General features: G+C 49.0%; 1 protein-coding gene across 4 annotated transcripts; it reads right to left on the reverse strand.

The window, feature by feature from the left end:
* Positions 1-6,721: 6,721 nt before the first annotated feature.
* RHBDL3 (rhomboid like 3) lies at positions 6,722-51,160 on the reverse strand (the record flags this gene model as incomplete). Of its 4 annotated transcripts, none has more annotated exons than XM_084238298.1 (9): positions 6,722-6,993; positions 9,687-9,747; positions 18,363-18,463; positions 25,621-25,733; positions 27,428-27,576; positions 31,325-31,549; positions 34,534-34,692; positions 49,534-49,557; positions 51,050-51,160. In XM_084238298.1, 9 exons carry the CDS (start codon positions 51,158-51,160, stop codon positions 6,722-6,724), a joined length of 1,215 nt encoding a protein of 404 aa, XP_084094424.1. The 4 variants fall into 4 exon arrangements, with proteins under 4 accessions (XP_084094424.1, XP_084094423.1, XP_084094425.1 ...); XM_084238297.1 differs by having other exon boundaries at positions 31,325-31,603; XM_084238299.1 differs by lacking the exon at positions 49,534-49,557.
* Between the last annotated feature and the right edge of the window lie 20,520 nt (positions 51,161-71,680).

Below are 71,680 nucleotides of genomic sequence, written 5' to 3' on the forward strand. Positions count from 1 at the left end.
AAATGGTTTCATTTTATCTGTAATTACATTTGTAATAATAATAATAGTAATAATAATAATAATAGCAACTTAGTTTTTCACCAACGCAGTCATTTTTATTTAATGAGCTTGCTTCTCAAGCCTAACATTTTTACTAATTTGCAACAAGTTTATGGGGAAATTATACTTATTATGCTAAGGAATTTGTTGAAGAAAACCAAGTTGCCTGCTGGGATACACCCTTCTGCATCAGGCAGGGTATAAGAGCAATTTCCATCACAATGTTTTATTCATTGTCTAGCAAAGTTGCACGTAGAACTCAATAACCCAAGTCATCCTCTTTCTCTTATTTATTATTGACCATGACAGAATGCCTGTCTTTTTTTTTTTTAAGATTTATTTATTTATGCATACAAGAGCTGGGGTACAGGCCAGAGGTGTGTGTGTGGAGCGGAGGGTGAGAGGATTCACCAGAGACAGAGTGGGGAGCAGAACAGGCGGGTCTACTGAAATACACTGCTGAGGGGCACAGTGGGCAAGTCAGGAGAGGTCTGCTGCGCCATGTGGGTCACCTCCTTGGCCAGGGATCGAACTGGTGCTCATGCTGCAGTGGCTGCCAATAGCTTCATAGTGCTGAGACTTAACCCCTTGCACCACCAGGGAAGCCCAGAATGCCTGTCCTTTACTAGAGGCTCACTTATGCCAGATGCTAGGAAAAACTACAGGCTTTTTGGAAGTAAGATTCAGTTACTGGGACCACGCTTTCCTAACCATGTGTCCTCTCAGTAATGGAAATCCTCCTGGCTTGCATGAATTCTTTCCACTTGGAGTTCTAAGAAGGCAGTTCCAGTTCTACAATTGCTAAATTTCCTAACAACCTGTGCTTTCACAGACTTTAAAACATATGGATACATCTGAGTTAGCAGTTCTAGATTCTGGAATCAGGGTTGATAGGAAGTAGTAATATATAATAGCTGTAGATTTTCTTAAAAATACTTCTAGGAGGGCTGACCAAGTGGAGATCCTTTTGAGTGAACACCAAGTGAATATTCCAAGTTAATTACTATGACTGGATGCACCCCCCTGCCCCCCCCCCCGACACAGTTCAGTGAGGCTGAACTTTAAACAGCACCCTGACACAGTGTCCTTGAAGTCCTATACAAATAACCTGAGACTGAAAGCATGAGCTTTGGAACCAGGCAGCAGTCTAGGGAGTGAATTCAGAGCCATGTCCTTCCAGCAAATTATTAAAGAATTTTCTAAGCTTTTTTTTTTTTTAAATAATAAATTTTATTTTTATATTCCCCCATACAACTGCACATGCCCCATTCTGACCCCATAAGCTTTTCTTTTTTTTTTTTTTTAAGAAATTAATTTTATTTATTATTATTATTATTTTAAATATTTATTTATTTATTTATACAAGTACTGGGCACAGTCAGAAGCGCGGGAGGGTGAGAGAATTCACCAGAGCCAGAGCGGGGAGCAGAGCTGGCAGAAGGACCGAAGTACACTGCTGAGGGGAGCAGCGGGCGGCAGGAGAGGTCTGCGCGCCATGTGGGACCCTCCTCCGGTGGCCGGGGAGCAGCCAGGGATCGAACCAGCACTGCAGAGGCCGCGGGCAGCTTCGCAACCCGGCGCTCAACCGCTGTGCCACTGGGGAGGCCCCCCCATAAGCTTTTCTTTAATCTGTACCTACTTCACACCAAATAGCGGTGTGACTAAATGAGAGTAATATATTGAAATGCCTCACCCAGTGTCTGGCACATAGTAGGAGCTCAGTAAATTAACTCTATTTCCTAATTACTTTATCAACATACATCAAGTTTTTTGGTTTTTTTTTTTTAAACTTATTAAATCAATGACAATTTGGTGGGAGGGAGGAACCAGAAAAGAGGGAATGCTAGGTCAAGGGCAAAGCTAACTACACAGTCTCTGGCCGGTCAGAGTGCTCACCTTTAATGCTCAGGGGTTAGAGTCTAAAACTGCCCAGTGAGAATGTCGGTGCTCAGAGAGGGTCCCCAATTTTCCTGTAGGGTGGTCAGTTCTCCACATTCCAAACAAGTGGGGTCTTTGTCCTTCATTCTGAACTGTTCTCTAAAGTTGTTCTGGGATGACTCCTGCAGTGTTTAGAAAATGATACACAGGAAACTGATGTGAAAGAACATTATGGCAAACAACTCCCACACTGAAGTTAATGGGATAATTTAATTCTCAAAGGAAATTTAACAGTTATGAGTGACAAAACTATATACACTGCCAGTGGCTCAGAAAAACTGGTAATAACAATTCACTTTCTCAGCCTCTATCCATTCAAAGCCCATTTGATTGTTAAACTCACCAAGTACCAGGCTTACCTTTGATGCTTCTTCTCTTCTTTATTTTTATTTTTTATTTTTATTTTTTAACATTTATTTATTTATACAAGAACTGGGGTACAGGCCAGAGGCGTGGGAGGGTGAGAGAATTCACCAGAGACAGAGTGGGGGGCAGAACAGGCAGATGGACTGAAAACACTGCTGAGGGGAGCAACGGGCGAGACAGGAGAGGTCTGCAGCACCATGTGGATATCTCCCCAGCCAGCCGGGAATCAGGAATCGAACCTGCGCTGCAGAAGCTACAGATGGCTTCACAGTGCTGCGCTCAACCTGCTGCACCACCTGGGAGGCCCTCTTCTTAAAGATTTATTTATGCATACAAGAACTGGGACTTAGGCCAGAGGTGTGGGGCGGGAGGGGGAGTAGGGGGTAGAGGATTCACCAGGGACAGAATCGGGAGAAGAACAGGCGGATCCACTGAAATATACTGCTGAGGGGAGCAGCGGACGAGTCAGGAGAGGTCTGATGCTCCATGTGGGTAGCTCCCTGGCCGGTGATTGAACTTGTGCTGCAGTGGCTGTGGATAGCTTCATAGTGCTGCGTCTTAACCCCTGGCACTACCAGAGAGGCCCTGATGCTTCTCTTACTACATTTATGCCCCCCTGACCTTCCTTTTCTGTGTATGAACTGACCATGTCTTTTCCCCCTGAGAACCTTCCTATACCGCCTCAAGATCAAGGTGTTGACAGCCCTTAGGAATACCTAAAGACTAGGATTGGGACAAAGAAGGAAGTACCTAGGTATTTCGAAGATTCTTCTAATAATAAGTCAAAATATTAGTCTCTCACAGGGAAAGATATGTAAGAGTGAAAAGACAGTGTCACTGAGGTTCTTGACCTGAAGCCATGAATGAGTTCCTTATTCATGTTTCCCCAGACCCCAAAATGTACACGTTGTCTGTATGTGCTCTTATATGGGAACTCATATCTTTCGTGCCTACTCAAAAGAGTTCAGTGTTTCAAGAACTCTCAATTTGAGTTCTTAGCCACCAATCTAGAACCCCCTGGGCCACCCGATGCCCGGGCTGTACTGTATAAATTGTAGACCGAGCACCCCTGCTGTCCATCCTCCCACTACCCTGTCCCAGCCCAAGAGGAAACAGGTTCTAAAGCCCACCTTCAGGTCACTTCCTGAATAACAGATGGCTTAAAAAAAAATCTTTAATGGAATCTGTGCTCAAATAATATGTTACAACAAAAATATACAGAATGTACACAATACAAAAATATTTAGAAACAAACATTGCAGCTTGTGTTTTGTTTTTCCACTTACTCAAGTCTTTGGGGGCGAGTTCAGAGCTGGGTATGTTTTTAAGGCAGAGGAGTGTGGGTGTTCTCCAGCCAGCGCTGGGAGCGGCACCCACCATGCCAGGAGAGGCTTCCGCTGCACCGGGAATCTGCATTATTTGCAAATGAAATTGGATGCTGGGGAAAGATCCAGGCTTGGTGAACAGTGACTCCTCTAAGTCTCAGGGCAAGAATGGTTCTCATGGAAATTGAGAGTCCTATTATTAGCTGGCAAAGAGCCTCATTAGGGAGCTTTTCCTAATTAAAAAATGAATGATTAATGGTGTCATTAAAGCAAAATTTCTCCTTTGAAGGCTTGCTTTCCTTTCCCCAGGTTCTGTGATTCCTCTTCCGTTTAACCAGCGGGCGAGTCTTATGGCTGCTGTTTGGGGAATCCCCAGCTTTCAATTTCTGTATCCCTTGAATGCAGGGCCGCCCTCTTTCCACAGCCTGAAGAGTCATACCACCCTCAGCTTCCTGGCATGCTGGGCGGGGCCACACTGGAGAGGGGGGGAGGGGTAATAGGGAGGTGCTGTGCGCTGGGGTGCAGGGAGCTAGGGAGGAAAGGCACCTGCTGTGGAGAAAGTCGGACACCAAAAAGCAAAGCCTACCAGAGAGCTGTCTTGGGCCCTGGGTTGTTAGCACTGGCTGTTGTCAGCACTGGGTGGCCTTGCTTGGAAGTAAAGGGTTGGGGTGGGGGGTGTGTATATGTCAAGCAGCCAAAAGAACTTTTGGACACACTGCTGAGGGAAGCGCAGTTGGTTCTGGTGGCAAGAGGTGTGCACCTAGGACTCCCTTAGTATGTCCCAATACTCCAGGATGGCAGGTGGGATCCCCTCTCACGCAGTCCTTCTGGGTAACAAGCTTCCATTCAAGCCCTGAGGGAACTGGGTGCTTCTCTGAGGGCTTTCTAGAGTCTTCTAGTTCACAGTCATCTCACCCCTCAGAGAGAAAGGCTCTTCTCCAGGTTGCACCAGACAAAGGCACTCTGCTCCCACTGCCCATAAGCCTGGGCCTCCTGGTGCCAGGACAAGATCTGGAGGGGAGGCCCTGCCTTTCAGTAGGGCACTGGCAGTCTCTGCCCCCCAGAAAGGCCAGCACCCCTCAGGTTAAACTGCAGCTGCAACCCGTGACCAGGACCCCTCTGCTAAGAAGCTGATTCTTCCTTCTACATCTTTCTCTCAGGGGGGACAGACATTGGCAGCACAGAGAAGATGCCCCACACTGATGCAGCCCACACCACCTGGGCCCATCCTACCTCAGTGGCTCAGCAGTGTTGGCACAGGACAGCAGCATTTTAGAAGCCAGATATGGGCGCCAGAACAATTGATTTAGCATTGGGCAAAGGGCTTGGCATTGCTTGGGGTTCACTGGGGGAGTCCTTGGGTAGGAAGACCCTGCTCATTTACATGTGATCACTGGGTTCAGGAAGCCATAGCAATCTAAGTCCCCTGAATGCCTGGGCTGGTGACTCTGAAGCTCTGACAGGCATAAGCCCAGGACCTGTGCAGCCCGGACCTGGGGTTCTTCCTCCTTTCTCACTAGTGAAAAGGGGGTGGGGCGGACTTGGTAATCTCCAAGTTCTCCACCGCTCTGAGCATCTGAGTCTACAGCCGCTGTCACCTCCGTGGGTACAGGGCCACTCTCTCTCCACTTCCGACACTCACCCAAGCACTCAACAATTCTTCTCTAGAAGCAGTTTCCTCCATACTTGAAATTCCTCCTGTGCCTCCAACTCAAATCAACACATGGCCTCCATAGTTCTTCCCCAGTCTCCCTTGCACCCCCAAAACTCCTCGCCAAAGGGAGAGAGAACAGAATCTGCACATATGAAAGTCATCCCAGTGGGAAACAATAACAGAGCTCGGCAAAGGCGAGGAAAACCTCAGCATCCTGAGGGCCTCTGGAAAGGCCTTAGTCTCTATCTCCAACAATTCTCTTGGTCAATCCCTGATCAGTGATTCTGAGGGAGGGGCTTGGAAGGATGGGGGATGGGACAGGAGGAAGCAAGCTTTGCTTAAAAAATGCAAAGATGCTCAGGACCCCTCTCATGCTCCTCACGTACTCCCACTGCCCCTCACTGGCTTCCTCTGCAGTCTCCCCAGCCTCACATCAGCTTTCCCACCACATGGGCATCTCTGATTACTAAACCACACACACACACACACACACACATACACTCACACACACATGCGCACATGCACACACATGTGCATGAATACGCCAGAACACTGTCTCCATAACCAAAGGAGAGGCACGATGTGGGGTCAGGACAAAGGAAGGGTAAGAAAAGACCCCATAAACAAGGCAGGGCATGAGAGGCTGGGGCAGTGGTGTCAGTATTCTGGGAGAAAGGGAGAGAACAGTCTAAAGTTGGTCCCGGGCCTTCCCTGGGGAGGAACTTAGCATGCAGTTTATTCCCTCCTGCTTGGGTTCACCTTGCTGGGTTCCTCCCAGGCACGGGAGAGAGTGGAATTACAGCATCTTCCTTCTTTGCCACCAGAGCATGAGAGGTCATGCCTCAGTGCCCGGCGACAGGCACAGGGGGGCAGCCTGGGCTCCCCCAGGCCAAAGTCAACATGTCCACTACCAGGTCCTCTGCTCTAGAGCTCCAGACCCAACAGCTGCAGGGGAAACACTTCCTGGTTTGTAACTTGCTCTGGGCTGGACAGGGCCTGCCTGGCTACTGCACCCTCAGGTCTTTCTTATGTCTCTTAGGGTCTCTCAAGGTGGATGATGAGGGAGACAGCTGCTGTTTCATCTGTGACAAGGGAAAGGACCCCAGGACATGTAGAATAAGCCTAGCCCAGGGGGAAGGCCACTCTCACCCCACCCCAGGCCTTCACCCTGGACTGATATACTCAAACAGTTTAGAAAAACAATGGCCACCATCCATCTCCTCCAGCAGGTGCCTTTCAGAAAAGTCTCCAGTGTCTCCAAGTCTGAAGACAAACATCACAGGCGCCCAGCACCTCCTGTCCTCTCCTTCCGGCCTCACTGAGCTGGTGATGTGATAAAGAACACAGATGCACCTTTCTGATGCTGCTCCTCCCTCCCCTCCTTGGATCCTCCAGCTTCTTAGGGGGGTGGTGGCAGCTTTAAGTCCAGCAGGGTGTAGGCGAAGATGTTCCAGAAGATGGCGAATAGCACAAAGATGGTGTACATGGCCACAAAAATCCACCACAGCGATTGGTCCTGCAGCCTCTGCTCGTAGTTCCTCAGGACTACCACGCCCAGGGTGATGCCCACAGCCACTCCACCCAAGTGCGCCACAAAGCTTGGGTGAGGGCACGGGGGATAGGCCGACGGGTGGAACCGGAGCCACACAGCCCGCCCAAACTCCATGCTCACTGCAAGGGGGAGGAAGCACAGAGAGTCACAGGAGGGCCCCTGGGCAGGGACTGAGGCAGAGAGGCCTTGGAGCCATCCACCCATCCTCCCTCCCATTCATTCATTCATTCACTGTCTAGTAAGCCAAGCACTGTTCTATGCCCTGCAGATGTAGTGTAGAAGGCAGATCTCTGTTCCCCCAGTTTCGAAGGTTGGGACCTAAGCCAGCATGCAAGCACCTACACAAGGTAATCTCAGGAAGAGAAAAGGCATAGGGAAAAACAGGTGATTTAAAAACAAAGCCAGGCATAAGGCAGGAGATTCTTTGCTTTGGGGAGTCTGGCAAGATCTCCCAAAAGAGCTGAGATGTGATCATTGAGAGAAGCCCCTAAGAAGAGCACCCTAGGCAGAGGGGAAAGGCTCTCACTGATGCCCAAAGGCTCTACAGTCATGAGTTCTGGAAACTCAGTGTCCCCTTCAGGGTAAATTCTCAGCCCCAGCGGGCCAGGTTGCACTAATGGGACATTAATAACAACTTCAGTACATGCTAGAACTTTTAATAGTTTTCACAACGTTTTCATGCATTATCTCAAAACCCTTAGAAAACCCTCAGAATCAATGTTTTTGTGGTGGGAAGGAAAGAGTGGAGGGGAAGAAGGCCAAAGAAGGAATGGAAGTAAAGAATCCCACAAGTGTTGGAAATCATAACAGATTCTAAAACGCTCCCAGCCTGCTCTTCAGTTCCCCTTCCTTGTGTAAACTTATTGGGTCCGCCAACCCGGTGGGGGCGTATCCTCAGAAAGGACAGGTGGGGGACACCGCCGCTGCACGGCCCACCACCAAACGAATACCAAGGGTGGGTTTCTGACCCTCATTTTACAGATGGGGAAACGAAGGAAAATTTGATATATTTTTGAAAGTCCTTTGGAGGGAATTTCACACTTGCTCAATTACTATTTAATTAACCAGTGCCCACTCCCCGGGTGCCAGCACCTCCTGGAACACTCATTCCCCTTGGGACTGCCTGACCTTCTGGACTTGCAACCTGCAACTCCACGGATGGCCGATAGATGGCGGGAAAGCAACAGCCAGGGACGGACTCAGAGCCTCCCGCCACCCCACCACCCCCACCTCCTCCCTAGGCCCTGAGGCATCTTTCTAACAGCTTAATAGGCCCTCCCTGGGTTTCACTTGGGAGGTCTGAAAGACATTGGCATGCCATCCTAAACTGCCTAGTTTTTAGGCTGCTTAGAGTTGGGTTTCATTAAACAACAAGATTCATGCTTTTTTTTTTTTCCCCTCTTTGAAAACAAACTCAGACAGAGCAGACAGGGAAAGCTATGCCCATCCACTGCAGCCCTCTCTTCTGGTTCATGGGATCCAGGGCTGGAAGGTCCTCTCTGGCATTAAATGGGATTGGTCCTCCAACCCCATGCAGACATAGAATGTGCCAATGGAATGAATGAAACATGCAATGAAACCAGAGAGCCCTGCAAGTCATGGGCTAGGGAAGTGGGGGTGGGGGTCAAAGTGGAGCCTGTGCTGGTGCTTCCTCCCTTCCAGGTTGGCTCAGGATCCTTCTTCCTCTTCCACACGCAGGAGGTGGCACACCCAGGCAGAGACAGTCAAAGTGCCGCTGCTCAGCTTGGCTAAAGTGTGGGCACTAGAAATGGGACAGGCTGGCAGCGAATTCTGGCTTTACCACCTCTAGCTGAGTGGCCTTGGACAAGGAACTTCACTCTGAGCCTCGAGTATCTACTGTAAAGCAAGACTGCTAATAAAAAGCCCTCATGGCGCGGTCTTCTGAGGACTGGATGACAGAATCTGTGCTCCCTCTTGTCTCTTCCTCCCTCTGTTGCTTCTGTTCCAACTCAGCTTTTTCTATCACAGAGAGAGCCTCTTGGCCTCTGGTCTCATCCCCCACAGTCAACTCATTCTCCACACTGCAGCCCCACCAATGTCCTGCAACTCCAATCTGTCAGTAACTCTCTTGTGGGAAGCCCTCAGTGACCTCTCCGTGCGTTCAGGATGAAGTCACACGTTTCTCCTTGCATCTAAAGCCTTTCATGACCTCACTCCTATTATCTCTCATCACAATCATGCACAGACCCAAATCACATGTCAGTTTTGCTAACATCGCTTGCTGGTGATGGCCCTTCATCCGCCCGTGTCTTTGTTCATGCGGCACCTTTGCTGGAAATGCCTTTGGACTTAGTCTACACGGTGACCCTGTCTGTCTGTCTTTAACACTCAAAATAGTCTCTGCAGGTGGCCCTGACTTCTTCCCAACTAGGGCCCTCCCCCAATTTTCACAGGGGCCTTGGTTATACTTTGTGAACTTGCTAAAACTGCAAGACTGTGTGCGCGTAGGCACGCAGGTGCACATATGTGCATTTTTCTGGGGAGAAGGATCCTAGTTTCTATCAGGGGATCTCAAAACATCGGTGTCATGACCCAAAGGGTTATTAAGAAGTTCTTTTTCCTGATCTGGGTACTTGAGTTTGTCCTGTGTGTACTTTTCCGTTGGCACAGAAAGTTGCTGAGAGCCGAAGTGGTAGTAGAGCAGGACTCCTCTCGCTGTATTACTGACTTGTCTGCTCTTGTTTCCTTGCCCGGGAGCCCCTTGAGGGCAGGGACATGCCATCTTTACGTCCCAGGCCTGCTGCAGGGCTCCCTTTCCCCAATCTGCCCCACGCACCCCTGAGGTACTTACTACAGATCAAGGCCACAGCCATCCGCAGCAGCTTGAACTGGCACTTCATGCCTGACCAGTTCTAGGGGAAAAGGAGAGAGTTCTGTCAGTTCCAGATCAGGCCAGCGTAGAAGACTTTTTTCCTTCCAGCACACAGCAAGTTTATTTATTTTTAGAAGATTTATTTTTATTCATGTATACAAGAACTGGGGTCTAGGCCAGTGGTGCAGGGGATGAGAGGATTCACCAGAGACAGAGCGGGGAGCAGAACAGGCAGATCTACTGAAATACACTGCTGAGGGGAGCAGCGGGCAAGACAGGAGAGGTCTGCTGCGCCATGTGGGTAGTTCCCTGGCTGGGGATAGAACTCATGCTGCAGTGGCTGCCAATAGCTTGATAGCACTGAGACTTAACCCCTGCACCAGCAGGGAGGGCCACATGGCAAGTTTATTAAGGAAAAGTATAAAAAGGAAAGAGAGGGAGGCAGGCGAGCAAGAAAACTTGATGTTTAAATAAATAATCTCCATTAAGTATTGCCTTAGGGGGTTATGGCTTAGCTGCGGATCACACTAGCTTGGCTTTGAGACTTGAGGCAATGGTCAATTTATTGTTGCCATAAAAGCTCTTGGGCTGCACTAACAGAAGAGTCTGGATCCAGAGAGGAAGCCCCCCTCCCCTGCACGGACAGAAGGCGCTGAGAGTTGCAACAGTTGCTGGGGCTCATGCTCACAAAGGGGTGCAGGACAGCAAAGCAAAGTCCAAGCAGACACAACAGGATGATGAAAGAACTCAAAACCCTGTGTGTGAGGGTCGAATGAAGAGGGGGGTCAAGTTCAGGCGGCCAAGTTATCAAGTGAGCCAACACGGGAAATGGCATACGCTGTGTGACCAGCAAGTAGGAGACGCAAAGGATGAAACCTTCAGAGGTTTTTGTTCGTTTGTTTGTTTGTTTTTAGCTCAGGATAAGTACTTCAAACAAGGAGAGCTGTCCAAAGACGGAATCCTCCATCTTGGGGGATTGTGAGTTTTCCATGATTGAGGGGTCCACATGGCTTGGAGGGGATGCTCTAGAGAATTGGGCACTGGAAAGGGGGGGACCAGATGGCCTTCAGACAAATCCCTCTTTCCCCTGAGAATCTCTGAACACTCTGAACCCCCAAAGCAGATAAACAGAGTACAATTATTCATCTTATAAAAGGATTTTTCACTCTACAAAAGACTTCACCACAGGACTCCTTTGCAGGGCACTCCTGCAGTGCATTCAAAGCACCACTCCCTTTAAGCAGACGCGGGCGCGCGCACAGAAGCCAGCCTGGACCAGAAGCCAGCCTGGAATCTTCCTGGAACACATCAGCTCAAGGGAAGGAGGCAACTGTGTACAGCCAGGGGCTTCTGTTCCCTCCCACACACCCTTTCTGCCTTTGCCTCCTTGCCCAGGCCCATCTGGGGGGCATGTCTCACACTCCTTTGACATTGAGGGGACACACGTGAGACTTCGTGAGGGCCCTGAACACTGGCACGTACAATAATGCTACAGAAGCTTGAGTTGAGCAAGCATTATGCAGGGAAACTGCCAAAAGAGGGAGAAATCCTGTAGCATTGGGCGTCTTGTTCCCTCCCTCCCTTTCTCTGATTATTCCTCTGACTGGCAACTTCTTCACAAAGGCAAGGTGGGTGACACATGGCCCCTCTAGGTGGGAAACGTCTTATCTCGGCTTGCTCACAGGAGTCTGTGCTAAGGAGCAGATGGCAGGATGTCGTTGTCACCTGTTGACATCTGCCCACAGGGGAACCCTGCCAGGAGATGAAAAAAATGAGAGTTGGAGTCCCCTAATCTCTCTAGCACCCCAACCCACCCAGCTTGGTTCATTCACTGATGGTGGGTGTGGGTTGAACCGCTAAGATGGGTGGGTCCTTGGAGTCACCTGATGGACCATCTCCTCCCACAGGGACATACAAAGGGCCCTCCCGCCCCTGCAACAGGGAGCTCACTATGTCCCACAGCAAACCTGTGAAGGGGCTCCAATCCCTGGAAGTTCTTTCTGCCAGGATTTGCCTCTTTCTCAGGTCCACCCACTGGTCTGAATTCTCCCTTAAAAGTGACACCTATGTTGGGGCCTCCCTGGTGGCACAAGAGTTAAAGACACAGCACTATCAATCTATTGCCAGCCCCTGTGGGTCGGAGAGCTACCCACACGGTGCAGGCCTTTCTTGTCTTGCCTACTGCTCCCCTCAGCAGTGTGTTCCAGTCAATCCACCTGTTCTGCTCCCCACTCTGTCTCTGGTGAGTCTTCTCACCCCCCACCTCTATCTTACATCCCAGTTCTTGTGTGCATAAATAAATAAATCTTAAAGTGACACATATGTTGATAGAATACCATTTACAACAGGCAAGAAGCAGAAGCTACCTAGTGTCCATCCATAGATATACAAGTCAAGTATATACTCCATTACAGATGAGGGAATATTATTCAGTCTTAAAAAAGAAGGGTGTTTGACACATACTTCAGTGAACTTTGAAGACATTATGCTAAGTGAAATAAGAGTGTCACAAAGGGACACATATTACACTGTAGAATTCTATTTACATGAGGTACTTAAAGAGTAGTCAAATTCTTAGCAACAGATGGTTGCAGGGGGTAGGGTGGGGAGCCGTTGTTAGTGAGTAGAATTTAAATTCTGCAAGGTAAAAAGCCTTCTGTGGGCAGATGGTGGTGATGACTGGACAACCATAAGAACGCACTTAACACTAGTGAACAGTACACTGAAAAGTGGTCCAGATGGTAAATTTTAGGCCATGCATATATTTTTTTAAAAATATTTATTTATTTTGATTACAAGAGCTGGGGTGCAGGCCAGAGATGGGGGGTGGTGAGAGGATTCATCAGAGACAGAGTGGGGAGCAGAACAGGCAGACTGACTGAAGTACACTGCTGAGGGGAGCAGTGGCTGAGTCAGGAGAGGTCTGCTGCGCCATGTGGGTAGCTCCCTGGCCGGGGATCGATCTCACATTGTAGTGGCTGTGGATAGCTTCATAGTGCTACGTCTTAACCCCTTGCGCCACCAGGGAAGCCCCAAGCCATGCATATTTGATAATGAAAAAGACACCAAGAGTGATACAGAACACTCCCACTACCCATTTTCTTCAGAAAAACACCTTACCTGAAGACATCGTCTCTCACTGTTCTGAGTGATGATTTGGCCAAGCAGGTCCAGAATGTACTTTAGCCGAGGTTCCACCCATCCCGGGCCTTACCTGGGTTTCATTTTAGAAAGTACCATCCGTCTTTTTGGTCTGGCAAGAGCATCAGTGGGATGGCTCGGAATTTCTTTCTCTCTAGTATCTTCATTTGTTAATTTGAGATCATGATAGTGCCTATCTCAATTACCTACCTCACTGGGTTGTTGTGAAGGTAAAATGAATTAATACGCAGAGAGCACCAAGAATGCTGCCTGGCATGCGGTAAGCGTCATCTTAAGTGTCTGATATTAGCATCTAGACATGAAGCAAAGATGGTGGGCTTGCCATGCAGAGAGGCTTTGTGACGTCTGCATGTCAGTGGCTGTGGATAGAGTCCGGGAGCTCCAGTTTTGCCACAGCACTCCCCAGATCAGCTGTATTCACAATACCTGCCTGGGCCCTGAAGACAATGGACTTTGTCAAGAAAATCCAGCCTCACGTGCTTTCTGCACTTTAAGGAAGAAGAAACTGAGGATCCAGAAATACCACTTTCAGGTTACCATGAGTTGATGACTTTGATAGGGTTCCCAGTCTAGGGCTCTGTCCACCCACACTTCTGTTTGTCTGTCCCTGGCGGCTGCCCCAGCTGCCCCCAAAGCCGAGCAAAAATCAGCACCTGAGGAGTTAAACTGAAGTCACCCTTTCCCACCTGCTGCCTCATTTCTCCAGTCCATTATTCCTTCCAATAAAATGAGCACAGTGAAACAACAGGAGAAAAGGAAAAAAGCTCACCCACAGCAGCACCGCTGAACTATCAATGTTGAAAGCCTGTGGGCCCCTGGGGAATATAAACCTTTTGGGGCCTCCCCGGTGGCGCAGCGGTTGAGCGCTGGGTTGCGAAGCTGCCCGCGGCCTCGGCGGCGCCGGTTCGATCCCCGGCTGCTCCCCGGCCACCGGAGGAGGGTCCCACATGGCGCGCAGACCTCTCCTGCCGCCCGCTGCTCCCCTCAGCAGTGTACTTCGGTCCTTCTGCCTGTTCTGCTCCCCGCTCTGGCTCTGGTGAGTTCTCTCACTCTCCCGCGCTTCTGACTGTACCCAGTGCATGTATAAACAAAACAAGCAAGCAAATGGATAAATAAATAAAAACATGCCTCTATAAAAAAAAAAAAAAAAAAGAATGGTGCAATTTATAAAAAAAAAAAAAAAATATAAACCTTTTGCAGGCCTTTTAATTTCATTCTCTTCCAGAGCCTCGCAGGGTGAGACAGTAACTCACCCACAGCAAACCAGGCAGTAGCGCGTCCCCTCCGCTTCTTGCTCACCCAAGGAGTTAAGAGCTCAGAGGCTGAAACCCAGGCCTGGAGCTTCCATTCCAATACAGCTTTACATATACCCAGTAGAAACAATTTCTTACCAAGTGACTTCAAGAAAACCCAACACAGGAAAAGGGAAAGTATAACATAAATTAGGGATCCATTATTTGTTCTACGGAAGGATTTTTACTTAAAATGAACCTTGTAACAGATCTTTCGTATCTTTTAGATGATTTTTCCTTGTGCTTTGACAACATGATTAGTTTGCAAAATTCAGATCTCAAAACATTTTAGGAAAACATCTCTGACATGGAGCAAAATATAAGTAAATAATTATATATTTAAAAGTGGAACCCTGGAGGGCCTCTCCGGTGGTGCAGCGGTTGACAGCTGGGTTGCAAAGCTGCCCGCAGCCTCGGCAGCGCCAGTTTGATCCCTGGCCACCGGCGAGGGTCCCACATGGCGCGCAGACCTCTCCTGCTGCCCGCTGGTCCCCTCAGCAGTGTACTTGTCAGTCTGTCTGCTCTGCTCTCCCTTCTGGCTCTGGTGAATTCTCTCACCCTCCCACGCTTCTGACTGTACCCAGTGCTTGTACAAATAAATAAATCTTAAAAAAAAAAAAGTGAAAAAAAAAAAGTGGAACACTGGCAAGCTGGTTCCAGCAAAAGACAATTAATAAATTATGTATATCTTTATACCTCTAGTATTTACAATAAGAAGTTTTGACTATAGGTGTTTTTTTTTCCAATTTTATTTATTTTTGCATAGAAGAACTGGGGTGTAGGTTGGAGGTGCAGGGGGTGGTGAGAGGATTCACCAGAGACAGAGTGGGGAGCAGAACAGGCAGATTGACTGAAATACACTGCTGAGGGGAGCAGCAGGTGAGACAGGAGAGGTCTGCTGTGCCATGTGGGTAGCTCCCTGGCCGGGGATGGAACTCAGGCAGTAGCAGTGATAGCACTGAGACCTAACCCCTATGCCACCAGGGAGGCCAATGACTGCAGGTATTTTATGTCAACCAGATCTTTTGCTGCAATACTTTCAGAATTTAATCCCTTGATGTAAATTGCAAACATTTTGGAACACAGTATGTTTTCATGAAAAATAAGACACAATTTCATTCAAGACAGTAATCTCTCATTTAGATAGATAAGCCTGAGACAACACCTCAGAGATCAAACACTACAAAAATGAACAATGATGTAAAAATATATAAATAAAAAGGAAAAAAAAAGGATAAGCCTGAGAACACAGTGTTAAGCATTTTTCTATTATGTAACTGAGGAAAAAAACGACATGTTTCTTGATTGTTCTCTGTACAGAGATCAGGTAAAATGTATAAAGATTAGAACAATTACATGTCTATAAGTATAGACACACATACATGCACACACTCAGGGTCTCGGTACTGTGAGGGTATCTGTCACATGGAAAGCATTTCCATGTCCAGTTATTCCATGACTTTCTTATAACTACCTTGTGAAGAAGAGAGTACAGACGAGAACAGCCCTGAGGCGTGAAGGCACTCACAGCTATTCCGACAGTGACACCACACTGAAATTTGACTGCCCAGGCCATGCTTTCCCTCCTTTTCATTCCAGCGAAGTGCTTTATTATGTATATACACAGAGAAAATCTTCATCTTCATTTTGGAGTTAAAAATAGTATATCCATTAGGTTGAACCGTGTGTGAAATCGCCATAGTCTAAGTGCTTCTGATCTACGGAGATGCAATTTCATAGGTTCTGTCCAACATCTCTCTGAATTGCTGGGCACTGAGCTAATTTGAGTAAAGGCAGCTTCTTAATGAAAGGAAGCCAACCTTCCTTTTTTAAAAAAAAAATATTTATATATATTTTTCATCATTGTTCATTTTTAAACAGTTTGCTTTTTTTTTTTTTTTTTTTAATCCTCAGGCATTTGTTGCTGTCAAATAAGCACCACACAACTTCTTGAGAAGGCCTACGTTATCATGCTCTGGGGCCTATGAAGTGCTCAGTGCCAGGTCTAAAGCCATGTGCTTCTGGAAGGGCTCTCAGATGGACCGGTCATCACCACAGCCACAGGATACTTGCCAGCAAGCAGTGTAAGCTGGAACAAAACTGCTTTCACACCTCCCTCCTCAACTCCCACACCCACTCCCTGGTCTTGGGGAGATCAGCCCTCACCACAGGAACTTCTGGGGCATCAGGGCTGTTTCCCATGTACTGGGGAAGGAGGTAGAAACGGGGGCATCTTTATGAACAACTGTTTGCTTCTTCTTTCCCACATTCACTTGGCTGTGCTTGCTCATCCCCTTACACATATACACGTCTTGGGGGAACAGGGAGGGAAGGTTAGCATTTCCTTCTACTACAGAGAGGAATTGGGGCAGGGGGAGGAGGCAGTGGAGGAGGCAGAAATCCGAGGAAAAGCTGTGTCTGGGGAAAGCTGTGGCACTGATACAGAATGACCCATTTAAAAGGGCCATGTGAGGCAGCTGCGCGCCCAGGTTCTCAGCAGACTGAGCGGCGTGCATGTGCGAGGTACGTGTGTGCGTGCACGTGTGTGAGTAAACACACACGCATGAGCACACACCCAGACTCCCACATTCACGCAGGCTTTCCCACACCTGCTGTATCTTTCCAAGTGCTCATCTCAAGTTGCCAAAATTCAGGCAAGTAGCAAGTACAGTGAGTATCTCCTGGCTTTCCCCCTTTCTCAACTCTCTCTCCCTGCAAAGAAAAAGGATTTCTCTGGTGAAAAGAAGAGGCATGGTATTGAGGAGTGGGGCAGGTGAGAATGGCAATAATAATGGAGAACCGAGGAACTCCAAAAACAGTTGCAACTGAGCTTCACACAGCGACTGAGTGAGCGAAGACAGTGATGGAGGACGGAGGTGAGAGCAGGGGGACCCTGAAAAGAAGTCCGAAAAGCCTTTTCTGGACATTGTTCATTCCTCCTTCGCCAACATTTAGTAGGCTCCATCAACCAGGTACTCTGCCCCACGCCAGGCACTGGGGAACCAGGTGAGTGAGACCTGGGCCCTACCTGAAAGCTCCCCAGGACAGCAGGGGTGTGAGGCAGAGGTGGCCAAGCACAGCCAGAGATCCCATCTCTAACCTGAGGTCACCTGGCCTCTTCTGGGGGCACTAGGGAATTAAGTTAACATTTATACTGAGTGTGGGGCCCCTCTGGTGATGCAAGGGGTTAAGATGCAGCACTATGAAGCTATCCGCAGTCACTGCAGCATGAGTTCTATCCCTGGCCAGCCAGGGAGCAACCTACATGGTGAAGCAGACCTCTCCTGTCTCGCCTGCTGCTCCCCTCAGCAGTGTATTTCAGTCAATCCTCCTGTTCTGTTCCCCGCTCTGTCTCTGGTGAATCCACTCACCCCCCACACCTCTGGCCTGTACCCCAGTTCTCGTATGCATAAATAAATAAATCTTTAAAAAACAAAAAAAAAAATATACTGAGTGGTTATCGCGTATCATCTCTTTTCACAGACGAAGAAACAAAGACACAATGCAGTTAAGTAATCTTTTGATGGCCACACCTTAGGAAGCGGGTAGCTGGGACTCAGACCTAGACTGACTGATTTCATGGCCTACACGCTGAACAATTTCCCTAGACTGCCTTCCAAGAAAAGGCAGAGAAGAGGGAGCGTGAGAAATGGATTGGTCACGTCCTGCCACTGTGAGGGACGGGTGTAGGGGGACAACACTTGAACTGTTGTCAGGAGCTGTAGGTTCAAGTCCCCATTTGGCCACAAACTTTACAGTGACTTTGGACAAATCATTAAACCTCCCAGAGTCTCCTTTCCAGTTTGAGAAATGTGATGAGATCATATCTAAGATCATCTCATAGCTCATACCATCTATGACAAACAACAAATTACAATTATTCATTTCAGTGGTGAAGAATTTTAGCACTTTTTAAAGTCACCGAGTGGGAAAAAGGAAGTGGGAGGTAGGGAGATGGGCAGAGTCACAGGCAAGGTCATGGCTGGAGAAAACAGGAATTGATCGGAAGGGGCCCCCGTGGAACGGGCCTGCAGCGGGGAGAAGCATCTAAATTCTGTTACTGGGCGGGTCTGGCTACTGCTTGATGGGCCAGGCTGCAGCGTGGGTGAGGACCCAAAGCCCAGCTCTAGCAGATGAACGCCTGGGCTGAGTGAGGCAGAGGGCAGACCAAGAAAGGCGAGTTGAGACAGGAGGTGCTCACCATCACAATGTTGGCCAGATGGGCAGAGACGAGTGCATAGACCCCTCCAGAGGAGCCCACGACCGGCGCAGTCATGTCAGCCACGGACACTGCCAGGGACCCTGGTACAGAGAGAAAGTGCGGATTTAAGAACTCTGCAGTAGGGTCCTCACCCCAACCCCAGGCTCTTGGAGGCTGCAACCTGAGGGTAAGACCCCAAAGCTGAGGGGCGGGACCGTCGAGTTGGTAAGAAGGTTTTGCTGATCTGTTGCTTGGGGGCGAGCTTGCGTCATGCATTTGGACCCTGCCCCCATTTCTTATAGCCTAGCAACGCAAACCAGGGCCATAACTGACCCAGTGGTAGAGGAGGCGGTGCTGCAACTTTGGCGATCAGAGGAAGCCTGTGGAACCCGACCCAGAGCTCACTGAGATGTGTCAAGAGTCATAGCAGTGACTTGCCCTTCAGGACAAGAAGGGTAAGAATGAGAGAGAAGGGACATAAGTCACTTAAATAGTATTGCTTGGGCCTCCCTGGTGGCGCAAGGGGTTAAGCACCGCACTATAAAAGCAGTCCGCAGCCTCTGCAGCAGGAGTTCAATCCCCCGGCCGGCCAGGGAGCTACCCACATGGCACAGCAGACCTCTCCTGACTCGCCCGCTGCTCCCCTCAGCAGTGTATTTCAGTCAGTCTGCCTGTTCTGTTCCCCACTCTGTCTCTGGTGAATCCTCTCACCTCCTGCATCTCTGGCCTGTACCCCAGTTCTTTTTTTTTAAAGAAGATTTATTTATTTATTTATTTATACAAGCACTGGATACAGTCAGAAGCGCAGGAGGGTGAGAGAATTCACCAGAGCCAGAGCGGGGAGCAGAGCAGGCAGACTGACAAAAAATACACTGCTGAGGGGAGTAGCAGGCGTGGAAGGAGAGGTCTGCGCGCCATGTGGGACCCTTGCCGGTGGCCGGGGATCAAACCAGCGCTTCAGAGGCTGCAGGCAGCTTCGCAGCCCAGCGCTCAACTGCTGCGCCACCAGGGGAGGCCCTGTACCCTAGTTCTTGTATGCATAAATGGATAAATCTTTAAAAAATAAAAATAAATAAATAGTAAAAAAAAAAAAAAAAAGACCCCAAAGCTAAAGGCTCTCTTCCTCCTATGGTCCTATGTCATCTGGGAACCTCCTAGGGCATTAACTTACAGTGAAAAGAACCATTTCACTCAAACCTCTCTTTTTTCCCCTGGGGCCTCCCTGGTGGCGCAAGGGGTTAAGCACTGCACTATGAAGCAATCAGCAGCCTCTGCAGCATGAGTTCCATCCCTGGTCGGCCAGGGAGCAACCTACATGGTGCTGCAGACCTCTCCTATCTCGCTTACTCCTCCCCTCAGCAGTGTATTTCAGTCAGTCTGCCCGTTCTGCTCCCCACTCTGTCTCTGGTGACTCCTCTCACCACCCCGCATCTCTGGCCTGTACCCCGGCTCTCGTATGTATAAATAAAATCTTTTAAAAAAACACCTTTTTTCCCCAAAGATTTATTTATTTATGCATATAAGAGCTGGGGTGCAGGCCAGAGGTATGGGGGGGGGGGGTTTGAGAGGATTCACCAGAGAGAGTGGGGAGCAGAACAGGAGGATCTACTGAAATACACTGCTGAGGGGAGCAATGGGCAAGACGGAAGAGGTCTGCTGCGCCATGTGGGTAGCTCCCTGGCCGGAAATTGAACTCATGCTGCAGTGGCTGTGAATAGTTTCATAGTGCTGAGACTTAACCCCTTGTGCCAACAGGGAGGCCCTTAAACCTCTATTTTTACACATGGGAAACAAAGATTCAGCAGACGGAAGTGATAGTCTGTCTCTCACTCCAGCCTCTGCCTCACATTGTGCTATCTCAGGGTTCTGGAGCAAGAACAGAAATAGAACAGTAGTTATTGCAGAAACAGCTACTATGGATGGGGCACCCTGCACTAGACGCTGGCCAGGCATTTTACAGAGCTCTCCTGTAGGCAGTCCTTTGAGGCAGGTGCTGACAGTCTCATTGCAGAAATGAGGAGACTGAGCCCAGAGTCACCTGGTAGGAAGGGCTGGAACCAGGATCTGAGGCCAGGTCTGCCTGACACAAAGCCTGTGCTCCTGGTCTCTCCAGCAAGAGAGTGTCTCTCTCCCCAAACAGATAGGTCAACCACCACCCTCCATGACAGCTCTCTCTGCTCCATAGCTCCAGAAACCTGCTTAGCCTTACCTCCAACCTGCCTCTTGCAGAGTGAAAGCACAACAGGCCAACAGGCTCTCCTGAGCAGGGGCTTCTTTGATGGAAAAAAATGTCCTTGAAAAATCCCCGGAAAGAGAGATGATGTCATTCCCTCTGGGAAGGGTATAGACTCTTGGTCAGGGGGATGACAAACTTTTGTCTTGGGAGGGAAGCTGGGCAGAGAGGAGATGGGAAATGTATTGTTTTGGTCTCATTTAAGTGTGATCAATGCTTTGGCTTCCAGGGAAGGACATGGGAGACTAAAAATAACTAGGAGGTAGAGCCCAAGGCTCGGAGGATGAGAGGTGACTGGCCTGGGTGAGTGTGCAGAAATCACCGCTGGAAAATACCCGCAGGCTCATGAGCCAATTAGCTGCTGCCTGGGTGGAGAGAGGGGGCACAGCCTGCCACACTCTGCAGGCTCTACAGGATGGAGTGCCTGCTACTTGGAGAGACTGGGCTCAGGCAGCAGAGAGCCCCTGTGACAGCCCCATGTCTCTCTTGCCCACCCCTGCCCTGCCTCTCTCTCAGCTCACGGGATCCTTCAAGGAAGTGATCCTCACAACAGACTCTTGGTCTCAAGGGGGATGTAATCTCTCAGGAAAAAACAAACTGTCATGAATTGAGAACTCCCAAGTCCGTCTCCCCTCCCAGAGCAACTATAAATCTTTCTTCTCGCCTTTCATGCTTTCCCTCTGGCTTTAATTAGGTATTGATCTATTGTCAGATAACTTTTTTTTTTTTAACTGCCTAGCCACAGGGTCAGCTATGTATAACAGAAAAAAAAAAAAAAAATCCCAGGGTGGCAACCAGACAGGCAGGGGGATCTACATGACAAAGGATTCCCACGCTCTCCTGGCGGGCTGGCTAGGAAGGCTGCAGTGCAGGGCTGCAGAGGGCTGGATGCCCAAGCCACTCCTCATTAATTACCGTTTGGACAGAAGAAGCCCCACAGCCTCTAGGGACTGGCCTTTTTTTCAGCTTACATCCCTACATGCCAGTCCAGATTCTGCTCCCTAGGCCTCCTCAGCGCAGCAGGGGAGAGGCGTCAGGGAAACCTCGGCAGGGGCCTGGCCTCCATACAGTGACCTTTCCTTCACCTCACCCATGGATGGGAGGCCTGACCCCAGGGCTAGGGGCCAGTCTCGGATTGTGGCAGGAATATGAAATGGGGGTGTGGCTGGCTAGTTGTGTGACCTTGAGCACAGCCCCTGGATTCTTTGGGCTTCAATTTTCACATCTGTGAAACAAGGAGGTCTAAAGCTTTCCAACATTTGAGTAGTGAAACCCTTTTTTCAAAGGAAACCTTATCCAAACCCCTACCCCATGGAGCAGGGCACAGAGAGCTACTCTGGCTGAAGGGGGAGGGGTGTGGGGAGCAACACTCTTCACTCATAGAAGGGACGGTGAAGGTTCCTTCCAGATGAGATAGATATCCAATAATCCGAATTTTGGCCTAAGATCCAGAGTCTAAGACTCTGATCCTGGTTCTAGAATTGTGAAGGTAACAATCTGGAGGTAACTCATCTATCCTCCATTTGTGGCATAAAGTCTTTCCTGACAGGACTCTAATTAGCCCTGGACCAGGGGGCCTGGAAGAGATCAAATCCAAGCAGAGGCATGTATGTATATGAACACGGTAATAAAGGTCATGCCTGAAAGGATTAATTAATAAAGGCAGAATTCCTGACAAGCTGTTCTGAACCTAACGGTAACAGTACAATAAGGTCAATATGAATTCCATGAAGGTGGTAAGGTAGAGGACGGAGAGGGAATGGCAAGCTGGGGTGACACGTCACTTCTGCACAGCAGCAGGCCAATGACCACTTCTCGTCAGGGCTATGAATTTTCCCCCAAAATTCTGGGTCCACGCCAGCATGCGGGTAAATTGGCGACTTTGCCATAATGCTCGGCTGTGATAATTTTAGCCTGTAGAATTTAAAGCAGGTGTTCTCTAACATCTCCCTTGGCCGGTTAAAAAAAAAAATTCAAATGCAAATTGGCAGAATATCTATCTTTAGGCAGCATAATTTTATTTACATATATATTCTTTCATTTGTTCTACAAATATGTGTTTAACATGTGTCAGACCCTGCACTAGACTCCTGGGGTGTACTCATGGCTTATAATCTATACTCAAGGCTTGGTGGAACTATTAGAATTCTGGATTTTTTTTTTAAGGTTTATTTATTCATGCATACAAGAACTGGGATACAGGTCAAAGGCGCGGGAGGGTGAGAGGATTCACCAGAGACAGAGTGGGGAACAGAACAGACAGACTGACTGAAATATGCTGCTGAGGGGAGCAGCGGGCGAGGCAGGAGAGGTCTGCTGAGCCGAGTGGGATTCTTGCCGGCCAGCTGGGATTGAACCCACACTGCGGACAGCATCAAAGCGCAGCGCTCAACCGCTTGCGCCATCAAGGGAGGCCCTAAAATGCTGGCTCTTAAAGGATTGAAATTGTTAGCCAGAAGTGAGATACTTATTGGCCTCAAGCATTGATTAGAAGCACAGAGAGGAGGGAGTGTGTCCACCCCAGTCTAGTACTTCTCAGCTGAGCAAATTGAGCAAGTCATTTCACTACTCTCAACTTCTTATGAAACAGTGGGGGACAACACCCCCCTCATAAGACTGTTGTAATGAACACAGGAGATAATAAATTCATGTGCCTTTATCACATGTTCTGGGGTACTGATGTGCTCAGCAGAGGTGAGTGACCATTGTTACAAAACATGTGATGGCCTTGGATTTGGAATATTTTCACTGGGCAAGAATTAGAGGGCAGGGCCAGAAGTCTATTAAGACCTCCGTAGGGGCCTCCCTGGTGGTACAAGGGGTTAAGATGCAGCACTATGAAGCTACCCGTAGCTACTTGCAGCACTAGTTCGAGTTTGATCCCCGGCCAGGGAGGTGACTCACATGGTGCAGCAGACCTCTCCTGTTGCGCCCGCTGCTCCCCTCAGCAGTGTATTTCATCAGTTTGCCTGTTCTGCTCCCCACTTTGTCTCTGGTGAATCCTTTCACCTCCCCACACCTCTGGCCTGTATCCTAGTTCTTGTATGCATAAATAAATAAATCTTAAAAAAAAAAGATCTCCCTTGGTTTCCGGCGATAAACTGCACAACAGTAAGGTCCACCTTTCAGCTCTCATAACACTAAGGGAGTGATTTAGAGTATGCCTTGTAGTGTCAGACAGTCAGGGTTGAGCCCAGCTCCACCACTGACATCTGTGTTTTCTTGAACAGGTCACTTGCTTATTTAAGCCTGGGCTTCTGTAACAGGTGGAGAGTGAGGGGACCTGCCTCATGGGGTTGTGAGGATTTGATACTCCCCAACACAGCAGGCACTTGATAGTCACTGGCTACCCAGTCAGGGTCTTGCACTCTGTTAAAGCCCCCATCCCCCATGACGAGGGGTGTATATGGAGTGGAAAGGGAGGAAGAGGTGGGCAGTGCAGGCAGAGCAATCAACTCAATCCTGGAGATCAATGATATGATATGTGTCGACCGGAGTGCCCTCCGGTCTGAATCAATGACTCAGACAGAATAGCACAGTCCTCTCATTTAGCGGGCGAACCCCCCTTCCGCCTGTGTACCACCCCCCAGGAAGTGATACCTGAGCTGTCTCCTGGCTGCGTGTCATCTGGTTTTAGGGAGGCCTGAGTCATTTTGAATCTTATTTCTGTCTTCCGGGTTATTGGCACGCCCACCTAATTGACTACAAACTGCGAGTGTTACGAGTGCCTTTCCTGTTCCTTGCCATTAACCATCTGGGTCTCTGGGTATCTGCTACAGAAAATGTGGCTATAAATTCCCAGATGTCAGGACTAGGGTGTGTGTGTGTCTGAGTGTAAGCCTGGCACACATAGATGCTCAGGAAACCTCTGTTCAAGGATGTGGGAGGTGCTGGATTCTGGGAGATGTTCAGTGGCTGCTGTCCAAGGTGGCCAAGTTTTTGACCTCAGCACACAGAGTGAAGGAGATGGTGCTGGGTTGATCTCGCTGCGTTGATGCAGAGGGTTCACTAACTAGGGGAGAATAGGGTAGGGCCTTCCCTCCTCTACTCCTGAAACGATTTCAGTTACTTCCAGGGCCCCTACCTGCCCATTGTTTACAAGGCTGACGCTGCTACCCTCTCTCCTGATGACAACTTTAATGCCACTCAGAAAGGATTAAGATCTTATTTAAACATACACACAAAGCTCCCTTGGGCATGGCTGTCAAGGTGAAGAGCTGAGGCAGCAAACCATGTTTAAAAAAAAAAATCCAGCCATAAAGTTGGAAACATCACGAAGGAGATCTCTCTGCTCAGAAGTCCAGTTTGTGCAGACTTTCCCTGCAGAAATCTGCTCTGCTCTCCCTGGCTCACCCCCGTCTGCCTCACCTGCCCATGGGAGGGAGGTGGGAGTCATGCTGGCCACCGAGAAGCTGTGGTTGCCGCCCCGAGTCAGCCGATGCCCAAGTGCCTCTAGCTGGCCAAGCACTCAGCACCTCCTAGCCAGACTTCCTTTTGTCAGCAGTGAGTCATTCGAGGGGACGGTGGGTGGCCTGGGCAGAGCAAGCGCTCCCTTTGGGTTCGGAAGCTGGACTGGCCAGGGGAGGTACCTGGCTCCATCCACACCTTGCAAACACTGTGCCTTTGCAGTTGACATAGCACTCTTATTCCACTCATCTCACTCACTCCTAACATCCTACAGGCAGATGCTACTGTTTTCCTCTTTAAGCTTAACAGGGCCAAGAGAGGTTAAGGAATTTTCCCAAACTCACACAGATACAAATGGTGGTATAAAGACAGAAAGTCCAGTCTCCTGGACAGTCTCCACTCCTTTGCCATCACAGGCCTCCCTCTCTGGGTGGCAGTCCCCTTTCCAGTCTCCCAGGGAAGTGGGGAGATTTGCCTGGAGGACCACAGGCAAATCAGGCGCCTTGGTGATGAGGGCTCTTTGTGTCCCCTGAAAGCCTGAGGCTTAAGTGACCTTATGGAGTCTCCCAGACACCCTCAGGAGATTTATTCCAGTGGACATGGGGTCCACCTGCCTACCTGCTACAACACCGGCCACGTACACCAGCCCAATGCGGGTTGCTCCATGCACCATCTCCAGGGGCACCCCCACCAGGAGCTGCAGCACCACGTTGAGTCCCAGGTGTTCTATCCTGTAGGGAGAGACCACACTCATTCATCATTCATTCATCATTCATTCATTCACTCATCCATTCATTCTTTCAATCAATTCTGTATGCCAAGATACTGGGCATCCAGAAGTGAATAAGATCCTCGACCTGTCTTTCAGGGGTTCCTGGTCTGGTAGGGGGAGGAATTACAATGCAGACAGATCATCTTGGAAAGAGTGTTTTTCAGGCCTCCCTGGTGGTGCAAGGGGTTAAGTCTCAGCTCTATGAAGCTATCAGGAACCGATGCCTGGCCAGGAGACCTCTCCTGTCTCACCTGCTGCTCCCCTCCGCAGTGTATTTCAGTAGATCTGTCTGTTCTGCTCCCACTCTGTCTCTGGTGATTCCTCTCACTCCCCTCACCTCTGGCCTGTACCCTAGTTCTTGTATGCATAAATAAATAGAATAAATCTTTAAAAAAAGAGTGTTTTTCCATACCTTTCCTGCCAGTTGGGATAGGAATACATGTGTAAGGCCTGAGGGGTTACAAGCAGTGTCTGTACTTGTCACAACGAGAAGGACTAACCACAGTCAAGATTTAGTAACTCCATGGATTGGCACATAAGAAGCTGAGGCTCAGAGAAGGGTACTGACCACCTTATGGTCACACTGTCATTCTAGCTCTTGACTGCAGCTGTAAGAATTCTAGGTAGTCATTGGGCCAGTTTATCATGAGATCCTTGCTAGGGTAGGAGGCACCACTGAGAACTTGCCGCGGACCAGCACAGCAGTGAACGATGAGGCCGTCTCAGGGTTGAGAGACTGCGCAGGGTGGTCAGGGAGTCGGCGAAAGAAATGACAAACAGACATACTTCAAGAGAGTGAAAATCTGAGTGTAATTTTCTTTGAGTTGGTGACCAGTATATAAAGCCATTAGCCCTAAAGGTCACTGCAGGGGGAGGTGCAGCAAGAACTGACTGCACTCTAGCTGCAAAACCCAAAAGAGGCCATAAACTCTTTAAACAGAGACTACTGCCAGCTCTTCAAGAAGATTCTAGGGAGGAAGACAGTTTCCTTCTTTCTTTTTTTTTTAACTTTTATTTTTATTTATTTATGCATACAAGAGCTGGAGTATAGGCCAGAGGTGTAGGGGGGTGGGTGGTGGTGGTGAAAGGATTCACCAGAGACAGAGCGGGGAACAGAACAGGCAGATCCACTGAAATACACTGCTGAGGGGAGCAGTGGGCGAGACAGGAGAGGTCTGCTGCACCCTGTGGGTAGCTCCCTGGCTGAGGATTGAACTCGGGCTGTCGCGGCAATAGCACTACACAACAAGGGAAACCCAGCGTGGAAGACAATATATCTATGCTTTTTTCACTTACAGGGCACACACACACACAACTTATGGACAATGAACCTAGTGACTGACTACATTTCTCTCTTCCCTTTGGCCACTAGGAAGCTCAGAATAAATTTTGTAAACTTCCTTCAGCAAATATATAGACTCACATGTTGATCTCATTGACATTTTTGACATTTTCCTCTGTTGTTTCCATTCCCATCCTCTCTCAACAATTTACTCATGGAATTTGGTATTAGATGAGTTTTAAAGAGCCACCTCAAATCTTATGTCCACGTAGAGAGAAATAAACTAAGGAATATATTTCAATCCAGACTCTCTGACACACTTTTCCCCCCCATAGGGACTCCTGGTAGTACTGAAGATGACAGGCACTCACCCTGCATGCATGAAGATGTATGTCAGGTAGCGCCATGCCTGGGCTCGGAGCTGTGGGTGGTACACCAATGAATTCTTCAGGTACCGTGGGTGGGTTACCTGCAGCACAAATTGATCCAGTGACACCCCATTGTAGAGGAAAAAGGCAACCTGGATGAGAGTGCGAAATGGAGAGGACCTGTTACCAGGTGCAAATTGCCCAGGAGCCCCCTTTGTGCTAACATAAGTCCTCCCTCTGGAACCTGTCATCTTTCCTTCTCCAATAACGTGGAAATCCAACACTCAATCTAGCTTTCAATCACTGCTCACCCCACTTCTGTCTGTATGAAGTATTCACACGATGATCACATGATCTCTTGGCCCATACTTCTGTGAAAAGCAGGAGAGTTTGGAGGATTTTGAACTTCTAGTAATATCTCACATATCCACTTGGGGGATGAAGCAATTCCACATATTTTTTTAAAAATTGTGGTAAAATACATACGACATAAATTTATCATCTTAATCAGCTGTTGGTTGTACAGGTCAGTGGTGGCAACTACACTTACACTATTGTAGCCACCACTACCATGCCCCTCCAGAACTTTCTCATCTTGCAATGCTGAAACCCTGTACCCATTAAACACAAACTGTATTCTACTTTCCCCTAGACCCTAACAATTATTATTATTATTTTTTAAAGATTTATTTATTTTTATACAAGAACTGGGGTACAGGCCAGAGGCGCGGGAGGGTGAGAGGATTCACCAGAGACAGAGTGGGGAGCAGAACAGGCAGAAGGACCGAAGTACACTGCTGAGGGGAGCAGCGGGCGCGGCAGGAGAGGTCTGCTAGCCATGTGGGTTGCTCTGAGGCCAGCAGGGATTGAACCGGCACTGCAGAGGCTGCAGACAGCTTCACAGCGCTGCGCTCAACCGCCTGTGCCACCAGGGAGGCCCACAATTATTATTTTTAAAGATTTTATTTATTTTTGCACAGAAGAACTGGAGCGTAGGCCAGAGGTGCAGGGGTTGAGAGGACTCACCAGAGACAGAGGAGAGCAGAAAGGCAGATGCAGATGTACTGTAATACACTGCTGAGGGGAGCAGTGAGTAGGCGAGACAGGAGAGGCCTGCTGTGCCATGTGGGTTAGCTCCCTGGTGGGGGATCAAACTCAGGCCATCCCATTGACAGCGCAGAGACTTGACCCCTAGACCACCAGGGAGGCCCACCCCCCTGGCGATTGTTATTCTACTTTCTTTCTCTATGAATTTGACTACTCTAGATACCTCACAGAACTGGAAGAATTATAGAGCATTTGAGTTCCTGAGACTGGTTTATTTACCTTGCTATGTCACAAAGTTTATCCACATTGTAGCATGCATAAAAATTCCCTTCCCTTTTAAGGCTGAATAATATTCCATTGTATGTATATACCACATTTCTTTTCTCTATTCATCCATTGGTAGACCCTTGAGAATAACATTGCTATAGAGATGGGTGTACAAATATTTGAGTACCTGCTTTCAATTCTTTTGGATCAATATATAGAAAGGAATTTATGGATCATATGGTCATTCTATGCTTAATTTTTTGAGGACCTGCCATATTGTTTCCTGTATCAGCTGCACCATTTTACCTTCCCACCAACAGTGCACATGGGTTCCAATTTCTCTACCTCCTCAATACCATTCCACTTAAAGTGAAACACACTTATTTAAATCTGAAAAGGGTATTTATTTTACTTCTTCTTTTTTTTTTTTTTTTTTGATTACTCAGCCCTGTGTCCTTTGCCCCTTTGTCCTTTACACATTCACATATAACATTTTATGGATGCTTTCAGGTATTGACTAGGCCATAGTAGTGATATCTTCTCCAGGAATTGATGGGGCTTATGCTCCTACACTAAATGGCCCCAAATTCCTGTGTTTATGACTCAAGTTGGTTTTTAAATTTCTTTTGTTCTCTCCCATATTGCCATATTATCAATAGGTTGTTAAGCAGGTAGTACAGCCAGACTGCTACTTCCTATTGCTGGGTGGTAGCTTCTATTGCTTTCCTTCTATTTTTTTTCTGTTAGAGAGATGGAAAACCAGGTTACTAGAACTGTATGTAAAAGAAAAGCCTTGGGTTTTTAGTACAAGGAATTTGAAAGAGCATTTTCCCATTTCTTCTAGATTGAGGGTTCAAGTTTACATAGCTGAGGTTCCTGGAACATGGAAAACACTCTGGCCACAAAACACAAAACACTCTGGAAGACCTTGGCAAATTATTTGAATTCCTGGGTCCTCAATTTCCCAGTCTGGAAATGGGTATATCAAAGCCTCTAGTTCCAGGGTGGTGATGAGGTTTTAAAGAGCCAGTCTTGGGCCTCCCCGGTGGCGCAGCGGTTGAGTGCTGGGTTGCGAAGCTGCCTGAGGCCTCTGCGGCGCCGGTACGGCGCCGGTACGATCCCCGGCTGCTCCCAGGCCACCGGAGGAGGGTCCCACATGGCGTGCAGACCTCTCTTGCCGCCCGCTGCTCCCCTCAGCAGTGTACTTCGGTCCTTCTGCCTGCTCTGCTCCCCGCTCTGGCTCTGGTGAATTCTCTCACCCTCCCGCGCTTCTGACTGTACCCAGTGCATGTATAAACAAAACAAACAAACAAGCAAATAAATAAATAAATAAAACATGCCTCTATTTAAAAAAAAAAGAGCCAGTCTCACTCAGCTCTAATCAGCGTTGGGTTAAGACCTCCTGGACTGAACCTGGAAACAGCTCAGACCCCCTGGCACCTGAGCTCCTCGGCTCTCTGGAAGCCCTTCTGTCCACCTAAGACAATGCAGGTGGCCTGGCTGAAAATACAGCTTCCAAGGCAGCTCATTATTATTGGTCCTCAAATAGAAGTTAATAAATAGACCAACACAGTAAGCGCTTCGAGAACAAGTCCAAGAATATCTCAGAAAAATCACAACTTCAAGATGTACTTGGATGAAGCCATAACAACAAATGCAGGAGCTCTGGCCTGCAGACCAGATATTCTGATTTAAAAAATAAAAAAGGAAAGATGCCATGAAGCTTAACAATCCTGCCGTTTGATTAGGCAGGAACTTCACAAGAACATATGCAGGGGGCGGTAATTAGGCCTATGGCTCTGGAAGAGAAATGGTGGAGATTATAAAACGCCAAGGGAAGCCAAGCTTCCATTCAAGAGCTGGGGTTGGGGGTCCACAGGTTCTTGAGCTGAACAGCCAAAAGAATTCAGAGTTCTTCATACATGAGCACAGATTTAGAAAGTGGTACCTTAGGATTCTGTTGCATAAGCTAGAGACTTATAGAATAACAATAGGCATGGATGATTCCCTACGGGGAGACTGTTCTTTCACAATATGTTAAGCCCACATTTACCTGTTCATAAGCATGCCCTACCCTAAGTACTGGTGATGCTTGTGTTCAGAAAGCACCAATGGCCATCCTTTCGCCCTAAATAGAGGAGTCTGAAGGGAGAAGCAGGGCAGGCCTGGTTATTCCTGCTTTATAGGCAAAAGATGGAGTCCCAGGGGAGTAAATGACTTCCACATTACTCACTTGGGGAAAAGCTAAAATAAATTGTTTTTAATGAGTTAGCATGGCTTAAAACCCCCAAACCAAGGAACTTACTACATTTTTCAGTGGCTATTTTTGGTGAGGTGGTCACATGGAGATTTTGGTGCAGCAACTATTGCTGAAATAACCACTTTGGGCTATTTTTGAGTTCTAGGGGTTATAGCCACATTTTGTATGTACTGCAACAGGGCATGACTTGCAATGACCACTGGATCTTCCACCATCACCATTTGGTGGGGAAGATGTTGCCCTTTTCCTCAAGATCTCAGATACCCTCTTGGCTGCTCTCCCTCTAAGTCTGAGCCACCACCATCCTCTCTCCCCCTTGTCCTTGCCTCTAGTAGTGTGACTGTGATCATGAACCAGGGCGGGGGGCAGCAGGTGTAACTGTCGTAGTACCACTTGCGGTCAATCTCCCGCGGCAGGGTTTCATAGGCCACGTGGCGGATCAGCCGCTGGGAGAGGTTTAGCCCCTTCTCCTCCAGCAGCGCCTTGCTGCAGAGCCTGCGGTTCCCCTGAAGGATGGCCTGGCGGAAGCTGTTGGATCGCTTGTTGCTCATCTGCATGGGAAACATAGTGAGGGAGAGTGTCAAAACCAAGGTCTCAGGGGAGCCCTGACCCCATTTCTTGGCCAGCACACTCCTTAGACCAACCAGGCCTAATCCCACTTTTTTCTTTCTTCTATGGCCTGCAGCTGCCCTGACATATCCTTAGTAGGGGCCTGACTCCCAGAGACCAACGGTGGCCTTGCTGGCTTCCAGCTTGAGGCCTCTGTGGCTGCCCACCTGCACTCCATGACCACATTGCAGATACTTTTTTTTTTTTTAAGATTTTATTTATTTATGCATACAAGAACTGGGGTACAGGCTAGAGTTGTGGGGGGTAATAGGGTTCACCAGAGACAGAGTGGGGAACAGAAAAGGCAGATCGACTGAAATACACTGCCTAGGGGAGCAGAGGGTGAGTCAGGAGAGGTCTGCCTCGCCATATGGGTTGCTCCCTGGCCAGGGATCGAACTCGTGCTGCAGTGGCTGCGGACAGCTTCACAGATTGCATCTTAACCCCTTGCGCCACCAGGAAGGCCCTGTAGATTCTTCTTATGGAAAGATGTGCTGGAGACATACCTCTCCCAACTCCAGAGTCCACAATGCTGCCTGGGTGGCTGTTCTATGGTAGCTGGAGTGGGACTATAGACCTAGGTGTGGATAGCAGGGTAAACTTGAAGGCGGGAGCTCAGAAAGGGCTGGCAAGGTGCACCAGGCCAGACCAAGGTACAGATCTAGAAGCCCTGTCAGGGGAAGGTAGCTGGGAATACTGAGGTTCAGATCAGGCCAGGTGGAATGAGCCTCTACCTGAGTGCCCCTTCCCTACATCTGAGTGTACAATTTCTAACCTTCAAATTTTGGCTTAAAGTTTGTTTTACAGGCAGGATGTATTCCTTCCAACAATTCCCTGTTCTCATGCCTATAATGCTAAAAACTGACACTTCTTAGTGGCTTGCGAGTTTAGTAAATGTGGCAGGGTTTGGGGCTGCATGCACACTGCAAGCCCAAGAGAGGAGCACATCGTCACATTATTCTGTAATCACTCTTACCATCCTTTCTCCCAATGCCCAGGTGCGCACATGCACATGGGTATGGGCTATACACTTACAAACACATTCGTGGCCACACCCTGAAGACCTACGATGGGAACAGACTCCGCATGCGTACAGGAGAAGCAGTGTGTGTGCAAACACCCTCACCTTTCACCTGCACTCATGCCTAGATCTGTGCTGGGCACAGTAGTAACCACGACCTCGGGCCTCTGAGAGCTTAAAAGGAAAGATGGACATGTAAACAGCAGCAAAAGAGGATGTCATCTTAGTTATTTGGTGCATAACATTATCCTCAGTTATAGATGAGACAAAAGCCTAGAGAGGATAGGTAATTTTCTCAAGGATCCATAGTTAGTTCTTCACAGTCAGGATTCAATCCCAATCTGCCTGACTTCAGTGTACCGGAGAAGGATCCAGCTCCATCTGATCCCAGGCCACGAGCTCTCCATCCAATGCAAGTTTCCCCTGTCCTCTAGCTCCCATCCCAGGAGCCCCTTCTTAGTCCTGGTCACATGCTCTGGCTCAGAACTTGACCGGAGAAATCCTGAGAGTAACAAGTAACCTGCTGTTGTAATGTCACCCAGTCCCCCAGCGGGAGAGAGCATTTCACTGCTTTGGCTACGTCCTTGCTCTGCCAGAGATTGAGCAGGGCTCCACGGTGCAACTAATATGCTGGTGCTGGGATTATGGATGAGCCTATACCGGCTCAAACCCATGGCCTGGGTTTTGGTGGCACTGCTGGGCTCCAAGTCACAGGGCTCACCTCCACCACTGACTCCATGGATCCCAGCTGTCCCCAACTCAGCTCTGTACCTGCCCTCTAGGAGGCAGCCCCCTGAGTCTACCCTGAACAGCAGTAGATTCCTTTGCCCTTCCAGCTCCTTTCTGCAAATGTTAACCTTTGGACAAAGGTGGGCTCTAGCTAAGAGGCAATTAAATTAAGTTCAAAGCTCAGGGGCATCCATATCAGAAAGCTCACCTGGCACAGTGACAGGCGTGGTGGGTACTGGCTCCTCCATCACTAATGTCTTGAATTCTAGAAGTCTGGGGAACTTCACCAGTCATTTCACTCTCCTCCCCTCCAAGGGTCATAAGAAGGGAAGCGGTAGTCTCCATTTCACCAAAAGGGAAACCAAGGGGTGACTACTAGCCTTGTGTTTGTCCTGCTAGTTAATACAACTTCTACTGATGCCCCATCCAGCCACGGTGGGTAAAATGCTGCCTGCTTAACCCCACTGAACCCCACTCCAGTTCTACCACAGTAGCTCCCCTAACAGCACAGCAGTAATTCCCAGTGAGGAGGAAGTCCCTACTTTCAGAACCCAGAGTGCTGGGCAGGATTCATGAACTGCCTCCAGCCCCTCCAACAACCCAGGACATCTGCCAGCAGGACTGATGAGCCTTAACCTACATGACCCATTGCTCCCCAGGAGGTCTGGGTTGAACAACGAACACCCAATCCTCAGTTCTGTCTCCTGCTAACAATAAATAACTTTCCATTCCCAGCTCTTCCTTTCAAAGGAACTGACCCCACTCCCAGTTCCAGGGGTGGGCAGTGACTGACTTGAGTCAATCAACGCATGATTCATTCTAGGCTAATAAGAAGGAAGAAATCCCAGGCTTTGTGAGAGTGCTGCTACAAGAAGTGTCCCTTTCCTTTCCTGTATGGTAAGACCCAAGGGTGTGAGGGCTGGAGCAGCTGCAGCCACTTTACTGCCACAATTGGAAGGTCTGGAATTGCCAGGGGCTTCTTGAGAGGGGTGACACTGTAGAAGGCAGAACTGAGACAAAGAGAGACTAGGTCTTTGGTGGTATCCTTTTACCTGCTGAAGTCTGGCCTTTTTCAGTGCTGTGGGTCAACAGATCTCTTTAGTCGTACCTAAAGATCCTCTAAGTGGCAACCCCCAAACAGGTCTCTCCCAGAAGCGAGGGCCCCAGAGCTCTCACCAGGTTGACAAAGTCCTGGTAGCAGATCTGCCCATCCGCATGGCTGTCGGCCAGAGCCAGAAGCACCTCCCTTTTGTGGGGATCCAACTTGGAGCTGTGGCTCTCCAGGAGGCTCCGGAACTTGCCTGTGCTGATGTAGCCCGTGTTCCCAGGGTCAAACTGAGGGAGAAGCACAGACAGAAGTAGGGTCAGTGGGGCTTGGCCCCCCTCTCAGCTCTGGGACAGGTGCCCCCTCTTCTACCACTCAACAGCTCTTGTCTCCAGTCCTCTGCCAACAGAGGCCCAGGCTGTGTCTGGGATGTGTCCAAGTCCCCCATGGGAAACATCCAAATAAGGGCATGGACAACCACTTAAATCCTAGAAGCCCTGGAGATCTTCGAGATCACCCACTCCAACTGTAGCATCATGGATAAAAAACTGGAGTCTCAGAAAGGTTTACTTCCCTCCTCTCCCTTACTCTTGACTTTAGACAAGAGGAAAGCAGCAGTGAAAAAGCAGAGAGTTCCTCCAAGAGGAGGGGCTTTTGTGGGAAGACTCAAGGCAGGGGAGCAGGGACACAGCCTTGCAAATCCTTTGTATCAGGTTGCCGCCCCCTTCCATGCCCACACTCATGCACCCCCAAACCACCCCACCCCACACGAGGGCTGCACAGGGCTTCCTGCTCTGGGCACCATGCTCTATCTTGTGTTATTTCTTAACTATGTCCTGCTGCCCCAGCACTTTGCACACAGGAGTCCCTCTAGCTAAGATTCCCTTTGCCCCTCATCTTGCTGGGAGTCTCCGACTCACCCTTGCCAACAACTCAAATGTTTCATTTCCCGGAAGGCACCTTTGCCGCTCACCCTGCACTCTGGACAGACCTGAGACTTCTATCCCACACTGTTGTCCAATGTCCACTTCCGCCTCCTCACCGGAGATGGCCGGTTCCTCTACGGTCAGCATCACAACTTATACCCGCTGCTTAGCATAGAGCCCGGCATTACCGTCACTCAGTCGGGACTTGCTGCGTGAATAACTAGTGCATGCTGGGAGGAACAGACGGGAATGAATGTTCCAGGGGAAGTCTCACCGGCTCAGTTAGAGAAGCATCTTACTTATCTCTCAGAGAAGACTGGACCCTTTCTGTGCCTTTTTTTTTTTTTTTTTAAGATTTATTTATTTACGCATACAAGAGCTGGGACAGGCCAGAGACGCGGGGGGTGAGAAGATTCCCCAGAGACAGAGTGGGGAACAGAACAGGCAGATTGGCTGAAGTACACTGCTAAGGGGAGCAGCGGGCAAGTCAGGAGAGGTCTGCTGGGCCATGTGGGTTGCTCCCTGGCTGGCTGGGGATTGAACTCGTGTTGCAGAGGCTGCAGATTGCTTCATAGTGCGGTGCTTAACCCGTTGCGCCACCAGGGAGGGCCCCTTTCTGTGCCTGTTTAACAGCCCCTCTCACCTCACAGAACCCATCCGCTGCCCCCTGAGGGAAATCCCTGCTAGAAAATCACCCTGACTGCCTCTCCTGGGAGCCAGGGGTGTTCCTGGCCACACGTGCTTCCCTGCTGACTGCGCGACACTGGACTCGGCGGTGGGTGGCTTAGGATTTACAAGGCAAACACATCGTGGATGTCTGTGTACATGAGGGAGCTGGGGAAACCAAACCCACATTTCCACCCTTTTCCACATCAGGTCAATGAAGACTATTTTAGGAAGGCTGATTCTGTGTGCAGCGTTTCTAAGACAATCCAAAGAAATCGCCAAGAGTCACAAGTCATGGGCTGCTTCAATTCTCCCTAAAACTCCACAAGGGCATCTCTAGCGAGACCTATTTTAAAATCCGCATGTGGCCCCACCCTCAAGCCCAACACCAGGTTTCCGGGATGACACCTATGTTGTTCACACCCTCGAGTATTTCAGGAAACTCACCTACACCCACTCCTTTAAGATCTTTAAGAAAAAAAACACCTAATACTTGCTGAGTTTGTTCCTGGGGCCAAGTACTGTTCTCAGCACTTTATGTGTTTTTCCTGGACCTCCTACAACCACTTTACAAAGCTGGTCCTATTATTACCCCCATAGTACAGATGAAGAAAGAGAGGATGGGGAAATGAGCACGGAGAGGTTAAGTGCCGAGCCTGGCAGCCTGGCGCCGCCGGCTCCTCATCACTTCCCGTTGCCACTGACCTTCAGCCTCCAGGGGCTGCTCAGCTGTTCAGAAGCAAAATTTATGGATCAAAGAGGTGAGTCCGGACCCAGAGAATAGGGGGCTCTAGGAGTCTCATGGATTCGCCCGAAACCGGTATTTTGAAAGCAGGAAAGAGCCCCCCAAAGCAACAGTTCAGCCCTCCCCTTTCAGAGAGGAAAGTGAAGCCTGGAGGGGAGGGGCAGGGGCAGTCAGGGAGGGTCTCCTCGAATGCTGGGCACCTGCACCAAACCTGACTCTATGGAGGCGGGGGGGGGGGGGGGGGGGGGTTGGGGGGGGTTGGGGGGGTAGGGCCGCGGGGGTGGGTAGGGGGTGGTTCACCAGCCTGCTTCTCATGCTGGGTGGGCTAATGAAGGGGTGTGGGGCTGGGGCAGAGGGGAGGAGGCTCTGAAGCAGCCTGAGTCCTGGGAAAATTCCCAGTGTGCACTGCAGGGGGGCAGTGGTCTGTTGCAGGATGAATCCCTCCTGCCTGAGCCTGTGGAGGAAGGCCAATGGCCTTGCAGTCCCTGGGAGCAGGGACACCAATTCCCTCCCAGGGGCTGCCTCGGAGGCTTGGGAGGACAGTGAGGTGGAGGGGCTGGGATCAGGCAAGGGCCTCTCTCCCTCATTCTGGCTCCAGACAAAGAACCACCTGCTCCCCTCCTGCCCCTCCCCCTCCAGGGCTCCCTGCTGTTGTCCTAGTGACAGGGGCTGCCCTGTGGCTCCTGGAGCCCCCACCCCCACCATGGCCTGCCAGTCCTGCCCCAAGCATATTACAGACTCCAGACTGCAGAGAATGAGCTGGAATCAGGCCGAGCCTTCCTCCTCTGCCAAAACTCTACCTTTCATGCCAGGGCCAGACAGGCCAGACAATGGGGGGTCACCGCTACCCTAATAATGAGGCCTCGGGGATGAAGGAGGATGACTAGGGGGAGGAGAGGCAGGAAAGGGGTTGGTTGCCTGGGCTCACAGATGTATACAAGACATGATCCAACTTCCAACCCAACATCACAGAATATGAACTTAAGAGCAAAGGGTAAGAGTGGGCATGGGGCACAGGGCAGGCAGGGCGGGAAGGGGAGACAAAGGGAGAAAGAACAGAGAACCAGAGAGACGATGCTGCAGGAGGCAGGGAGAGGTAGGTCCGTTGCCCAGAAGGAAGAGTTTCTGAAGGAGGCGGCAAGGAACCAGGTCAATCCCATTCCTGTCTGGGCCACCAACCAGTTGGTGTAATTTAGGGTAAACACCTGGAGCCATGAGGGCCGCGTCTATAAAACCTTGCGGGTTGAGCCAGTGCCGAGTAGCTGCTCTCCATGGCCACAGACCCCGTGAGCAGCTCCACTGGCCTCATTCAAAGCAACGCAGGGTGCGGAGTTTTCACGGAGGCTTGGCTGACCCTCCTGGGCACACTTCCCGCCTCTGGTCTCCTTCAAGGTCAGTTATGGGGGATGCGATCACACTAGGAGCTCACATTAGTACCACAGCTTGGAGCTTTTGGGGAAACAAACCCCACAAATGCAATTTCCTTGTAATTAATATGTTGGAGTTCCCCATGCTCCCACTCCCAGGTACTCCATGCCTTGGATTCACCCATTTTTGAAAACAGGGAGCTCTTGGAGTAACGTCCAGGAAGAGTAGGATGAAGGAAGACTGATTCTAGTTGTGGGTGGTCGTGGCAGCCAGAGGAATGTGGCATGAGTGGCCTGCAGGCAGGGGTATATAAGAGGCAGGAGTCAGGCTGGCATTCTCACAGCTGCCTCCAGCACAGGCCCTGCACTGCGCAGGAGAAGGAGGCCACCTTCAAGTCCACATTCCGTCTGAGTGGAAGAACTGGTGGGAGAGGGTAGGGAATGCACAAAGCGAGGCGCTGAACCTCCCACAGCTATCGCCCCCTCCACCCGTCTGTCCTTGAAGAGAGCTGTGGCTCTGTGGGGAAGGGACGCTGAATCCCACTGTCATCCAGCCCTCCGGCCCCTTAATCCTCTAGGTCTCTAGCTTTTCCCAGCCAAGGACCCCACACGTCTTCTGCCACATATCCCACCTCCCACCCTTGGCCCCTTCCTGGGGACTTGTGGCCTAGGCTGGGACAAGGACTCACCAGGTTTTTTTCTGTATTGTCACCTAAGGGTTCCCTTTCCCTCTCTGGGGCAAGAAGTCAGGGAAGAGTTCCAGAAGGAATCCTGTGCCAGCTGCTGGCAACTTAGGCAGATACTAACCAAACTGCCTCAGTTTCTTCACTAATGATATGGCAGGAACTGTCCCTTCTGGGGTCTATACCCACCCCTGTGCATCAATGCATATGGGGGATGGGGAAAGAGGAATCTTTCATGCATACAAGAGGGCAACTGATCTTTCTACCTCTTTGCTCCATCAAAGGGTGGATGGGAGAGCCTCCCCAGTGGCACAAGGGGTTAAGATGCAACCTTTGAAGCTATCCGCAGCCACTGCAGCACAAGTTCGATTCCCGGCCAGGGAGCTACCCACATGGCACAGCAGACCTCTCCTGTCTCGCCCGCTGCTCCCCTCAGCAATGTATTTCAGTCAATCTGCCTGTTCTGTTCCCCACTCTGTCTCTGGTAAACCCTCTCACCCCCCACATCTCTGGCCTGTACCCCAGTTCTTGTATGCATAAATAAATAAATCTTTAAAAAAAAAGGGTGGATGGGAAAATCAGTATCAGTATGAGGGAGGTCCACATTGGGGGTGGGTTAGGGTGGAGACAGCTTGGTTTGTGCTGTCAGCGGGGCCCAGTGACACTTGGGGAGAGGAGCAGCAAGGCAAGAGGTCATTAACCACAGTCCCAAACTCAGTGGTTTTCTAACAGCTCTGCAGAGTAGCAGAGCCCAGAAAGGTGGGGAGGGTTGTGAGCAGGCCCCCCACCCCTCTTCAGCCAGACTAGCTCCACTCTGAGCTGTGTAATGTACTGGCCTTTTGCACAGCCCTTGACTGGACAACAGTGGGTGTGAAGTGGGTGTGAAGTGTGTACAAAGCCTGCTAGATATCAGGCACCACTTCACTGAAACCTCAGGTCACCCTGCGTCTCCAGAGTGCCTGGAGATCAAGAAGTCTATTCCTCTGTCTGAGCACAATTATTGTATCTCTTTATTTTTTGAAAAAAGATTTATTTATGCATACAAGAACTGGGGTATAGGCCAGAGGTGCGGGGGTTGAGAAGATTCACCAGAGACAGAGTGGGGAACAGAACAACAGGCAGATTTACTGAAATACACAGCTGAGGGGAGCAGTGGGCGAGTCAGAAGAGGTCTGCTGTGCCATGTGGGTAGCTCCCTGCCCAGGGATAGAAGTCGTGCTGCAGTGGCTGCGGACAGCTTCATAGGTTGCATCTTAATCTTGCACCACCAGGGAGGCCCAACAGTGTCTCTTTTTTAACTAACCAACTTGGACAATGTTATATGGTCCCCCTATTGAAACCTCACAATAACCCTATGAGGTGGATACTATCATGAATTCCATTTTTCAGTGGAGAAAACTAAGGCATGGAGAGCTGAGTTGCTCAAGTCTGAACAGCTGGTAATTGGCACCCACGGACTCACATCTGGGTGGAGGGGCCCAGAGCCTCTTGCTCCCATTCTTAGGATGTTGTGGCTAAAGAGAGTTTGAAAGAGGCAGTTTGATTCTCTCATTCAACCATATGCCAGACATCATTTTATGGCTGGGGAAACAGAGTTAGAGAGCAAAAAAGACAAGCTCAAGGTCAAGGAGTGAGGCAATGGTCAAGATGGGAAGAGTTTGAAGTTCCTCCATTGGGGTGGCCTGGACCCAGCCTTGCTTGTCTTTGTTTTTCTCTGTCCTGTTCAGTTAAATGAATTATAGTCCCTGGTTTATGATGATCCCACAGTTTGGGACCTTTTTGTAAGGGATGATACATAAAACCATCTTAAGGGATCTGCACGGCCTTACAGTGGAGAGGCCTGTCTGGATTTGTTCAGTCCGACATTCCCTAAATTTACTTGACCTTTGATGATTGTGTTCCTCGACACACACACACACACCCCCCCCCCCCCGCCAACACTCTAAGGAACACTCTGGGAAAAATGTGTAAGTTCAGAGTAGAGTCATTTTTCCCTTCTGTGAAACCCAGCCCCTTGCTGATGGTTCCAAACCAGCCTCTCACCTCCATCTCGTGGGTGGCACAGGGCCTCAGAGCAGCTGACACTGCCTGGAATCCACCAGCAAAGCTAGACTCTTTGGGATTGGAGCCCCAGCCAGAGGGTTGAGTGGGGAATGACAGGTCCCAGGAGAGCCTGGAATCAGTGACTGGCTTAATGGGCCACTGAGCCTTCATCTCAGGGAACAAACCCCGAGGGAGCTGGATCTGCCTGCTCAGCACCCGGGACAGCGGCGCCACTGCTCTCCTCCCAGCCTCAGGCCAGCAAGCAGGGCCAAGGCTTCGGAATTTATCCAGCAGCGGCAACGCAAGGAACACATTTATTTTATATCTATTATGTATGTGTGATCTGCACAACTACATTTTCCGGACAATTACACTTCTCGTGCCTGCTCTCTACACTCGAATTTCCCTCTTTCTCCCTGAAGGATCCTCTCCCTAACCTTGATCTGGAGAGACCCAGGACCTTAGTGAGGGGGGTGGCACTTTCAAGGACTCTGAAGGCTGCGCCTGGGTTGCCATCCTGGTGAGGATACCTTAGGTCTGAAATCTAAGGAAGGCTTCCATTCCCAGCCCACTGTCTCTCTGTCCACCAAGATAGAATGAGCCCTGGGAAATGACCTCAGGACGTGTGTGGGGCTGGAGGAAGGTGTTGGCAGCTGTCCCTCTCTCCTTGGGGGTTACCACAGCTCATCTGCTGATTCTTTGCATCATTACCCAGCTTCTGAGCAGAGCAGAATTAACAAGGCTGTCCAGGGGCTTATAGCTCAGCAGAGCTGTCCCCATCCAGCAGTCAGGGCCCACCAGGGAACTCTGGCCCATTCATAGATATTTACAGCTCCATAAATTAGGTCCAGGCCCGCAGCTGCTAGGGTCAGGAGGTGAGGTTATGGGAGTGGCGCTTTCTCTTCCAATTCTCCTTCCTTGCAAATGAGGATACTAATTCACTCCATAGAGAAAGCCACCTCCAGACCCATGCCCTGACTTTCCCCTCTGATTCAAAAATATTGATTTTTCACAAGTATTTCATCGTTTTAGTCTCATACCAATCTGGGAGTGTGATTAGTCCCATTTTACAGATAAGGAACTGAGGCACACAGACATAAGCAGCCTGCCCAGAGGTAGTTTGAGTGAGCAGACAGAGTAGATCTGGTCTGTTGCAAATGGAAGCTGAGAGATTTTCAAAGACTTCAGGCGTCCCTGGGAAGGACAGAAAGTGGCTCCTAAAAACCAGGTACTGACCCCTTCTGTCCTTGGGTCTAACAAGATAGAGGCATAATAGGGGTGGGAGGCTTGTGCTCCCCTGACCAGGCCAGGCTCTGACACCTGGAGAAGTTTCAGTGATTCCAGGCTTCACAATTATATTATCTCTTTCAGTTGCCACCACCAGGGGCCTGGGGTGAGGCAGGCAGTTCATATCTCAGGGAGCTTCTCCCAGAAGCCTCAAACCAAGCTCCTGAGCATCCCCGCCTCCCCTCAGTCAAATAGCCAACCCCCAGGATCTGGAGCTGGCAGGATGAGTAGGGAACTAGAATACTCTTCCCTCAGCAGAGAAAAGGGCCTCCAGGCCTGAATCCAGGGCCGAATCCAGGCTGAGCCAATGGACAATCAACACATTTCCAGAAAACTACCCAGCTCTCTCAAGGAGGAGAGCTCTTAGACTTTTCCTGCAACACAAGAAGCCGGGTTGGGTGGGCAGTGAAGGGTGGGGGCAGTCTCTTTTCAACAGCCCTGTCTCTCCCCACCCTGAGAGGGGGCCCACTGGAAGACCCTGCTTCATCCCCTTCAGTGCCTCCCCAAGGCCTCAGAAACACACAAGACTCTAAAGGGGATGCAGGGGGCTGTGACTCAGAGGCAGGCCCCTTGGGCCCCCAAGAGGAAAGGAGGAGAAGAGGAGAGGGGAGCAGATGCAATGCCAGTGCTGACTCATGCAGGCCCAGCCGTCACAGCCGCCTGGGGACTGAGGCCGAGTCACAGTCATAAAGCCACGAGTTCCACAGGAGCAGCAGACAAGGAGAGGTGGGAGGGGTTCAGTAGGGAGGGGGCCTCACATCTGCATGTCCCTCCCCTTCAGTCTCTAAACCTGTTTCCTTCTGATGTTTCTCCTAGAAGCCACCAAAGGGTCCCTCTGGTTTTCTAGAAGAGAGTGCTATAAGATCCAGGAGGGGAGCAGGGAAAAGACAACAAAGGTCACTGAGCTGCTGCTTCTCTTGCTGTGGCCCTCTGCTGTTTCAGAAGCCACCAGGAGCCTGTGTGTATACACACACACACACACCCTCTGCAGAGGGACCTCATTTGCTCTGTCTTTGGGAAAGACCTGCTCCTTGACCCTTAGTTTCCTCTGTAAAGAGAGGACAGCACCACTCACTTCACAGAACTGCTAAAAGATCAAAAGATAATGGATTCTTGCATACATATCGGGCACTCAGTGTTTACCACCTCACAGAAATATATTCCAGCTCAGATCTGCACCTTGCTTCAAAAAAGGTGATGGGATGGGATGGGGGGTTTACATAGTTACCTCTAGTTATTCACAATTCAAGATACACACTGACGCATTTCCATAACCACCCCAGAAGGTCAGTGACCTGTTTCCTCTTCTGCAAAATGAGCAGACTGGGCAAGATGCTCCCGGTGGCAGTGCCTGGGCCCAGCTGCCACATGGGAACCAGCCAGAGGAGGTCTGCTTGGGTCACCCGAGGATGGGCACCTGGTTCTCACCTTTCACCTTCTTCTCTGCAGGGCACCTCCTTGGACTTCATGAAGGGACTGAGAGCGGGACTATCAGTGAGCAGAAGGGTAATGGGGTGTCAACATTCCCCCAGGCAGCCTATGTCCAGAAACTTTTCATTCTTTCTGGAAATTTCAGCTTTCCAGCTCCTGCCCTACAGAAGTCAATTTGACAGCAAGCAAGGAACCCCAGACTGGGGATCTAGACACTGTGATCCAAGACCTAGAACTATTCTGCATCAGAGGTTATTCTGCAGTGTTGGGACAGCCCAGTGACACCGGAAGTGCGGCCATGTTTATCAGGAGCTCACCACGCACTGAGCAATGTGCTGCCCAGGCCCACCTCCTTAGGCCTCACAACCACCCTGAGGGGAAGGTACTATTCTGGGGCAGCTTGCAGATGAGAAACCGGAGGCTTGGAGCGGGCACCTGGCTAACCCACTGTCACCCATGTAGAAAGAGCAAACTGTGATGTGAGCCGGATGCGTTTCTTCTTTTTAGTGCCTTAGTCACTAAGGGCACCAAGTAAGCCAAGGAAGTCTTCAAAGCCTCGTGGCAGGAACATGGGTCAGACAGAGTGGGGATGGGCTCCTGTCCCAGCTCTGGCACCAGTGGACCGAGTGACCTCAGACAGCTTCATCTGTAAAATGAGCAGACTGGAAAAGATGCTGCCAGCGACATTCTAATAATCCATGTCCTGGAGGTAGGAGAAGCCCCGGAGGGCCTGAGACAGGCCCATGAGCTGCTCCTGAAGAGGACAGCTGAACCCAAGACAACACATGCAGGGCTGGAGCTCAGCTTGCCATTTGTTCAAACATGTGTGTGTACCTGTTAGGTGTCAGGCAGGGGCCAGGCAGCATAGTCTCAGATCCCTAGGCTCCACTGCTCAATGGCTACCAAGTCCCTTTTTGACAGTGGTCAGAGAACAAAGGGCTAATTGGGCATGACTGCTAGGGTCACGGGGGCAGAAGCAGGGTCAGGAAGCTGGCTTTGTGATGGAGGGATACCCACGGCCTCAAGCGTTGGAGGTGCAGAGTCCAGGCAAGGGGTCCAGTTAAGCCCATAGCTTTGTCCCTTTCCGGGAACCCCTCTCTGCTGATCATGTGTTCTGGGGGCCACTGCTAAGGTCACTATCTCTGGGAAGCTGTTTCTTCTATGGCTCTTTAATTAATCCACTTGGTGGTGATGTCTGAATCTCTCTTCAACTTCCAGAACCCCCTTAAGCCAGCTAGACCAGGCTGGAGGGAAAGAGGCTGGGTAGTGGAGATATTTGGTGAAAGAGGCAGGAAAATCCTCTGGGCTCAGAAATAGCTCTATCCCCAGGAGCCAGTACAGGGAATGAGCTGGTTTAGAGAGGCTGCCATCTTCCTGGGCGGCCCTGGGCTTCATTCCAGCAAATTCTGATCCCCGGTCAAGAGTGAGCTATCAAATGTCCACTGGGTATCAGACATCGGGAAGGGAGTTTCCACCTCCACTTGATTCCTTCAGTGGTCCTTGTGTTATAGATGATCATCTCCATTTTATAGATGAGGAAATTGAGGCTCAGAGAGTAAGTCACTTGCCCCCAGATCTAGGGTGCTGTCCTGAGCAGACACCTAAGTTGCCTTGTATTCTGCCCATGGTATATTTATAACTTCAGTGGGACAGTCAAGATAGTGTGCTTTCCTTCTTAGAGATTAGCAAAGTTGGGGGTCTCTTTGGGATCTGGGAAATGTTTACTTCCAGTTTGAAAGGAAAAAAAGATAAATACAATCAAGTTACTTTTAATTCTTCCTTTTTCCTCTTGTTCATTTGAGCTCAGAAGCAATTGTGCTTTGTTGTACGAACAGAATTCTGCTCTAAACTCTTTTGCTCATTAAGCATTCACAGACATTAAAAGCATTTTTTTTCATAGAAGGCACTTTTAAGGTGAAACTGGAAAAGGTTTTTCCCACCCTGGCAGCTCTTTCTGGGCTAAGTGGGCTCCAGGCTCACATTTGCCATTGACCTGCCATTTGACCTTAGGTCCTTGAGGGCACCTCCCTGAAGTTCAGGAAGGTACTGAGAATGGGATGATCAAAGCATAACCTGAAAAAGAGGAGCTTGTAGGAAGGCTATGAAATATAAATATATGTATATTATGTAAAATATATGTTATGTAACATATATACATGTATATACATATGGAGGAGAGAGAGAGAGAGAGAGGAAAAAAAACTAAAAGGTACTTTACCTTACCTGCACAAAATTATAAATCAAAAAATATATAACCATGTATAAAGATTTACCAAATTATCATACTTCTCAAACACCGTATAAGGGGTTTCTTAAGAAGTGATGCTGGTATAACTGGATAGGAATAAAATCTGGATGGAGTAAAGGGTTAGATGATCTTTTTAAATCATCAAAAAGTAGTAAGAAAGAGATGCATGTTTATGAGATCTGAAGAAGGATGGAAACTGTCTCAGGTCTGAAGCAATAGAAGGAATCATGAAGGTAAAGCCCAACAGATTCAACTATAGAAAAACAAGACATTTTTACCAAGATATTACACTATAATAACAGATTGATAATTGTGGTAAGTTTAAATCTAATGTTGAGGAAAATCATTAAGATCACAAAGGTAGAAAAAGACAATTCCTTCAAGGAGAAGTTAAAATAGGAAAAACACACACAGAATATCGGCATTGAGGTCATGACCTTCATGTTTCTTGCCTGCTGTGTCTTCTGGGACTCATGGGGAAAAACTGAGGGATGACATGCTAGTCCCCTGCATAAGCAGACCAGAATATGCCCGAAAGTGATTGGGGTGACCACAGGACTGGGGTCACCTGTTTCCTTCACCTCCAACTCCCACAAAAGGTATCCTGGCCATTTGGTTGAGGGGTGACTGCATAGAACCAAAAGGCCAAGGTCATAACTGCTAGCCCTTGGGGGTCCAACTAGCTTCATGCTGAGTGGAAATTACTCTATATACTGAAGAATCAGACAGCAAGGAAGGGCTGGTCCAACTCCATCCCTAACATCTGGAAAAAGGTCCCAGCAGAAACTGAGTGACCACTGGTGTCCCTGTGTCCTAGAAAGGGAAGGAGGACTGACCATTCTTCCATCTAATGACCTCCAGAATGTGAACTCCGGAGCCATACCAGCTTGCAGGACTCTGGCAGGTGTCCTGTGACTCTCACCCCATCTCCTACAGTGTGAGCCATCAAGGCCCATTTCTGTATGAAATGATGGGGAGGGTGCCTGCAGGCTCCAGCCAAACATTCTGGCCTTAATAGCACTAAGTTCACCAATCTCCAAATCCTACCTTTAAGGAGGTCCAGAGAGAGGAAGAAAGGATAAAACACGTCTACTTCTGAATAACAAGGCATCCTTCCGAAGCTGTGTGTCCAATCGAGAGGTCTCATACCTACTTTTCATTTAGCCCTGTTAGGGGAATGGCCCAGGCTGGTGACACAAAGTAGAACAAACACAAGGGCGGTGAGCAGCTCTCCTCAAACACAAAGCACCAATAGGAAAGGAAACAGCAGAAATGGGCATCTGATGCTGCAGGAGGGGTGGGAGGAGACATAAGGCAGAACTTTCTGAGAGAGTGCGTTTGATCAGAGTAAGCTTTGGGACTTCCATTCCTGGAATTAATTGTGTCTGTCCAGAAAGGTTCTGGGTGGGCCTTCTCAGAAGCTGGGGGATGCTCTGTGTCACCCAGGACCCCGTAGGAGAAATTGGATTTCATGGACTTGTGGTGCTAAGCATTCTCTCTGCTCCCTCAAGTTCCAAAGTATTCCTAGGAGCTTTCCCCCATTCGACCAATGAGTTGTTTTAAAATGTGGACTCTCAAGGAACTCGCAAAGGAAATTAATCAAATGAGAAAGATAGACACAGACAGAGAAAAAAAGAATGATGCACTTTGTTCTAGGTTCTGATTTTAAATCTGGCAGAAGGTGTGAAGGGCTGGCAGCTTGTTGGTAGTGGTATCAGTGGCAGCAGGCAGCTCCCGCCTGCCTTCGAGCATCAGGCCGGCAGCTGCTGTACTCTTAGGAGCTGGAAGGAGAGTGGGTGGCACTCAGGAGCTGAGGAAGAGATGCGCTATCCCACCAGGACAGGCGCTGGTGGATATTCCCGAAACCTCCACTAGGCCTTAGGTTAATGTGGACAAGATGCCAAACCACTACTCCAAGCCCACATGTCTTTGAGGCTGCAATTCCACGTCTTCCATCCCACATGGGCATCTGAATTGATATGACTCCTCTGATTAAACCTGTCTAAAACCAGGGCCTCCCTAGTGGTGCAAGGGGTTATGAAGCAATCCGCACCCTCTGCAGCATCCGAGTTCAATCCCCTGCCTGCCAGGGAGCAACCCACATGGCACAGCGGACCTCTCCTGACTCACCCGCTGCTCCCCTCAGCAGTATATATCAGTCAATCTGCCTGTTCTGCCCCCTACTCTGTCTCTGGTGAATCCTCTCAACCCCGCATCCTGGCCTGTACCCCAGCTCTTGTGTGCATAAATAAATAAATCTTTCAAAAAAAAACCTGTCTAAAAACAAAACCACGGGCTTCCCTCATGGCACAAGGGATTAAGATGCAGCACTATGAAGCTAGCCTCAGCCACCGCAGCAAAAGTTTGATCCCCAGCCAGGAGGTAACCCACATGGCACAGCAGACCTCTCCTGACTCACCCACTGCTCCCCTCAGCAGTGTATTTCAGTACATCTGCCTGTTCTGCCTGTTCTGTCTCTGGTGGATCCTCTCACCCTCTGCATGTCTGGCCTGCACCCCAGCCATGCATAAAATAAAATAAATCTTAAAAAAAAATTAAAAAAAAAAAGGAAATAAAACCAATACCACATCCTCACCCTGACTTTTCTTCCTCGATTCAGAATCTCAGAGCCATACACATAGTTCACTGCATCTATTCAGGTCTAGTAAGATCCATTGCCAGGTCCCTCTATTCCTTTCCATTCTTTTTGTCATCTTCCAAGTCAAGATGCCTGTGTTCATTCACCGTAGCAGGATCCTGGCTAGTTTCTCTCATCCCTGAAGTCCAGCTCACCTCTATCCCACCATCACAAAGAGCTTCCCAAAGCATTGCTTGGCTCCTGTAACAAACCTGCTAAAAAAAACTTTCAAAGTCTTCACCGGCATTCAACATGACACCGTCTGGTCCAAGTCACTTTTTCAGCTTTATCTCCCTCTCCAAACCAACACATTCCCTCTGGTCCAATCAAATGGGTCTCTCAAAGTTGTACAGACTTCATGGCACAATCACTTATCCCAGGATCAAAGTACTCACTACTCCCCAACACTGGGACTTCTCTTGCCTCTTCTGCTTCATGTAACAAAAAGGGAAAAGAAACTACTTGACAGCACACAACCTGAGTACCAAGCAAAAGAGAGAATAATTTCCTTGCTGAAGGTCAAATGGCCATCTCCAGATTCAAAAGTTGGCACTCTCCATTCTATTCCGCACACCTAACTCTAGCATTACAAGCAATCACATACTATTTTCCATCTATAATGTCTCCATCCCTTGCTGTAAAATTAAATTAGAGTGAGCTTTCAAAAGAGTGTACTGTGAGTCACCCTGCAAAAATGGCAGAGATTTGACTTCAGGGGTAGCCACGGATCTTTGATGGTGGAGGCAGAAAGAGAAGAGGGGATATTAACCCACCCCCAGGCCAATGGAGATCTCCTGTCATAGAAAGAAGGTTCCAGGCTTTCAATATGTATTGTCCATTTTCTACACGGCATACACCTGACTCTGGTGAAGCGAAGTTGGGAGGAGGAGGAGAGGAGGCTCTCTCAGGGGAGCCCACTGCCTCCTTCTGAAACCTGGAGAGCAGGGGAGAACAGTGTCTTTCAGTCTCAGATGCACTAAGCCACGCCTCCACCCCACGTCACAGTCTCAGGAGTGCAGAGCTAGGGAAGCCCACGCAAGCAGGGAGACTGAGTGCAGGGAGGGCTGGAAGGAAGGGGGATTTAACTGCTCACATACCTGATCAAACAGGACTTTCCAGTGCTGGTAGAGAGGGAGACCATGCAGGAGAGGAGGATGAGGAGAGAAAGAAAGAAACACACTTATCACAGGCCTCTACAGTCCCCTCAAGTTCCTAACATATCTCCCAGCTGCTGCCCCAGATCAGGGACCCACCAGGAGACCAGGAAAAACCTGGAAAGAGCTGGTCATGACTGTGTGCCCAGTGAAGGGAGGGAATTCAGAAGGAGGGGTACCTTTCTTTTTGGGCCAGGCAGAGGGAGGGATGAGCAGAACAAGGTGCTTTTCAACAATTAATAAATAAAGGTGTCCAGCTCTGTTCCAGGGTCTCTGATAATGTCTGCTGCCTAAAGTTCACATCTATGTCTACTCCCAGGCCTGGGAAAGCATGGCCAGGTGCATTTTCAACAGATCTGCTGCAGTGGTATCAACCTGCAGGGGGTCAGAGACCCTCTATTCATGAAAGCACCCCCTTGCAATAAGCACTAACATTTTGCCAGAAATTTGGGAGGAAGGGGCTTCCAAAGGCACTGAAAGGCACCCAGTCTCTCCCCTGGCTGAATCTAAGCGCTGGGGCTTTGGGGCCAGAACCACAGGAGGTAAAGGGGTGGGGAGACGTTATGCTCCCCCCACCCCAGCCTCCTACAGGCTTTCAGATTTAGGTTTGGTGGGTTGAGGGGCCAGGCATCGTTTCCACTCACCACCCTAAGAGAGGGACAGGGCAGGGCCTAAATTTTAACCTCTATTTGCAGGTTAACTCGGGAGCGAGCAGCTTAAGAAACTCCAGTTCCCAGGACCGCCCAGTGCCGGCTCCGCCGAAGGCTCCCAGGACGAGAGGGAGGGAGGAGACTGGAGCAGCAGATGGCAGGGAAGCCCTGTGGGGCAACTCCTCCCTTCCTTGCCCAGGCACCGTCGCTGGCACCGACGCTGTCTGGGACTCCAGAGCCCCCTTCTGGGGGCAAAGCCTCCCCCAGCACTCCCCTCGCCCCCACGGCCGGGCTGGGGCGCAGGGGCCAGCTTGAATTTCAATCAGCGTCGCGACAGAGCAGGTGCCGGGCGGGAGCCGACCCCGGAGCGGAGAAGGGGGTCGCCGCACCGGTCTGCGCGCCGGCTCGCGGGGACTCTGCGGCGCCCGCTGCTCCCCGGGCTTGGGGAGCCCGCAGGTCGCGAGTGGGAGGGGAGGGGGAGTCACTGCCGTGACGCGGCCGCCTCTGCGGGAAAACGCCGTGTCCCGGGCACTGCACCAGCCGCGGGGAGGGGGCTCTGGCGGCCGACGGGTCCCCGGCGCAGCGGCTGGAGCTGCGTCCCGCAGGGAAGCCGCGGGAGCCCGGGCGGGGGGTGGCGCGCGCGCGTTTTGGGGAGACCAGTCCCTCCGCCTTCTCCCGGGACACGGCCAATCCGGGGTGCTCCCGCGTCACCTTGAAACCTCCAAGTGGCCCCACGGGGGGCGGGCGGGGGCAGCTCTCCCCACAGTGCCCCCCAGAAAGTTTGCCCAGGCGGGGGAGGGGGCACTCACGTCCTCCGGCGCCGGCGGCGGCCGCTCCTCGGCCTCGGGCTCCAGCTCCTCGATGCGCTCCGCCTCGGCGCAGGCGGCCACTGCGGGACCCGGGCTGGGGTGCTCGCCCATGTCGAGGTAGGGGCCGGGGGGGCCGGCGGCTGCGGGGCTCGTCCCGGGGCGCCGGGCTAACTTTGCGCCGCGGCGGCCGCACCGCTCGGGGGGCTCTGAGAGCGCCGCGCCGCCTCCGCGCCAGCCCGGCCGCCCGCGCTCGCCCCCATGGCCCCGGCCCCCGCCTCGCGACCCCGGGACGCCCGGCCCCTCGGCAGCCAAACTTCTCCGCGCCCGCGGCCCGGCCGGCCGCCGCCTGCACCCCGGCCCCGCGCCCGGCTCCGAGGCGAGGCGCCCTTGGGCCGCCCCGACCCCGCCGCTCCCCGCGCTCCCTTCCCGCTTCCCGCGGCCCCCGCTCTGCGCCGGCGTCTCCTCCTCCCCGCGGACTCCTCGGGGGCGGCGCGCAGGCGGGGGCGGGGCTGCTCCCGGGGACCGCCGCCCCCCCCCCCACTCCGGGCGCCACCCCCCGGGCCGGAGCGGCCAGAGCGGCGCGGCGCGGCGCGAGGAGGGGGAGGGCTGCGGCGGGGCCGGCGGGCAGAGCCGTTCCGTCCCCGGCCATGTCACCACCGGCCTGCGCCCCGCGCCCGGGTCCGCCTCTCCGTGCAGGCCCGGGGTGCACAGCCCACTTCCCCGAGCCGCCGGGGTACGATCACCCGGAGGCGGCAGATGCCTGGAGGCTGGGGTGAGGTTTCACTAAGTTGGCCACGTGGGGGTTAACTGACTGGGGGTGAATTGGGGGCGAGATGCTGGCAGGAGGACGCTATTCCCCCACCCTTGGCAATTTAGAAACTGGAGAAATCAGCTAGCGAAACCTCGGACCCCTAGTCCTACATCTTTCCCCTCTGCATCCAGAGCTATCATGGTAGTGAGCGCCCTGGCTTCATCTGAGCAGGTTGACAAAGCCCAGGGAAGTGCCCCAACTGGGAGAGAGGCGGTAAAACAAGTAGGAATGAAGTTAAAGCAAAGGAATAGAGAAAAACCAAACCCCAGTGCTGTTTCCCAGCAGGAAAGCCCCTCCCCTGGAGATCTGTCTACCTAAGAAACTGTCTCCCAAGAGGAGGCTCTGCCTTTAAAATGATGGCTGTGATGGGCTGGGTCAGCTGCCCGGCTTCCCCAGGCAACTCGGGGACTCCGTGGCCACGTCCTGCAGGCAGTCTCCAGCCCACACCACGGTGGTCCCCTTTCACTCCTCTCCCCACCAGCTACCAGCTCACTCACTTGCCTTTTTGCCCCCTTCTCCCTATCAGAAACTGCGGCTCTTTTCCCCTGGTGAAAGCTGCAGTTAGTAAGAGGGATAGATGTGTTGATAAAATCTTTATAAAGCAAACACCTACCCTTAGCCCCCATCCGACCTGTGACCATCTCATCCGACAGACAGCTCCCTTGAAACACAGAGAAGGAAATTAACTCAGTTCTAATTAGGTGAGTTTGCTACAGACACCAATTTTCATCTTCCTTTCAGAATGTGTGACCATTTCAACTATTTTTGTTTCTCATCACCATCTCCCCCCCCCCCCCTACTCTACTAACAAGTCAAGAATCTGCCAAGATTTCCTTGTAAATAAAACTGTCTGCATAGGGTGTGATTTTGAAAACAGCCTTCAGGGGACAGAGGAGAGGCTGATTTCTTTGTGGAAAGCCCAGAAGGATAAGAAGAGGCTGCTGCGGCCCCTGAGATCATTATCGCCTCCCCTCCCCCAACATCATTTAAGTGACCCTCCTGGGTGCTGGCTGTGTTACCCTTAGATGTTTGGGATTGAAGGAGTGGCCAGGAAGAGGATAGTCCCAGGGGAATCAGGTGGCAGGAGGGGGCACTCCAGAAGGTTAACCACTTTGTCAAGATGCCCTCCAGAAACTGTTTATTTGGAGGTGACAACTATCCAAGGGGGTATAGAAATGAAAAGGAGGGGGTTGTTGTGAGTCCAAAAAGATTTCCCGAAGGATATGGCCCCAGAACCAGGCAAACTGGGGAAGTTGAAGGGGGTTCATTCCAGCCAGTGGGAACAGCATGGACAAACTCCAGTAGGAGTTTGTGAAACAGTAGGGTATAGGAGGGGGAACTACAGGCAGTTTGGCAAGGCTGGAAATCAGAGCAAGGAACTCAATCTAAAGAATATAACCTGGAGGGCCTCCCCAGTGGTGGCACAAGGGGTTATGTCTCAGCACTCTGAAGCTATCAGCAGCCCCTGCAGCACCAGGGAGCTGACCCACATGGTACAGCTGCTCCCCTCAGCAGTATATTTCAGTAGATTCACCTGTTCTGCTCCCCACTCTGTCTCTTATAAATCCTCACACCGCCCCCCCCCCAACACCTCTGGCCTACACCACAGCTCTTGTATGCATAAATAAATAATTTTTTTTTTAAAAGAATACAACCTAGAGAGGAGGGTTTCAGGGGCTGTGAGTTTCATGAGAAAAGAGGTTGCACTTTCCCCTGAGGACAATGGGGGAGTCATTGAAGAATTGTGTGCCACACAGTAATATTTAAAATTAATATTTTAATAGTCTTTAGTTTACAAGATAGAAGGAAGGGAGGTTGGCCTGCGTACAGGGAGTTGTGGGCCAAAGCAGCAGCAGCCAGAGGGAGGATCTGAAAAATATCCCAAAGCATCTTGTTCCTCCTTCTGTCCTAGGAACATTTCACCCCACCCTCACAGATGGGGTGACCAAAAGTCTTCTAGGAAAAAATTCCAGCCTCTAATGATCCTCCCTTCAGGAGACAGTCTCCCTTTTCCTGACCCCCGCTTAAAGTATAGCCATCTGGACTTGGAGATTGTTAGGATGAGTTGTGACATCAACATCCTTCTGAACCTGATACCACACTCTCACCTTTTGCCCTCAGTGTTGCCTCGTGATGCCAGCCCCAGGTGAATCTGCAAATAGGTATAGTCCAGGGCCTCCCTGGTGGCACAGGGGTTAAGTCTCAGCACTATGAAGCTATCAGCAGCCACTGTAGCACTAGTTCGATTCCTGGCCAGGGTACTAACCCACATGGCGCAGCAGACCTCTCCTGCCTGGCCCGCTGCTCCCCTCAGCAGTGTATTTCAGTACATTTGCCTGTTCTGCTCTCCACTCTGTCTCTGGTGAATTGTCTTACCCCCAGCACCTCTGGCCTCCACCCCAGTTCTTGTATGCATAAATAAAAATAAATCTTAAAAAATTATAGGTATAGTCCATTCTCCAGCAGGCTGTGGGGCCTGGAGCCGGAGACCTGGAAGCCTCTAAGGGATGGGAGTGACCAGGCTATCGAATAGCTGTTGTCCTACTCCAACCTAAGACCACCTAAAGACTGGCATGCTCTGCGCTATGTTGAGGACAGAGGAGGGACTGGGCCTGGTGCCTACTCACATTCACTGAATGGCTGCCATGGGTCAGGTACATGTAGAGGCCTTGAGCTGCCTTCAGAGCTCCCAGGACTAGTGGGAGCTCCCAGGACAGCAAACCATGACTAACTGGCACCTATATTTATCCTTATTCTTCATTTTATAAGCACACCACATCCACAACCTCTGTAAAGCTCCTAATGAGACACTCTAAGTCAAAGCAGAAGAGCATGAGAGAGGAGTTCAAACTCCAAAGGTCAAACTCTCAGTTCAGAGGGGCAGCAGCCTGCTACTGGGATGCGCCTTGAACATAGGCAGCTTAGGGGTAGAGCATATACAGGGGTTTCTGGGAGGAGGGGGCTACTGTAGCAAAGACAGACAGGAAAGTCCGACCCGTGCTGGGAACAGAACAGCCAAGTGGGTGAACACAATGTGGGGATGGACGTCCAGGTGGGTGAGAACTGCGTCCCCGAGTCACAAAGGTCCTTGCCTGTCAGTCTGAGGAGGTTGGCTCTTGATCAGTGGGAGAGGGAGAAGCTGTGAAGGCTTCTAACTGGAGCAGCATTTTAGGAAGATGAAGTTGGCAGCAGCTCAAGAGTGCAATTCAACTAATTCATTGGAGTGTCCATTATTTGCCAGACCCTGACCTAGGTGCTGAGAATACAAAGGGAATAAGACCCAGGCCCTGGCCTCCTGGGAGAAAATTAGATAATCCTCTCATTACAGCTCAGTGGGATAAAGGAGGTGGGAAGAGCAGTTTGGGGACTGAGCTTCTAAGATGAACCCACTGAGAGAGAGAGGGTTTGTTTTTATTTTTTAAAGATTTATTTTTATTTATTTATGCATACAAGACTGGTGTATAGGCCAGAGGTAGAGGGGATGAGAGGATTCACCAGGGACAAAGTGGGGAGCAGAATAGGCAGATCTGCCGAAATACATAGCGAGGGGAGCAGTGAGCCAGACAGGAGAGGTCTGCCATGCCGGTGGGTCAGCTCCCTGGCTGGGATAGAACTGATGCCGCAGTGGCTGCCAATAGCTTGATAGTGCTGACTTTAACCCCTGCGCCACCAGGGAGGCCTACGCTTGTTTTTTTTTAAAGGATCTGATGTTATGAACCATGGAGGTAGGGAGGCTGATACAAGGGGCACAGGGCTGCCATTAGTGAGCCAGGAAAACCAGGAGGAACCACTGGGAGAGGAGGGGTGTGGGAAGCCGAGTTTGTTTGTGGACAACGTGAGCTAATGAGAAGCTAGGGAAGAAACATTAAGGGCTGTAATTACGGCTCAAAGCAAATGGCAGCGCTGAGAAGGGGGGGGTAAATGGGGTGACTTTTTCTCCAGAACGTCTCCCACTTGAGCCTCTTCTTCAGCAACAGTTTCCAATTCTGAGTTTTCCCAGGCCCACACCCTTCAAGGGCCTTTCTCTCCCTAAAGGGGACCTAAACTGACCCTTACAGTCTCCTCTCCCCATGGGGAGCTCCCATGTTCTGAGGAGTCTGCAAACAGCCCCAAGCTGCTGAGCTGCCTGCCTGAGATGAAGACATGAGTTATTTTTGACTGAGATCCAAGCCCAGGCCCTGAATTCTTTTGTCTTCCAGGAATCCCCCAGTTATGTTTGAAGTCTGCAAGTCCGAACAGCGGACACAGCTCAGGGAGGAGACTGCCACTTGGAATCCAACCACACTCCATCCTGCTCCTGCTTCAGTGTTCTCCTCTCATGGCCCGCTGTCTGAGATCAAACAGAGCCAGACTGCTAAAAGGCTTTTTCCCCTTTGCTTTCGTCTCTTCCGTTCTCACTGCAGGCTCCCCAATTTTCTGAGTAACTTGAATCATTGCTGAAAGACGTCTAGGTTCACAGACACCCAACCCTTTCAAAGAAAGGCATGGGCACCCAAAAGTTAAGCTCAGAAAAGCACAGAGGAGACATTCCCAGTTGAAAGATTAGGCCAATCACACATACAGGGAAACTACCAGCTGCTTTGTTGGGTCTCGTCTTCCTCTCCGCCATCTCCTTGGGGCTTGGCTGGTACCCAAGGACCCATTTCTGGATTTTCTTTGGGCCACCAGGGCTCTGTGTGACCTTTGGCTAGGCTATAGGCAGGTCCTGTCTCCTCAGTAAACAGCCTGGGGCCTCTCTGGTGGCGCAAGGGGTTAAGACACAACCCATGAAGCTGTCTGCAGCCACTGAAGCATGAGCTTGGTCCCCAGCCAGGGAGCTACCCACATGGCACAGCAGACCTCTCCTGCCTGGCCCGCTGCTCCCCTCAGCAGTGTATTTCAATAGATCCGCCTGTTCTGTTCCCCACTCTGTCTCTGGTGAATCCTCTCACCCCCACATCTCTGGCCTGGACCCCAGTTCTTGTATGCATAAATAAATAAATCTTTCAAAAAAAAAAACACCCCAGCCTGTTCAAAAGGAATGCACATCTCTGCTGAAGCTTTTCTCCCACCAAGGCTTTCCTCAAACCTCCAACCCAAATGGATCACTCTTTCCTCAGAATCACTTGTTCCTTTCCATCTTGCGTGGTATTATTGAAGTTTTATCTTCCTCATACCAGAACGCATATCCCTTGAAGGAGAGGATATAGCTTATTCAATTTTGCACCCACCCAACACACATCATACACCATAAAGCTGAACGAGTCCATTTAATGAGAAACAGAGCATTATCTCTTGATATGACACAAGTCTAATGACATAGTTGTTACTCTCAGCCCCCAACAGGAAACAAGCTTCATGTTATGGAGAAAAGATTCTTCTGCATAATAAAGATATAACTGTACATCCTCTGTCTTTATTTAAAAGCACTTTCAATTTGTCATTTCATTTTATCCTCAAAAAGCCAGACTTCTGATGTAAGCAGATCAGGTACAATTGCCTCTACTTTACAAAAGGGAACATGAAAATCCCTGGACTCAAAGGAGTGATTCCTCATTCCTTTGACCAAATTTCTTATTTCAGAGTGAAAAATAAAAGCCCCTGATGGTGGGGAGTGTCCCTGGCCCTGATCATTGCCAGCAGTGACTTCTCCCAGGTCAACCGGGTGGGGCTCAATCAGGGCATTCAAGCAGGACTGGTCCAGCGGCTGGCGAGTATAGATCAGAAACTTTTGGGGATGTCTGTCTTTGGCTTTGGAGCAAAAGCCAGTAGTCTGTTTATCTATGTTTCTCTTTAGCTGCACATACAATCAGTGTCCCCAGAAGGAGGGCGAATGGTACGCTTTCATTCAGACTCATTAAGAGTGAAAGAAGGGCCTCCCTGGTGGTGCAAGGGGTTAAGTCTCAGCACTATGAAGCTATGAGTTCGATCCCTGGCCATGGGGCTGATTCACATGGCACAGCAGAAACCTCTCCTGCCTCATCTGCCGCTCCCCTCAGCAGTGTATTTCAGTCAGTCTGTCTGTTCTGTTCCCCACTCTGTCTCTGGTGAATCCTCTCACCCCCCACACCTCTGGCCTATACCCCAGCTCTTGTATGCATAAATAAATAAATCTTTTTAAAAAAGTGAAAGGAATGGTGAGAGTCTGCAAGGGTCACGGGCAAGTAGCCACCAGGCCAATGCTAGATCTTCTCAGTAGAGTGGACACTCCGTCAGGACAAGGATTTGGTTTTGTTTCTTCACAGCAGTGTCGTCTACTCCTAGGATGATTCTCAGCATGTAAATATGCTTGCTCCATGAACAAATCTGTCCCCTTCACACTTCTCCAGGTTTAGGGTAGGTCTCCTAGAGGTCAGGATCCCGGGAAAGCCTGTCCAGCATCTGGCCTCACAGGATTTCCTTGGTCTTCTTTGGGAAGAATGTCAACAAATCTAGTACCTACTCCAGTGAGGGGCTACTGTGAAGAATGCCTTGGGGTCCACAAGAAGGTTTTTTGACAATGAGGCTACAGCAATTGCAGCAAAACATCCTAGAGCTCCAGAGTCAGCTTGGCAAGAGGCAAACAACATGCAAGAGGAACGCATCATCCATGACATCCATTAGCTGTGAAAACAGCCCTGAACAGAAATGTGGCCACTGTGGTAACAGCAGCGGCAGCTGCCTGGGAACACCAGGCAGAGGAGTGAGACGGTGGGCACTCAAATCTGTTTCCTCCATCTCAGCCACACAGCCCAAGTGAGGCTGTGTGAGAACTTCTCAGCACATTGTAAATACCATCTGTCACACTGCCTGCCCAGACGCGGTCTTCCTCCCTGGAAGGGAAGCATTCTTTATTATTTATGCAGAACACACCCTACTTAAGTGCTGTGCCACCAGGAGAGGGAAAGAAAAGACTAGAGGAGTCAATGACTCCAGGGACTTGCCCCTCAGATAGCAGCTGGTTGGAGGGGGGGCTCTTGGCCATCGTCTTTCTGGGGTGGGAGGTTAACTCTCACCCTTCCCGAGCATGGCAGTCGGGCAAGAGCCTGGGAATTAGCCTGCATTCTTGTCCTATTTCTGCTTCCAGCTAGCTGCGTGACCTTGGGCAAAGCACCTCAATCCTGTGGACTTGCATTTTCTCCTCTGAAAGTGCAGAGATCATATGAGAGAACTTGTGACATCTTGTCCAGCTCTAAAATTCAACTGGGGGGCCTCCCTGGTGGTGCAGGTGTTAAAGACAGTGCTATCAAACTACCACCAGCCACGACAGCATGAGTTCGATCCCTGGCCAGGGAGGTGACCCACATGGCACAGCAGACCTCTCCTGTCTCACCCACTGCTCCCCACAGCAGTGTATTTTATTCAATCTACCTGTTCTGCTCCCCACTCTGCCTCTGGTGAATCCTCTCACCCCCTGTACCTCTGGCCTACAGGCCAGTTCTTGTATGCATAAAAATAAATTGTTAAAAAAATTCAGCTGGTGTTGCTCTAACACTTCTCCTGCCACTGACCCAGAAGCGTGTCCATTACCCATCAGCATTCCTACCCCGGCCAGACAGTGGAGACATGTCAGATTGTGATTTCTTAGTGACCAAGAAGTCAGCAGACCCACAGGCCTGTCCAAATTGTCACTATTTAGCCATGTGACCTTTGGGACGGTAGCTTCCTAAGCTCAGTTTTAATTTTGTCTTTTGTGAAACAAGAAGGTGGGACTATGAGACTTCAGTAGGAGAATCCAACTCTACCTTCAATTTTCCTTCTAAAATACCACCAATAGGGCCTCCCTGGTGGCACAAGGGATTAAGATGCAACCTATGAAGCTATCCGCAGCTACTGCAGCAAAAGTTCGATCCCCGGCCAGGGAGCAACCTACATGGCGCAGCAGACCTCTCTTGCCTCACCCACTACTCCCCTCAGCACTGTATTTCAGTCAGTCTGTTCTATTCCCCACTCTGTCTCTGGTGAATCCTCTCACCTAACACACCTCTGGCCTGTGCCCCAGTTCTTGTATGCATAAATAAATAAATAAATAAATAAATAAATAAATCTTTAAAAAAAATAAACAAGACCTTTCATATAATTAAAAAAAAAAATACCACCAGTAAACATCTTTTGCAGACTGAGACTCCAGATGCAGAAATTGAAGAGATATAGTCTCTGCCCTCAACAAGTTCTAAGACAGGTGGAACATACATCCTAAAAAACACAAACAAACAAACAAACAAAACCCTGCAGGTACAATGTGATAGGTCCTCAGCAGAGAAGTAGAGATGTATGCAAAGCAGGTGGTAGCAGAAAAAGGGCCAAGTAGATGATTCTGGAGCTGAATCTTAAAAGAGCAAGTAGGGGTTCACCAGGTGGATGAGGCTTGATATGTTTGAGACAGAAGGAACTGCTCGTACTAAGGCAGGAAGGTGTGAATCTGCATAGAAACTGCCTGCTGGTTGTTAGGGTGATGGTGACATTATGGGAGTCTTTACATTGACTGCTTCCTTCCCTATCCATCTGGAACAACACAGTACGGGTGAGAGAGCTTATATTGATGGGTCTGCTTGGTCTCCCTGTCCATGAAGCACATTATCAAGGAGATGAGAGACTAACAAGAGTCTCTTTCTCTCTCCTGCCTTTATGTATTTTTTTGAATTAGAACCCGTGAAGCAGGCTGGAAATAGAGGGCTGACTCAAGTGGTCCCAAGGTGACCCACAATTTTCCAGCCTTGCACACCATCAGGCTGGGTCAGAGGAAGAATGTGGCTTGTGCAAAACCAGGCCCAGAGGCTGGCTGGCTGATGTGGGCAGTCTGGGTTTGCAGGGCATCCTTCCGTGTGTGGCTGGAGCACGTGATCTGTCCTACAGCTGTGGAGGCCCATTGTGGCTCCTTGGGGAGCTGTCCAAGTCCTCTGCAGAGAGATGGAGTTAACCTGTCCCTTCTCCGTGAAGGACGTCCTGCAACGGAAATGCTCCACCCCCCTCACTGCCCCCCACCCCTCAGTCTCTCTATCTGGTGGCTGCACTTCTGGTCTGCAGCTCACACGCCTGCTCTGCTACTCCAAAATATACCAGAACAGCAGAGAGGAGGAATGCATGCATCCAAGATCCATTAGCTGTGAGTAGCCTCCTAGGCTGCGAGCCATGGGGTTAACCAGGCTCAGGGAAAGCCTGTGAAGCACTGGTAAGCATTCTGCTGGTTTGGCTTGCAGCAACAATTTTTATTCAAGAAAAAGAAGCGGCAAGTCAGGGAAATACCAGAAACGCTGAAGGAAAGGGCACATTTGCCAGATGGTTCCTGTGGCACAATTATATTTGCAGAGGGACTGTCTGCAGGGGGAGGTCCCTTCATTGGAGAGCAAAGGCGCTGGCTGATGGCTCATTCATTATCCTAGGGCTTGTCTGGAGGAGAGTGGTGGCTTGAAGCACACCCACGCTCATCCTTTCTTCCCAGAACCTTGAAGATGTGATTGCTTGAGTTTGAAGTGCCATTCGGGACTGGGTCTCTCCAAGCATGCCTAGTTCTGCTTCTTTAGATACCTTCCACCTGTATCTTCTTTCCCAGCTGAAGCCAGTTAGTCCATTCTCCCACCACCAGCTGTCATTCTCTCTCCTTAATGTAACTGACCACATTTAGTTAATTACACAGCTTGGCCTCTTATAGTGTGAGCTCAGTTGTGCTGTCAGGGCTGAACTATGAGACAATAGGGATGCGACCGGGGGTGGGTTAGTGTGTTTGAAAATATGAGTAACTGAAAGGGTATCTGAAATTATTTGCTACATTAATTAGCACAGAAATTTTAAGAACTCACTGCTTTTGCCTGATTACCCATCTGTTTATCTTTACCTTCCTCCATGAAATTACAGACAACAGTGGGGACTATGTCTGTCCTGGCCTTGCTACATAGTCCAGGTGTATTGGTGGTCATAGCCTGAGTCATGCAGATATCCCAAAAGACTTGGCGGTGGGCAGATGGAGTGAAAGCAAATAGACTACACAAAGGCATCACAAAGCCCCAGTGATGCCCTTTTACTAGTGGTCAGTGGCCTTTCCCCGCCCCCCACCCAGGATGGCATTAATGCAGCAGCAGCAGCAGCAGCAGCAGCAGCAGCAGCAGCAGCAGCAGCAGCAGCAGCAGCAGCAGGCTGCATGTTGTGAGGGTGCCCACTTATTAGGGGACCACTAATCATCTGTTCCTTTGTTGAAACTTTCATGCTGTATCATGACCTCCATGAGGACATAATTTTGTAACTGCCTTTCACTATCTCTCAGTACCGTGCTGTCAGCATGGTGTCTAGGGGTTTAGTGGAAAACATACATATTTATTCATATGGGCCTCTATTTGCATCTGGCAGGATAAGCTTCAGTTAGTTCATGTAGGCTCAAGGAACCTCAGTTTCCTTGGTTTAAATGAGACTAATATGGCACATCTTGTTCAGATGTAGGTAAAGATGATGGGATGGTGCTTGGCACAGAGTAGCTCTCAGTAAGCGTCAGTTCCCTTCCCTCTTCCCGTTAGATACCCAATGCATGGTGTTGAATAAATGAATAAATTATTTCAGAGATGAATACACTTTGGCATCTTTCTTTGATACATTCATATTCCAAAAAGTCCATATATTGCAGATTTTAAAAAAAATTCAACTAAGTAAACCAATTTGCAATTTACAGCAAGAGCAGACACATTGGAGGTGGCTAGAGTGGTTTCCAACGAAAGCACCTATCTTCATTTTTTAAAAGAAATGTCAAAAAAGCTACCCTGGCAAACAATGCCATAGAACTTCATGTGTTACCTCTTTGGTCTCTCCCCTTGACACAAGAGACACAGTTGTAACCTAATAAATGTACTCAGGGCTGGCCTTGTCTGAGGCCTTGGCATTGCAAGAGTCGAGTCCTGGAGCCACAGTGTCCTCTAGTGGGGATGAACAGCCATAACACTCTGCACTGCGGTTCAAGACACAGGAAGCCCAGGACTCTCAGGTTGCCTAGAGTGTGACCAAGACCTTCCTCATGACTTGGAAATAACAAACTAAGGAACCAAACACTTCCTAGGACATGCTTTCCCAAATGTACTGCTCAGAAACAGCCACTGCTGTCACATTTGTTCCTTAAAATTCCTAGGCATCCGTCGGCTAAAGGGGTCTAGCCTGTGATTCTAGGCTGCTAAAAGCCAGGCTTCTAAGAAAGAAACCAGACATTTGCTGCCTCTCATGGAAGTACACAGCATCACCTACAAAATACTTTTGATTTGAACCTGAGTCTGATCAAGTCTCTACATCTAAGCAGCAATTTACAGGAAATAAATTGGTAGTTAACAAATACATGAGTTTAGAGAGGAGTGTGTTGAATGAAACCACAGGGATACATTTAGAAAAATCCACACTGTGTAAAACTCTACGGGACAGATGACCTGGTTTCTTAAGCAATAAATTGCAAAGGAGAGAGGGAAAAGATGAACTTTTTTTGGATCCTGATTTAAAGAACGTGGAAGGAGCCTCGCTGGTGGCCTACGGGGTTAAGTCTCAGAGCTATCAGCACTTGGGCCATGTCATCTGCTGCTTCTCTCAGCAGTGTATTTCAGTAAATTTGCCTATTCCGCTCCCCACTCTGTCTCTGGTAAATCAACCCCCTGTACCTCTGGCCTACACCCCAGTTCTACACAAAAATAAAAGTTAAAAAAAAAGTGGGAAAAAATTGTTTAGACAACTGGGGATCTCTGAACACTTAAAAAGTATGAATAAGATAATGCAGTTACTTTTGAAAGGTTCTCAACATTTTAGAGATACACCGAAATAGTTTCATATGAAATGATATGCTGTCTAGGATCTGTTCAAAATAATTTCACAGTGAGTGGGGCAACAACAGATGAAACAAGACTGGTCATGCCAATAATTGCTGAAGTTGGATGATGGAGCCATGAGGGCTCATGATACTATTTGTTCCATGTTTGTTTGTATTGGAACATTTTCATAAGGTAAGGAAAATAATCCCTACTAGAAAAGGTTCCACCTCAATTCTCCTGAGAGCGCACAGATGACTCCTTTCAAAGCTTTATTCTACTCCTCGATGAGGAAATAGGAGCCCACGATGAGACAACCTCTGCAGGATAGTGTGTTAGAGGCAGCTCTCACCTGGCACATGAGACTAAGATGAACTGCTATGCTTAACAGCTGCACCAGATGAATGAGCATCTGTTCTTTCATTCACTTATTTATTTATTTATTCATTATAAGTCTTTTTTTAAGATTTATTTATTTATGCATACAAGAACTGGGGTACAGGCCAGAGGTGTTGGGGGTGAGAGGATTCACCAGAGACAGAGTGGGGAACAGAACAGGCAGACTGACTGAAATACACTGCTGAGGGGAGCAGTGGGCGAGACAGGAGAGGTCTCCTGCGCCGTGCGGGTATCACCGTGGCCGGCTGGGAATCGAACCTGAGCTGCAGAGGCTGTGGACAGCTTCACAGCACTGAGCTCAACCTGCTGCGCCACCAGGGAGGTCCTGTGCTTTCATTTAGTCCTGCATAACAGGGTGAGATGAAGCGAGAAAAAGCATAGTGGACAGATCCATTAAGGGAGCACTTTGGCAAATGCTCTGACTCAAGGGAGCTAGTTGTTCCCAAGCTCTCTGCAAGCTGCAGATGATCTGCACAATCTTCTCTTCTTAGCATTACTCCTTAACCCACAACTTTCTCCCAAAAAGGCACTGGACATGAGAGCATCAGCAAGTGTATAGTGAACTCAGCACCTCCTGCTTCCTTTCTAACCCTGAGCCTCTCCTCTGCCAGCAGCTTACATAAACACAGCTGTATCAGCAGCCTGCCAGCTGCCAACTCTCCTCGAAGATATTCGGCACTTTCCCTATTCTGGCTAAAAATAAATCTTGTGTTCTCCTGGGCATCTGCAGGTGGTGTGCTCACTCTGCCATGATGGAGTTTTCTTAGGATGCTGTAACTTAGACATGTGGAATTGCTTATACCAAGTCCACAGCAGAATTTCTACGCCTTCCCTAGGGAAATGATCATAAGCAAACTCAAAGTTGAAAGAAGCTCTTGCCTGTCCCTTAAGGGCTTTACTAACATCAGTCATGGCAGAGAGCTGCAGAGAGAGGGTATGGATTCATGTCCCTGTCCTGTTACTTAGCTGGGTCTATAATTGGTTGCTCAAAACTTTTTAGTCTCAGTTCTGTTATATTTATAATGAGGATGATGGTAAGTATGAGAATTAAATATGTGAAAAAAGCTTTGGAAATAGCTCTATAAACTGCATAGCCCACCTCCCCCTTTTTATTACACTCTCCCAATACTTCCATGTGCCATCAGGCTTTCATTTATACATCCACTCAACAAATATCTGAGTATTTGCTATGTGCCAGGTACTGTCCTAGGAGTTGAAAGTAAGACTGATCAAAAAAGGCAAAAATTCTGCCCTTACTGAATTTTTAGTGTTGGGGAGACCAGCAACTAACAAAATTAATTATAAAAGTACAGTATATATATAAGGTGGTGATAGAGCTATAGAGAAAAATAAAGCAAAGATTGAGGATAGAAAATGCCTGTGTAAGTGGAGATTAAAGTTTTAAATAGGTAGAAAGGAAGAACTTATTGAGAAGGTGATATTTGAATAAGGAGGTGAGGGTTAAGGGATATGAATATGGAGATGAGCATTTCTGGTAGAGCTAAAAGCAAGTGCAAAAGTCCTGGGGTGGAAGCATAACTCATATATCCTAGGAATAGAAGGACACCAAAGTAGTTTAGAGAACTGAAAGTAGGAGATAAAATCAGAGAGGTAAGAGATGAAGTTAGATAGAGTCATATGGGACCTTGTCAGTCATTTATAAAACTTTGGCTTTTAAGATGAGAAGCCACTGGAAAATTCTGATCCACAAACACATTTTAGTGGAATTACTCTGGCTATTGTGATGAGAAAAGACTAAAGATGGCAATGGTAGAAGCATGGAGGTTTTGAAGATATAAGATAGACCCAAATTGAATTTGTAGAGATGAAAAAAACACAATGTCTACATGAGCCATACATTGGCTAGGATTAACAGAAGAAAAGCTTAGTGATTTTTTTTTTTAAAGATTTACCTTATTTATGCATACAAGAGCTGGGGTGTAGGCCAGAGGTGTGGGGGACGCGAGGATTCACCAGAGTCAAAGTGGGGAGCAGAACAGGCAGATTGACTGAAATACACTGCTGAGGGGAGCAGTGGGCAAGACAGGAGAGGTCTACTGCGCCAGGTGGGTAGCTTCCTGGCCAGGGATAGAACTCATGCTGCAGGGGCTGCTGGTAGCCTCATAGTGCAGAGACTTAACCCCTTGTGCCACCATGGAGGCCCAGATTAGTGAATTTTAAGACACAGTAATAGGAGCTATCAAAACTGAAATAGAGAGAAGGAAAGACTAAACTTAATAAGTGAGTAGTGGGAAAACATCAAGCAGCCGTGTGTGTGTGTGTGTGTGTGTGTGTGTGTGTGTGTGTAGTGACAGGAAAAATGGGGAGCAGAAAAAATATTTGAAGAAACAAAGGACTTAATGGTCAAAATTTTCCTCAATTTGATGAAAACCCTAAATGCACAGACACCAGTACCTCGATGAACCCCAAGAACAAGAACTATGATTAAGGTAATTCATAATCAAACCGAATAAAACTAATGATAAAGGGAAAATCTAAAAACAGCCTGAGGGAAAAGACACACATGTTACATACAGAAAAACAAAGATGACAGCAGATTTATCTCCAGAAATGATGCAAGTCATAAGGCAGTGGAGCAAGGTCTTTAAAACACTGAAAGAAAAAACGATGACCCTAGAATTATTTACCTAGTGAAAGTATTTTTTAAATGAAGGTGAAATAAAGACTTTTCAGGGCCTCCCTGGTGGAGCAAGGAGTTAAGACGCAACCTATGTAGCTATCTGCAGCCACTGCAGCACGAGTTTGATCCCCAGGCAGGGAGCAACCCACATGGCGCAGCAGACCTCTATTTCACCCACTGCTCCCCTCAGCAGTATATTTCAGTCAGTCTGCCTGTTCTGTTCCCCACTCTGTCTCTGGTGACTCCTCTCATCCCACCCCCCACACCTCTGGCCTGTGCCCCAGTTCTTGTATGCATAAATGAATAAATCTTTAAAAAAAAAAACTTTTCAGACATATAAAAGCTGAACGAATTCATCAGAAGCAGACTTGCCCAATAGCTAATGTTAAAAGAAGATCTCTGGACAGAAGGAAGATGATATTAAATAGAAATCTGGCTCTAGACAAAGGAACAAAGAATATCAGAAAGAACAGATGGGTACTTAAGTAAGTATCTTTTCCTTTACTTAAATACCATCGAAATACAAGCAATTTCTCTTTTTAAATTAATTTATTTTTAATTGAGGTAATGTTTGGATACCCCCAGCAGGCATTGCCACTGTAGTGCACCAACCACCAAATCACCCACAGTTCACCACAGTCTATTGTGTTTCTTTCCGTCTTTGTTCTTTACCCCCTCTTCACCTTTTCCTTCTCTGGATACTTCAGTTCAGTGGTCAGCTTTCAAGGGTTAGTTTTTAACTTTGTCCTTATTTGACTCTTAGTTACTCTATATTCCACATATCAGTGACACCATCCGTATTTATCTAAAATCATGGAACGTTGCATTAATTTGTGTGTCATCCTTGCTCAGGGACCATACTATCTTCTCTGTATTATTTCAATTTTAGTATATGGGCTGCTGAAGTGAACACAAGATAGCCATTTCTTTCTTCTTTTTTTTTTTAAAGATTTATTTATTTATTTATACAAGCACTGGGTACAGTCAGAAGCTAGGGAGGGTGAGAGAATTCACCAGAGCCAGAGTGGGGAACAGAACAGGCAGACGTACGAAATACACTGCTGAGGGGAACAGCGGGCATGGCAGGAGAGGTCTGCACGCCATGTGGACCCTCACCCGTGATCGGGGACCAAACTGGTACTGCAGAGGCTGCGGGCAGCTTCGCAGCCCAGCGATCAACTGCTGCACCACGAGGGGAGGCCCAAGATAACCATTTCTTAAAGTGAAGATAACAGTTATTTCTGGGGTTTATAACTAATGTGATAATAAAACATACAACAGCAATACCCAAAGGCCAGGAGGAGAGAAATGAAGTATACAGTTTTAAGGTTCTTATATAATATGTAAAGTGGTATAGTATCAGTTGAAAGTAGATGGCAATAAGCTAAATATACATATTCTAAATTCTAAAGCAACCAGTAAAATAAAGCAAAGTGTTACTGTTAGGATTAAAAAACCAGGGGCCTCCCTGGTGGTGCAGGGGTTAAAAACTGCACTGTCAAGCTATTGCCATCCACTGCAGCACGAGTTCAATACCTGGCCAATTAGGGAGCTGACCCACATGGAACAGCAGATCTCTCCTGTCTTGCCTGCTGCTCCCCTCAGGAGTGTATTTCAGTCAATCTGCCTGTTCTGAGCCCCACTCTTTTTTTTTAAAGATTTATTTATGCATACAAGAACTGGGGTACAGGCCAGAGGTATGGGGGGTGAGAGGATTCACCAGAGACAGAGTGAGGAACAGAACAGGCAGATTGACCTAAATACACTGCTGAGGGGAGCAGTGAGCAAGTCAGGAGAGGTCTGCTGTGCCATATGGGTTGCTTCCTGGCCGGCTGGGGATCGAACTTGTGCTGAAGCTGCTGACAGCTTCATAGGTTGTGTCTTTACTCCTTGCGCCACCAGGGAGGCCCCTGCTCCCCACTCTTTCTGGTAAATCCTCTTACCTCCACCCCACGCCTCTGGCTTGCACGCCAGTTCTTGTACGCATAAATAAATAAATCTTTTTAAAAAATCACGGCCCAACAAAATGTTGTTCACAAAAAACCTAGTTAAAAATGAAGATAGCCTAGGTCATCCCCGGTGGCGCAGCGGTTGAGCGCTGGGTTGCGAAGCTGCCCGCAGCCTCTGCGGGGCCAGTTGGATCCCCAGCTGCTCCCCAGCCACTGGAGGAGGGTCCCACATGGTGCGCAGACCTCTCCTGCCACCCGCTGCTCCCCTCAGCAGTGTACTTGGGTCCTTCTGCCTGCTCTGCTCCCCGCTCTGGCTCTGGAGAATTCTCTCACCCTCCCGCGCTTCTGACTGTACCCAGTGCTTGTATAAACAAACAAACAAACAAACAAACAAATAAAACATGCCTCTATTAAAAAAAAAATGAAGATAGCCTAAACGTAAATACCATTTCTATATAATTTTTTTCCCACATAATTAAGAGGATGGAGCGATTCGCCTACTATGGAATGGCTGGGAGAAAGAGCATGAAGAGATTTGCAGGGGGAGGCTCAAGGTGCTGTCTCCCTTCTGTTTTGTTTCCCCTGCTCACCACTAAAACCTGAAAAAAGGATGCCAAGAGCTTTAAAATTCTCCTTCAAATTTCTAGAATTGATGGTGAGTCTATTTAGCCTGGGATGGTTGCAAAACAGACACCATTGAGTGATCACAAAGCAGAAGAATGTGCTTCGGCTAACACCCAGGAAATGGATTGACAGCCTTGTCCTCTAATTCTGCAGGGCACAGGTATCTTTGCGTCCAGAACCCACCTAGACTGCGTGGAACTGGGAAGGGCTGCCCCCACAGCCAGAGGTGAACTGATAAGCGCCCACAAGCCAGGTCCCTTCTGGCCGCCAGTTTGAGCTCAGAGGGCGATCCAGCCACCATCCAGGCAGACTGCGGGTGCAGGAAAATGCCTGACTCGCTATTTTAGATTAGGTATCTTTGCATCTGGAACCCACCTAGACTGCTTGGAACTGGGAAAGGGCTGCCCCCACAGCCAGAGGTGAGCTGAAAGCCCCCACAAGCCAGGCCCCGTCTGGCTGGCAGTCAGAGTCCAGAGGGGTATCCAGTGACTTGCACCCCAGTGGGCAATCCAGCCACGGCCAGAGCAGTCTGTGGGACCACAAGACCCACCTCTGGAATTAAACAAATACAGAAGGAGGAGATTTTCTGTGACAGCGACCGCTAACATATTCATAGTACCACTGCCCTACTGGACTTCTGGCATAACAGTTTTTGACTTGATTGGACCACCATTTTCTGACATCCCAGAAAGAGCATACCAAAAAGATGCTGGCCAACACAGTGTCCCAACACATAGGACAAATTAGAAAACAAGCAGCAGGGAGAAGAAAAACTACAAGCAACCAAGCAAGAACTTCTGAGCCTTCCAGATAGAGAATTTAACATTGCCATGATTAAAAAACTGAAAGAAGTCATAAAAGGACACAATAAGGGAAAAATAATCGACAATCAGAAGAATGAAATTGAGGGAAGTAAAAGAAATGCAGGAGATCAAAGGATTAATGGAGGAGCTAAAGAACTCTGGGAAAAGCAGTGAAAACAGAATAGATGAAATGGAAGAACAAATAAGTACTCTCAAAGACACAAATAAAAAGAACCAAAACAGAAAAGGAAAGAGAAGTACAAAGGAAAAAGAATGAAGAAAGACTTCTGGAACAATCTGACTCCATGAGGAAAGGAAATATAAGAGTTATAGGAATCCCAGAAGGAGAGGAGAGAGACAGGAACAGAGAAAATATTCGGGAAATAATTGAAGAGAACTTCCCAAACATGAAGAAGGAGCTGAAAATAGACATATAAGAAGCAAGAACAACACCAAACTTCCATGATGAAAGGAAAAATACAGTAAGACACATAATAGTAAAGCTCCCAAGAATCCAAGACAAGGAAAAAATAATGAAGCTGACAAGAGGGTAGAAACAGGTAACATACAAAGGAAAATCAATCAGGCTGACATCAGACTTCTCTGAAGAAACAGGCAAAGAGAGAGGGTAGGGACATAGTCAACAAACTCCAAGACAACAAATGCCAACCAAGAAAACTCTATCCCACAAAGCTTTCCTTCTTCTATGAAGAAAGAATAAAGACCTTCCCAGACAAACAGAAACTCCAGAATTTCATTACGACTAAAGCCCCACTCCAAAAAATACTACAAGGAGTCCTAAAGCCAGAACCAACAGAGAGATGAATAAGAACGAAACAAGACCAAAAAAAAATTAAAAAATAAAAATAAAACCAGAGAAAAGACAAACAAAATGGCAAATACAGACACTAACATATCAATATTAACTCTAAATGTTAATGGACTAAACTCTTCAATAAAAAGACACAGAGTCACAGGTTGGATTAAGAAACAAAACCCAACCTTTTGCTGTCTCCAGGAAACACATTTAACTACAAAAGATAAAAATAGACTGAAAGTAAAAGGATGGAAAACAATCCTACAAGCAAATGGACCAAAAAAGAAGGCAGGAACAGCTATACTGATATCAGATAAAACAGATTTCAAACTCAAAAAGGTAAAGAGAGACCCAGTCACTACATTATGATCAAGGGGACAATACTTCAAGAAGAAATAACACTCATTAACATATACTCATAAAATGAAGGAGAACCAAAATATATCAGACAACTATTATCATCTCTGAAAACAGACATCAGAGAAAATACGTATGTAGTAGGAGACTTCACACACTATCAACAATGGATAGATCAATGAGACAAAAAATAAGTAAGGACACTAAAGCTCCAAATAAGTATCTAGAGCTCATGGGCTTAACAGACATATATAGAACACTAAACCCAAAAAATCTGAGTACACATTTTTCTCAAGTGCACACAGATCACTCTCCAGGATCCATCCCATACTGGGATGCAAGACAAATATCAACAGATACACCAAGATTGAAATCATACCAACCATCTTCTCTGACCATGAAGGCATCAAACTAGAAATAAACCATAAAAAGAAGGCAAGGAACTCTCCTACCCACTGGAAATTGAAACCCACACTACTGGAAGACCACTGGACTAATGAGGAG

This window comes from Talpa europaea (assembly GCF_964194135.1).
Source record: "Talpa europaea genome assembly, chromosome: 7".
NCBI classification, from domain to species: Eukaryota; Metazoa; Chordata; class Mammalia; order Eulipotyphla; family Talpidae; genus Talpa; species Talpa europaea.